We start from the raw sequence: 72,089 nt of genomic DNA, 5'->3' as shown, positions 1-72,089 counted from the left end.
ACTAAAATTAAACCTGGGGGGCTGGAGAGATGGCTCAGAGATTAAGAGCACTGGTTGTTCTTCCTCAAGGTCCTAGGTTCAATTCCCAGCAACCACATGGTGGCTCACAAAAATTTCTAATGGAATCTGGTGCCCTCTTCTGGCATGTAGGCACACATGCAGACAGAATACAGTATAAATAATAAATCTTTAAAAAACAATTGAACCTGGAACCTCATGAGTGCTAGGCAGAAACTCTACAACTGAGCTGAAGCTGTACCAAGAGAGCATCTTAAAATTAGGCAGCAGAGGTAGCTGGACAACTCTGTATGCTGAAGTCCACTTAATGTTCATGGTGAGTGAACTGCATATGTATGAATTATTATTCATATTATTTCAGTAACTTTTGTTTTGCATTTAAAACAGGATCCACTATGAAGGCTTGACTGGCCCGGATATCACGATGTAGCCCATATTCTATGTGCCCAAGAAAAGAAAAGAAAAAAATTCCCAGGTTGGGCAGACCTGAACAAAAAAAATTTGTTTTTTTTGAGCCAGGGTTTCTCTGTGTAGCCTTGGCTATCATGGATTCTTTGTAGACCAGGCTGGCCTCGAATTCAGAGACCTGCCTGCCTCTGTCTCCTGAGTGCTGGGATTACAGGCATGTGCCATGACACCTGGCAAAAACCAGCATCTTTTTTTTAAAAAGATTTTATTTATTTATATGAATGTTCTATCTGCATGTACACCAGAGGAGGGTATTAGAGGGTATAGGTGGGTGTGAGCTACCATATGGTCGCTGGGAATTGAACTCAGGACCTCTGGAAGAGCAGCCAGTACTCTTAACCACTGAGCCATCTCTCTAGCCCAAAAACCAGCATCTTAATAAGGCTTGGGCGACTTAGACAATGTAATATCTGAGTAAGTAGAATTCTAAAAGATTACAATCAAAACTGTTCCTCTAAACCCCTACCCAGAGCCAGCCAATGGACAGGACATTCTCCACAGTTGAGTGGAGTGGGGACTGACTTTCACATGAACTCTGGTGCCCCATACTTGACCACGTTCCCTGGATGGGGAGGCCTGGTAGCACTCAGCAGGCTACCAAGAAGAGACTTGATACCCTATGAGCATATACAGGGGGAGGAGGTCCCCCTCAGTCACAATCATGGGGGAGGGGAGTAAGGGGAAAATGGAAAGGAAGGAGGAATGGGAGGATACAAGGGATGCAGTAACAATTGAGATGTAATATGAATACATAAAAAAAATGCTCTACTAGCTAATCTTATTTTTCACAGACTAATTCTGATTTTACTAGGGCAGAGTTCTTCATTTTAATGGGTTGGGATTGAACCCAAGGCTTTTCCCACAGCAGGGAAAGCCTCTTAAGGTTTTGACTTAGAGTTTTTCCTGTCTCTCCAGAGTGCAAGGAATATAAAAGTGCATGTAGAGCAGCTTTTTTTCTGTCACAAGTGGCTGAACTGTATGAGGCAACACTTTCCAGATTGACTCTGCAAATCCTGCTTTTTCTTTGCAATTGTGAGTGTTAGTAGTAAGTAGAACCTGCAGAAAGCTGTTTTCTGTCATTCCTACTTACATCCCCAGTCCTGACGGGGTGGCAGCAACACATGAACAGTAAACAAAGAATTAAAATCTAATAAGAAATGAGGCAAAATATACAATGATGTCAGAAATCATTTTATTAAAGGTAGAACTATTTACAGAAGTCAAAACAACAGGACAGAGGCACAGAGGTGCTGCAGTCAGCACAGGGCACTCACCTACCTGGGCATCTCAAGGAGTGTTTCTTCTCTTCTGCATAAAGTCTGTTTCTGAAAGATTCCTAGAGAAAGTCTCAGCAGTCAAGTTGTCATGATTTAACAGATAAAATAAAAAGACAAACCAAATACTCCACCACCACCTTTCCCAGTTCACATTCTAAGAAGAAACTCCCCCCTTCTTTTAATTCTGTGTCTGGGAAAAGGAAAAGGTTAGCATGCAAACTGAGTATCTTAGGGTCAGAGAAGGAACTTCTGACTCTGAAAAACCCAAGCTACTGCTGCATTCATCAACGTTCATCACTAATTTTACATTCCAACTTCCTTCCTTCCTTTTTTTTTAAAAATTCTAAAACAGGGTCTCAACTTGCTATGAAGACCAGGCTGGCCTTGAACTTTCAAAGATCTACCAGCCTCTGCCTCCTGAGAACTGGGATTAAAAAGTGTGCCATTAGCTGGGTTCAGTGGCCCACACCTGTAATCCCAGCATTCGGGGGGAAGCAGAGGCAGCCTGGTCTACAAAGCCAGAGCTACACAGAGAAACTCTGTCTCCAAACAACAAAAAAAAACAAATAAAAAACAAAAAACCAAAAACAGGAAAAAATGTGCGCTTACACCTGGCATCTTTTTTTTCTTTCTTTTAACTAAGACCTGGGATTACAGGTATGGGCTTTAAACCAAGACAAATTTTATTAAGAATCTGGAACGTTTTGGGTACTCACTGCAGGTACTATATATAAATTACCACAACCAAATAGAGTGTAGGTTCTGCAGCCGACCTGCTTGTGTTCAATATTAGTCCCACATCATAGTTACACAAACTTAGACCAAGTTTGTTAGCTCCTTTGCCTTCCCTGAATTATTACACAAAAAGCTCCTGGAGTAGCACCTGAAACATGAAGGCTCTAGTAAATGTTATACATACAAACCCACATAAATAGGGAAAGGACTGTGCATGTGTAGGCTGCATGTGACTAACACTGGTCTCAAGCTGGCTTTAAACTCTTGATACTCCTGTCTTAGCCTCTCGAGTGCTGAAATTACGAGCATACAATACACCTCGCTAGATCTTCTACTTAGAATGTGCTCTCTCAGGTTAGCATATTAGTTATTAGGGTAGACTGCTAGTAAGGGATTTAGCCCCCACTTCACCCCAGATTTTTATTCTCTCTGTACTTTATGAATTTTTAAGGTCATGAACATGATGCAGGATGCCTACTGCACAAGCACATAATCAATCTGGAATAACTTCTAGTAATTTTTGAGACTTTTACATAACTAAGAAATGAATGTTAACAGACACCACTAACCACCCCCTATTTACTTGCATTTGTTCGTATTAAATGCAAATGTAGCTCTGGTAAAACCTTTGAGCATTAAAAAAATTAAAAATGTATATAGCCCAGACAGAAAACAAAAAAATTCATTGCAACAGAGTCTTGTTGCATTACCACAGCTCGAACTTTCATTTATTCTAAGTTTTTTGAGACAGGGTTTCTTTGTTTTTTGAGACAGGGTCTTGTTGTGCAGCCCTGGCTAGCTTGGAACTTGCTATGAAGACCAGGCTGGTCATGAACTGCAAAGATCTACCTGTCTCTGCCTCCTGAGCACTGGGATTAAAAAGTGTGTCATTAGCTGGGCTCAGTGGCTTTGTAGAACTGGCTGGCCTTGAACTGAAGAGATAGATTCACCTGCCTCTGCCTCCCAAGTGCTGGGATTAAAGGTGTGCACCACGACGCCCAGTTGAACTTTTACTTTTTTTAAGATTTTGTTTTTATGTGTATGAGTGGTTTGCTTGCACGTATGTCTGTACACTATGAGCCTGCAAGGTACCCATCAAAGTCAGGACATTGGATGCCCGGCAGCTGGAGTTAGGGACAGTTGGGAGGTGCCTTATAGACACTGGGAAATGAACCCAGATTCTCTAAAACAAGCGCTCGTTACTGCTGAGCCAGGTCTCTCCAGGCCCTCTCCTTCAACTCTTAATCCTCTTGCCTAAGCTTCTCAAGTGTTGGGGCTGCAGGAATGCACCACCATGCCCGGCCAAAGTGTAATACTTGCACTCTCAACTACTCTAATCTTTTCATAGTCCTGCAACACACAAAATAGAGGAATCAGGAAGGGGCTGCATGTCTTTATAAAAGTAGGGCTATGGCTCTAATGCACAAGCAGTCTTTCTTCAAAGACAACAGTTCACTCACCTTCTCAGTACCTTTCCTAAGAACATCAAATAGAGCCGTAAGGCTTAGCTGGAAAATTCCATCAGCCCGGGTCTTTTCCTCTCACTGGAGAGTGGAAGGCAGGACAAGGCAGGTTTGGGAACGCTAGACATGAATTCCTACTTCCCTTTGCATTCTTCAGATGTCATTTTCCCCAAAGGTCTGCACTGGCTGGCTTCCATTGCAGCATCAGTCACGAAATCTTGAAGGTCAGACACAGTAAACAGGGAAGGACATAACAGTAAGTCACTGGGGCATAGTGTGAGGTCTCACAACTTCAAATAGGAGATGTATGTGGAAATGAATTGCAAGTTATTTCCTTCTCTTTTTTTCTTCATTTTGTTTTTCTGAGACAGGGTTTCTCTGTGTAGCCTTGGCTGTCCTGGACTCACTTCGTAGACCAGGCTGGCCTTAAACTCACAGCAATCTGCCTGCCTCTGCCTCCCAGTGCTGGGATTAAAGGCATGTGCGACCACGCCAGGAACAAGTTATTTCTGAATGAAAATTGGCTCTCTGGCAAGCTTAAGACCTATGTGCAGACACTTTTTCTTCTTTCTCAATTTCCTAGGTTAGGGTATCAAGTAACGGTTTTATTATGGCATCTTCAGTCATAAATATCATTATAATTTCTTATTCTTTTCTTTCCCAAATATGCATTGAAATGAACTCAGTAAAGAGTAAGAAAAATGTTGAAAAATCATTTGAAATGGACCAAAAAATTCTACACTATTTACACTATAAAACCATGAAATGAAAAACTAAAACTTTTTATGGTTCAGGTACATAGTAAAATAAATTGTTTGCTTTCTTTAACTCATAAACAGGTTAGCCAAACTGACCTATTGACAGCTCAACTTCCAGAGATACTCAGAATTGATAGGAGTAGGTCATCACTTATTTGGGAATGGAAAATACGGCAGATGAAAGGAACCCCAAGACTATCAAGACCTGCTTTTAGGGGGATGCAGTTAAGAGTTTGATTATTCCAACCATGTGACCAGGCAGTCATCCTTGATGGACGGTCCTGGATTCCAAATGACACATTCCTTCTCAAGGCACACTCCAACGGTGGCTCAGAAGTGATCCTCAGGGGAATCATTTAAAATGTGCACTTTGCATTGATTGTTATCTATTTTAGCAGCTAGAAAGGCAAAACAAAAATTAGCACACAAAGCTGCTTTAGAGACCAGAGAAACAAGTTGATTAATGATAAACAGGATGACTAGAAACAATGAAAATAAAGTACTGAGAATGCACCTCATGCCAAGTTCTGATTTTATAAAACCCTAAAACTTCCAAAAATGTTTCTTTCAATGTATGATCAGTTTCCAGGCTGGTATTCCAAAAGTGCTAAGATAAGATAAGATGTTATATTCGCTGAGCAAGAAGGCCAGCCAGCTGGTTTTAAATAATCAAGATTGGACTCAACAGGTCATCTAATGGCAGAAACATCCCACTGAAGGTCACAGTAACATTGTTGTTAATGGCAGATCCTAACAACAAAGCTCATGTTGACTGTGTTTACTTTATACAGAAGAACAAGGCAGAATCCAATTTTAAAATGAATGTGAATCACATTTAAGACACTCTCAGCTCAAATTTAAGTAGGAACATGAGGAAAAAGCTGTGTTATCACTTAGCCCAGCTTTAGTTTTCTGGTTCAACAGAATATTCAGTGAAGACAGAATGTACAAAAAGACATGCTCAGAGCTTATCAGTGTGGCAGGGAGCATGTGTTACAACTGGTATCTGGAAAGGAGGCAAAAATAAAGTTAGTTGCAGGGTTGAGACGTACCCTAGATTACATTAGAGTCATAACAGGCAACAGTTATTTCCAGGGTTTGTTTTGTTTTTGATTCAGGGTCTTAGACAGCCCAGGCTGGATTTGAACTTGAAATGTAGCCAAGGACCACTAAGAACTTCTGAACCTCCTGCCTCCATCTTCTAAGTAATGGGATTATAAGCAGGTGCCAAAATTTTCAGTTTATGATGTGCCGAGGATCAAACCCAGAGTACTATGCATGCTAGGCAAGCACTCTAACAATTGAGCTTCGCCCCTGGCCCTCGGGGTTGTAGTTTCAAAGTAACTACCCTTCAGTCTAGCACTGGGAGTTTACAGGATCAACTTCAGCCCTGACTTCTGGCTGTTTCTACTCTCAACACCCTTCTCTAATTCTTACTCAGGTTCAATGGCATCTCAAGAAGCCTACAGACTCACACAGAGGGGTCCAATGATAAACACAAGCTGTGCCTTGTTAAAAACACCTTGACACCTGGGTAACTGGATTTTTGTTTCTTTTCCTAGTTTATAAAGCTAAGAAAAAGTAGAGGGCGGGTCTTGTAATAAGAAATTCTAAGGGGTATCCAAGAAAAGTTCCTGCAAACCGTCATGGCTGGGCTATTCACGTGTTCTCCGAGGGCATAGATAAGAACCATCTAGGTTATGCTCTCATGACACAGCTGTATTTCTCATTGGCTTCAATGATCTAACTACACTTGAATCTAAACAACACAATTTTTTTTTTTTTTTGAGACAAGATTCACTGTGTCACCTTGGCTGGTCTTAAGCTCACAGGGACCCCTGGTTCTTCCTCAGGAGTGCTAAGGTCAAAGCGTGTGCTGGTATAGCACGGCTGCGTTTGCTGTTGTTGAATAACACTATTGTTTTAGCACAACACTCAATATTCCCCAGCCGAGACAGGCCCAATAGTGTGTCTAACAAGACAAACATATCAGATGCAGGCAGATTTTGAATAGAGCTGCTGGTTCTACCCCTCGTCTGCTTAGTTCTTTTTATTCATATCTAATTCAGGACCCAAGTTAAGAACAAAACCAAACTCAAACACTAGTCCTTGTTAACATTAAGACAAAATGGCTACAAATGTTAAAAGGCAATGTCTTCTCATTTCTGTGCCCTGGACAATGACAATTTCTGAAATCTTAGCATATGAAATGCATCTTTGAAGGAATAGTCATGTGTTTATAAAGGGCATTTAAGTTTTAAGATGTTAATTGTATGAGAAAAAGCCAGGCTGAGGAAAATATCCTGAGCATTTCACTTTCCTGTACTGTCTGATTCTGTGTACAAGTATTTGTGTTGATGGGAACTGAACCCAGAGTCTCACACAACCTGGGCAAGCCCTTCACACTGAATACTTCTAGGCCCTTCCAAATGACCAAAAGCCACTAATAAAACGCTATTCTTGAACCATATCCTATCTGTAGCCTAAGGACAGCAAAGGTCTCTTCCTCTTGAGATGTTGGTCCCTGGATTGATTCCTTTCTGCTACCTGGCTACAAAGGCACTTGCTGCAAATGTGCTGCCAGGCAGGCTTCCTACTCTTCCACAATTATGTCCTTACATAACCTGTGTAGAAAGGACATAAGAACACAAACTGCATAACACTGTGCTCCATTTCCCTAATGCAGGCTGCTACTTTATCCCCTGCAACCTTCAAACATTCTAGGCAAGAGCTCTACCTCTACCTACCCTTCATTATCTGAAAAAGAGTCTTACCTACATTTCCTCTAACCCCTTGGATATTAAACGAGAGTTTGGGGGGGGGGGCAGTTTGAAACTAGAGGTAGATCTGCAGTCAAAAGAGCTATTATTTTTCACCTAAGTCCCACCCACAGCTTGTCTTGTTACCAACCTCTTCCATTTCTTCTTGTTTTGGTCTCCAAGAAATCATGGTCAGGAATTGACTTGTCCAAGTGAGGTTATTTTCACAAAAGGGTGATTCTGTTCTCCCCATGGGTAGATAGGAGCAAGTGACTGGAGCTGCTGCAGTGTCCTGGGCAAAGGCTACACTTCAAGGGAAAAGCCTGCTATTGTACCCAGAGCCTCTAGCTCGATAACTAGGTCTCTACCACTGAGCTATTTAGCCCTTTGTTTTTGCAGACAAGATCTCACCATGTAGTTCACGTTAGTCTCAAACTAAAGATTGCTGCCTCAGATTCTGGAGGTCTTTGGTGTTACATCACACCAAAGTATCTTTTTTGTTTTGTTTTGTTTTGAGACACGGTCTTCCTGTGTAGCTCTGGCTGGCCTTGGATTCTGGGAGATCCACCTGTTTCTGCCTCCCAAGTACTGAGGTTAAAGGCATGAGCCATCCTAACAGGGACTGATCCCCAAGGTTTTTTGGGTTTTCTGTGTGGTCCTGGCTGTCCTGATACACAAAATAACCTAAGAGTGGAGAGGCACAGTAAACAGAAGGTTTCAGCTCTCTTCTAATGACTCAGTATTACTGTGTTAGCTAGGTAAGTAGGCCTACCACCAACTAAGCTAGGACCTCAGCCATTTCTGTTCATGAGCTAGAATAGCAAAGCCAAAGAGACCCTGACTAATTTAAAGCCACTATTTTTAAGTTTTTCACTTATCATCCTTTTAACATTAGGGAAAATAGTTTTTCTTTTATTTTCCGAGACAGGGGTTCTCTGTGTTGCTTGGCAGTTGTAGAACCCACTCTGTAGACCAGGCTGGGCTGGGATTAAAGGTGTACACCACCAAGACTGCCTGAAGATAGTTTTTATTACTTAGATAGTCTATGCAACACAGACCAAGTCTCAATCATGTATGAAGCTGGCCTTAATCTTTGGTTTTCCTAACTCTGCTATCCTGGATGTGGGGATTACAGGCTTGGATAGAATTTTTTAAAAGAACGTGTAAGTAGGTTTTCCACACTAATTCAGTGCTGGACTTTTTTGGCTTGTTCAGAAATTCTATTTTTATTTTGTTATTGTTTTGTATTCCTTGAGATAGTATCTCATTATGTACACCTGGTTGGCCTGGAACTCACTGTGAAGACCAGGGTGTCCTTGAACCTCTCTGCTTCTGCCTCTACCTCTCTAGTACTGAGATTAGGAGATTAGAAGTCTAGCTTTGTGCTTTTACATTCAAACACAAGCATGTCTGATAAGTAAAACCCTTCAGCAAACTTTCATCACATCCTTAAAAATGTAAAAAGACTGAACTTGAACATGGTGGGACAGTTTAATAAACTAGTACTTTAAAAGACTTAAATACTACTACTTACTAGATGGAATTGAGGAACAAACATAAATTTAGATTTTTATTTTGTCTTTTTTTTTTCCTTCCCCAGAGCTGAGGGTCGAACCCAGGACCTTGCACTTCCCAGCAAGCGCTGTACCACCGAGCTAAATCCCCAAACCCAAATTTAGATTCTTAAAATAAAAAATAAATGACATTTTTAAACGTTGGAAGTCACTTAGGAATTTTGCAGGCTAAAGAGGTGGCTTGACAGTTAAAAGCACTGGCTGCTCTTCCTGAGGACCAGAGTTTGAGTGCCAGCCACCTATTTTTTAAAATGGTGCTGTCTTTTTCAAATCAAATATAAGCTTCATTAAGTAAAAACTAGCTTCCCTTTTTTTCCCCCTTGCGTTTCTTATTCAAACTCAAGTTTTGTGTACATCAGACAAGCTTTCTACCACTCAACTACATTTCCAGCCCCAATTTCTCACAGATCAAAACCTAATAATAATTTGACCTAAAAATTTAAAATAAATGGTAAAAGAATATTCAATTATCAACATAAAACACAAGAGAGAAGCCAGGCGGTGGTGGCACACATCTTTAATCCCAGCACTTGGGAGGCAAAAGCAGGTGGATCACTGTGAGTTCGAGGCCAGCCTGCTCTACAAAGAGAGTCCCGGAAAGCCAAGGCTACACAGAGAAACCCTGTCTTGAAAAACAAAACAAAACAAAAAACCATGAAAGGAAAAATAAGACTTTAATAATCCTTAAGTCTTGGAAAAACAAACAAACAAACAAACAACCTCCTTCACTTTTTCTCTTTTGGAGTCATAGTGCTGATAGACCCAAAGGCTTGTACATGATGCCAAGCACACATTCTACCACTCAACCATACCCTCAGTGTATTTTACTTTAAATTCAAATTAGGGTAGCTTTAGTTTACACATAATGTAGTCTTACAGTATATATATATATAAAAGTTATCATTTATTTCATTTTATGTCTATTTCCAATCTAGTAGTTAAGCTGTGTAAATTATGTATAGAGGTGCATGCCTGTGATCTCAGGGCTTGACAACTGCAGGCAGGATATCTATCAAAGCCAGGCTGTGCTGCAAGGCTAGTTCAAATCCAGCCTAGGCTACACCTGCTTCAAAATAAAAGTACAGGTATACACGGGAGTCAGGGTTCCCACTCCAGCCTTGTCACTTCATAACAATTATAAGGTTGCCAGTAGCTGTAGATCCTTATTATTAGTTACCTTCCATCTATGAGTTGCTGCTATATATGTAAGACATCTGCTTAGTAGGGAGGACAGTACACAGAACTCCGAGCAGTTAGCATCCTGCTATTAAACATATAGCTTGCTATGAAAAGGAAACAACAAACTACTTGTTTCCATACCTCACAGAATTGAAAATCAAATATTTATCAATCACTCAGCCCCAAGCTTATCTCAAGCTTTCTCCATCTGTTCTAAATATGCAAGTCATTTTAAAAAGTCCTACCAAGTTTCTCCCTTTAGTCAGCTTTATTGTCTAGTTTAGGGTCAAACCAAACAACTTGAACTGATATTCTTGCTAATCAGTCAACATTCACTTTCTGAGTCTCAAGTATATTTTCTAACTTAAGTAACTCCTGAGCCTGTTTTCTGACTGAACTCCTAAACAAGGATACAGTGACCTTGCCTCAGTGACCTGATTTTCTAAAAACAAACAAAACAACACAACAACAACAAAAAACCTACTAAAACTATTTTCTAGATCCATTTCATTTCATTCTTTTTTTTTTTTTTTTGGTTCCCCCACCCCCCACCCCCGCGCCAAGACAGGGTTTCTCAGTGTAGCCTTGGCTGACCTGGACTCACTTTGTAGACCAGGCGGGCCTCAAACTCACAACATCCACCTGCCTCTGCCTCCTGAGTGCTGGGATTAAAGGCATGTACAACCAGGCTCGGCCCCATTTCATTTCTTATCACTTCCTTGGGACTCCAAATACTAGTGACATTTGCAGTCTTTTATCAGTGTTGCTCAGTGGGAAACCAGGTCCTCAACCTTTACCATAGTTTAAAATCTCAGAACAATTAGATCTAGGTAAATCAGTGTTAGGAATACTGCCAGGGGTGGTAGTATGCACCATTACTCCCAGCACTCAGAGGTCAGACTAGCACTTCTGAGTTTCTGACGCCAGCATGGTGTGTACAAGAGATCAGGCCAACCAAAGCTACACAGTAAGACTATTTTAAGGAGGAAGAGGAAGAGAAGGAAGAGGAGGCGGCGGCGGTGGCGGCTGGGTGGTGGTGGACGCCTGTAATCCCAGCAGAGGCAGGTGGATCTCTGTGAGGTGGAGCCCCACCCCAAACCCCCAAAAGGAGGAGAAGCAGCAGCAGCAGCCTGGTGTGGTAGCACACACCTTTTATCCTAGCAGTCAGGAAGCAAGCAGAGGCAGGTTAATCTCTGAGTTCAAGACTAGCCCAGCCTACATAAAGAGAATTACAGGATAGCCAGGAATATAGAGAAGCTCAAAAAAATTGAAAAATAACAAAATAGCAACAACAAAGTAATTTTTGGTAGCTCTTTTACCAAGATCTTTGTTTGAATTTCCAAAATGTAAGATAATCATGACTCAGGCATCACCTCGAGCTTATCGTGTCACCTCAGGTCTGATCAATCACCTCAACTTTTTAAAATATTTGGTTTTGAGACAGAGTTTTTCTATGTATCCCTCGACTCTGTAAGACCAGGCTGGCCTTGAACAAGGATCGCCTGTCTCTGCTGGGATTAAAGGTGTGAGCCACCATGCCTGGAATTCTCAACTTTTAACAAAACCTTCACCAATCAGGAGGTGAAAACAGGAGAATCAACTGCAAGTCCAGTGTTGGCCTGCACTCAGAGGCGTCTCTGTGAATTCGAGGCCATCCTAGTCTACAAAGGGAGTCCAGGACAGCCAAGGATACACAGAGAAACCATGTCTCAAAATAACAAAAACAAAAAAAAAGTCAAATAGAAATAGTTACAATAAATGGACATAACTACATTACTCTGCACAACATCAAGTGCGTTTAAGAACAGTATTTACTAGCGCCTATATTTGAAGAACAGTGTCTCCCTGTATAGCCTCAGACTTTGATCCTCCTGCCATAGCCTCCAGAACACTGCAACAGGCCAACAGGAGGTCCCTCAATACTAAACAGGCAATACTCTGTAGACCAGGCTGACTTCCAACTCAAGAGAGCTGCATCCACCTGCCTCTGCTTCCTCAGTGCTGGGACTAAAAGTGTGCACCACCACTGCCTGGCTCAAAATCTTTAGAGCTTTACCATGATTTGCTGGAAGGGCATTTAAATTCTCCTGGGCAAACTAACTGAGGCATTTTAACAAAAGCTAAATAAATAAGTCCCACTATACTCAACATGTTCAACGGGATGTTTAATTAATATTTTTGATCAGTATTAAGCACACTTCCTTTCAAAGCCCAGAATTTAAAATAGTAAATTAAGTTTCTTTTTAAAGATTTATTTATTATGTATACAGTATTTTTGTCTGCATATCAGAACAGGGCACCAGATCTTACTATAGATGGTTGTGAGGCACCATGTGGTTGCTGGGAATTGAACTCAGGACCTTTGGAAGACCAGACAATGCTCTTAACCATCTCTCCATCTCTCCAGCCCTAAAACAGTTTTTGAAGTATGTTATTTTCTGCTTAATCTATTTAAAATCCCAAGGGAACTAAAATTTAGACTTACAAGATTCTTGGTTTGAGCTGAGCATAAAATTGATCCCCCAAGAACACATGGCAGTAATAAAGCCCTCTGTGGAATATTCTGAGACCTAAACTGATGAAGTTCCTTTCTCTGCACAGCTGAAAACTCCAGGCTGAGCTCTTCCCACTGCTGCTACAGCTTGCGGAACTGACCCTCACACCCACAGCTGGAGAGTTAAGATGATTGCCTTCTATGTGATTTTGTTTTGGTTTTGTTTTTGAATACAGGGTTTCTCTGTGTAGCCTTGGTTGGCCTGGAGTCACTTTGTAGACCAGTCTGGCCTCAAACTCACCGAGATCCACCTGCCTCTGCCTCCCAAGTGCTGGGCTTACACGGGCATGCGCCACCACTATGCAGCTATCTTCTATGTGGTTTCTAAAGGATGAAGCTGTATAAATTGTTTTTAAATAGACACTGACTACTTTGCCCAGGATAGCCTCAGACATGTTACGAGTCTGAATCTATGATTTTTATGGCTTAATTTATTAGCATCTTGTCTTCCCCATCATGCTAGGAAACTAAACCCTGGGCTCTGGTGCACTGGAAAAAGCACTTTTACCATGGAACTATTACCACAGACTTCTGCCCTATTAACAACTAGGCCCTAATAGTTGCCATCTGGGGTTAGGTATGTTGGCATATGCTTTAAATCCCAGCATTTGGGATGCAGCGGTCAGATCTCTAAGTTCAAAGGCTACTCTTAGATAAGACTCTTAGAAAAAAAAACCTAAGTCGTTAACTGGAAATGGCAAGTAAACAGTTGAAAGAAAACTAGTTTCTTTTTTCTTTTAAAGAACTCTTATTTATTATGTACACAGTGTTTTGCCTGCACGTACACCAGAAGAGGGCACCAGATTTCATTATAGATAGTTTCGAGCTACCATGTGGTTGCTGGGAATTGAACTCAGGACCTCTGGAAGAGCTCTTAACCTCTCAGCCACCTCTCCAGCCTGAAAAGTAGTTTATTCCAAAAATGTTTTTACATGGTCCTGATTTTTCTGAAATTTCTAGAAAGGCAGTATTTTCATAGATATAGGTACAACTGTCCTGGAAAATACTTGTAAAACTCATTTCTATAAGCAAACTAAATGAACTCAGTGTCCAGGCAGCAGAGGTGGCCTGCACACATCCCAGACTGAATGTGGCTCACATCTGATCTTGGAGCTAAGCAGGGTAAGGTTGGTCAGTACTTGTACTGCACCTCCCTGGCCCCTGCTCTTCCCTGGCTAGGACAACACAACACCTCCAAGAGCTTTAGATACTGCTGCTTTTACAACAGTCCTTCCCAACCACTGAGTCATCTTCTGACTTGGGGAACAAAGGAAAAAAACAGAACAGTAAACGGGAAGCCAGTGATCCCAGGGAAGGTTACCGTTCTCATTTCCCAACTCAGGTTTGTCAGCCATCTTCATTCATCAGACAAGGCACAATATATTAAGACTCCTTCTTGCTACTCACTCCATTTGTTTTGATCATTCGACCCCTACAACCTCCCCCTAGAACTGTTTTTGGTACTAATAGCACAGTACAAAGAGAAATGAGTGTAGGACTTCAAGCAAATCTCCACTGTGAACTGCACAACTTTCCCCTTTATCACGGGCAGGATCTAAGCAGACTCTCCAGGAAAGTAACAGAAGAGAACCGGCCAGACCAAAGCAACCTGCAAGAGAATGTGTGCTGTATGGAACAGAAACTAAACTTGCTTGAAGACAGACAGACAGACAGACAGACAGACAGATACAAGGGGGTGGGGGTGGGGGGAGAGAAAGCACTTCACATGAAATGTCCTATTTAAAACCCTCCAACACAGCTTTCCTCTTGCCACCTTTTGGTGATACATCATGCTATATGATATAGCTGTTACCATCTGCCCCTTCACAGGTTCTCTAGATCAGTTCTAATGTGACTGTTAAAATTTCCTCAGAAAAACTTTATTGTCAGCCTGTATTGCCAGATTCAACATGCCTGCCTGATACCCGTGAGCCCAGGCCTCATCTAAGGTCCTCTAAGTGCCCTTCAGGGCAACCCACACCCAGGAGTTCAGTAGAAGTAACTACTGTGCTACTCCTTAACTAGCTTCCTTCAAATAGGTTAGTATTGAATTTGGGAGGAACTCCTTTTGACTATAAAAAACCTAAACTTCACAGCTAATGAATCTTCTTTGCACAATTGAATCCGTCACACCCCACCCCAAATCACCAACACAACATTTTGAACATGTTAAATTTTATTAAAAATATTAACATCATACAAATATTCCAATACAATTAAGGTACACGAACACTGTACCAAAAGCAGGTTTTTCTTAAAATGATTAAATGTAAAATGCCTTGTAAATGTCCCAATTTAGATACTGTATGAACACCAAAAATTTAGTGTTTGTAGGTATTTTCAGCCTAATTCTAGAACTAGCCAGAAAATATAACTCTAAACACTTTAGTGACTCATTAAAGCATATTCTACCTATGTTCTTTAGCAGGCCAACCTTTACCTGTGACAATAAGTAATGTTCTAGGGCCCTGACACGGCTGCTACATGAAATGGAAGATCTTATTTGAACAATTTAAGTGTTCTTCCATAGTGTCCCTTCCCTTTCTGGTCCCATTAAGTGTATTTTGCTGCAAATGCATACAGTCCACACATTTGCACTGTCATTTCTCCTAACTTACATAAGCCTGTCAAAACATAAGTGTCGTAACACCAACAAAGTTTCCACGAAGCATGCTCTTTCATGCAAGCATTCACATTCTACACCTCATTTTTTTTTTCTAGCACCAATATATCCATAAAAGGTGTACCAAAAAACACAAAACCCAACCCTGAAATTGCTAGTTATTCTGGTTTCATTGTGATACACTGCTAGCCATTCCACGGCCAACTGAGAGCCAAGCACTTGCATTCATAATGCTGACTAGTACATGTGTAATGCCTACAAGACTACAGTGATACTGCCAGAGAGCAATGCTCCACATGAATACTCAAACAGTTCTTCGGACCCGAACACCTTTAATTACTTTTAATCAATATAATTTACAAATTATATTAAAATTATTTTTGTCTAGTTAATAAATTGGTTTCCCTGAATTCGTAATCATGAAATGCTGGGAGGCTAATTATTTTGAGGGTGGGAGGTTGTACCACTACGGATTGAACCTAGAACCTTAGGTACGTCAGGCAGGTACTGCACCGCTGAACTACATGCCAAGTCTTAACTTTTTTGAGGCAAGCTTCCATTATGTTGCCCAGGCTGGCCTGAAGCTCATAATCTTTTTGTTTTGTTTTGTTTTTTTCAAGACGGGATATTTTTTCTGTGTGGCAACTGCTCTCTTGGACTTGCTTTATGGCCCAGGCTGGGCTCAAAAACCAGAGATCCACCTGCCTCTGCCTCCTGGATGCTGGGATTACAGGTGAGCACTACCACATGCGGTATAGAGTGTGAATTTCTAGTAATCTCAAGTGTTAATTCTAGCAGTATTTATTAATCTAGTGAGTTGACAGGATTGTGAAGGTTTTTGTTTTTTTTAAATATAGGACAGGGTGCCGAGGACTGAACTTAGTGCTTCCAACATGTTAAATATGAGCTCACCTTTGTATTTCTGTTCTCATTCAAGGTCTCAAGACATTAATCATGTAAACTTCCTCTGGATCCCAAGTTACCATTATCAAGGTATCTTTAAACAAATACTACCATTTTATTAAACTGCCAAAACTTTCAGGTTTAATTTTGCAATATTAAAGTATTATAGAATATATATAAGTATATATACACACATGCTATTTAAACCATCCAGCCTAGGCAGTATCTTTACATTTTTACTAAAAAATTAGTGTGCAATAAATGTATTAAAATGCTTATAAACTAATTTATCCCATAAAAATGTAATAGATATGATACCAGAAAGACTAAAATTACAGTAAAATAAAATATCATTATCACTTTAACAGATGCTCTAGATTGTAAGGGATCTGGCTTGAAAAATTATGAAACATTTCATTACTTAATATCTGTAGGTCATTCCAGTTGATTTACTAATCTTATTATATGTTCCTATTGAGAATACAAATACTACTTAAAATCTTCTTTTTCTATAAGTACAGCATAATAGCCTCCTTAAATCATGGGTAGCATTTTCCCACAATTAATGCCCCACTAGTAAATTAAAAAAATAAAAAATAAAAAATAAAGGAAGGAAGAAAAAGAAATAGAAAAAAAAAAGTTCTTACCAACAATTCCACTGGTTATGGTCCCCAGCGAACCCCACCTAGCAAGTCGACATCATGACATGTCAGGGCAGGGCAGCCTCAACCTCGCTTCCCTGATAGTCAGGTGATAAAAGGAAGGAGTTAAAACAGGAAAAGAACACTTGCAGATTTCTGGACAACATCTGAAAATGATATTTAAATTAAAAAAAAAAAAAAAGCAAAACCAAACAAAACCAGAGCTTCTGGTAACCTCAAAATAATAACAGTAATGAATATATATGTATACACACACACACATAAACACGTATTTTAAAAAGAAGAGTACCAATAACTACTTCAAATTAAATATTAACATTAAATTACTGAACAATATATTAAATGAGTTAATATTTTAAGTATTTTAAGGCCTTGTATTTGCATTTCAAAAATAAGACATGATCAACAAACTTCTAATGCCAAAGTAAACATGTCTGGTTCATGGATCTGTTATTCTGACTTCAAGGTCAGTCATCCAACCAATGGCTCTGCCAGAACTCTACCCCTAAGTTAACAGAAGCTCCCATTTTAGAGAAACAAATACATTTATATGTCCAGTGCAGTCTTTCTATAAGGCTTTCTCTTCACTGTTCATTTAGGAAATTCTAAATAATCAAAGTGCAGTGGAAACAGCAAGTACTGTCCTGAGAACAGGTCAGTAAGACTGTTTTTGAAAGGCAGACTTTTAACAAATTTACAAATCTTTATAACAAACAAGGAACAGCCTTATAGCAAGTATTTACTGGGAGGGTTTGGTTTTACAAATAATACACAATTAATAAAACATAGGTATGATTATATTTAAATGGGCAGGAGGCAAATGACGTAATGAGTTTCAAGAATAATTTTATAAGGCTTTATGATAGGAGTGGAATTGTATGCCCCTTCTCTTCTAAAATTTAAAATACATAATTTACTTTGATGTATGCTAACCTTTGTAAGAGAGTTCACATCCTCAATCAAAGTCCATGAAAAAATTGTCTTTAACTAGGAGAAAGCATTGGGCTTTCTTTTGCAGAATAACCACAATAACTAAGAAAAACAAAAATCAATTCTGTTGTACTTTTTTAAAAAAAGGAACTTTAAAACCGTAACTCATTCTCCTTATCTTTTGATCAGGTAAAACTGAATTTAATTAGAAATCTGGCAACTTATTAGAACTTTTGTTTTAATAAGAACACCTTCATATAAATATACACATTTAAACAACTGCTATAAATGAGTGATCAAATAAAAATTTGCATTCCATTATGGAGAAGGAACATCCTTGTTAATGTCAGGAGGATACCTACAAAGAGGCCTACCTCAATATAGGTATTACTTCCCAATACTCATTTAATCTGACAAGCTTATAAATACAGTTTCATCAACTAGGTTGAGAGGGAGGGGAAGATGGAAAGGTAGGAGTCCCTCAGAACTCGTAATTTGCCTATTTACTTACAAGTAAATAAAATTCCCTAGTGCAAATCTACAACTTCTCTTGATTGACATTTGTTCAATTTCCATGAAAAGGTGAATACAATACGTTTACTTTTTTCTGAACGCTACAAGAGATAATTCCTATGACATAAAATAGGAAAAGCTCTAAAGCTAAATTTTATTTAGGGTCACTGATTCTTAATAAGTAAAACCTATAAAGCAAAGATTAAAATCTCTGCAGATTTATTTTTAATTAGTAAGAGGGACAAAACAAAGTGCTCACTTAAAGTTTGAAATAGAATATACAATTAAAGAATTTTGAAACGGAACTTGAGTTTTACTATTTTTACTAGTTTGTATTGTAGGATTATTGGCAGCACAATAAACTGCTCTTTTGGACTCACTTTTATTTCCTTTCATGATTTTCTTTATGACTAACATCTAATTAAACATTTTAATATCAATTAATTACGTATGTGTGTGATAGCACACTTATGGAAGTCAGAGGGCACTGGGGACCTGTCCTTTCCTTCTACCATGTGAGTTATTGAGATCACGCTCATAGGCAAGTCTGTCAGCACTTGCTGGACCCTCTTGCTAGCCCATAACATATATATATGAAAAATAGCAATAAAAATTTTACTTGTATATTTTGTTTTTGCATGAAAAAAAATTAGTACTTAAGAGTTTAATTTACAGTCAAGGTTTCAAATGATTGTATTTTCAAAGTTTAAAAGCAGCATTTAAAGAGTATCTGCTCTTTATTAGTATACATGGGCATAAGAAAAAAATTTTAAACTAGGATCAAAACCTTATTAAACAACACCCATGTTAACTACAGCAGGCCACGTAATTCCTTTACCAACTTCTACAAAATAAGACTATTAATAAAGCCTGTTAAATTACTGTGCTATTATGAGTAAATTTTGAAAAAAGAAATAGGTATTTGGCTTTCATTAGCAAATGTTAACTTTTAAAATTCAAAATGAAGTCACAAAATTAAAAATGTGATTGACTGTGCTGACAAGGAAGTAAATGGCTTATGATTCTGAAACCTAAAACTGTGATCACAAAAGACACCAAACAGGAACAAAGAATAAAATAAGAGAGTCCATTTTAAATATTCCTCAATGGCTTATGCCTTATAATTTAAAACATTAGAGGTGTTAGTGATGCAGCTCAATGGTAGCATTTGTGTAAGGCCCTGGGTTCAATTCCCAGCACCAAATGGAAAAAAATTTTCATACTGAAAATTTACATTCTTCTCTTTTCATTTAGCAAAAAGTTATTAGAACAGATCAGATGTTTTTGTTTTTGTTTTTTTGTTTTTCAAGACAGGGTTTCTCTGTGTAGCCTTGGCTATTCTGGAGAATTTTTAAAAGAAACAAGGAGATACATAATGCTGTCACTTGGCCAACAAAAACATAGCCAATAGACATGGTAAACATTTAAAAAGAAAACTATTAGCAGAAAGCCAAAGGCATAACCACTTGATATTAAAAAGCCTCTTCTAAGCCATGACTGTTTCCCAAAGCAAGATTATGGGGCGATAGGAATCACAGTCCTACATCAGTAAAACAGGGTGCTGATCGTGAACACTAAAACTGGTTTAGTCCACAGTACAAAACACGTCACAATACTAAGTTTTCTTTGTGTGTATTTTTACTTATCCAGCAAATAAGGTCTTCAGTCACAAATTATCCTTGATTTGAAAGGATGTGGGTCAAAATAAATTGTTGTCTGCTTCCCCAGCTCCATTTTGCTTAAATGAAATTAATCCGATACCTGTTCAAAAACCTTTGAGTCTGTTTGTTTTCTTTTAAGGATAAAATTTCAAAAAATTAGAAGAGATTATGAGAGAACACCAATCAATGAAATGGTATTTGGAATATGTGAATTTAGAAAACCCTCAAATCTAATATCCACAATACATGATGGAATAGACAAGAAATTTTTCATGAATTTGATCACTCACATAGGCAGTTCTATTTGAAAACAGTATTCCTTCAGGATTATGAATAAAATAATGTTTTAGGACACAATTGAATTTGAAATAGGTAATGTTTTGAATAGATTTTTGAGTTTTATTGAAATCTTACATGAACAAGAAATTGGAAATACAATCACATCAAAGAACAAATTGTCACGGCTTTGACGTTTAAGCCAAACAAATTTTGTAGGGCAGATTTCAAAAAAGTGTGAAGTTATAACAATTTAAAAACACAGTTAACCTGCTTCTAGGAATGCAAAACATACAGTCATAGGTTATTTTCAATACAAGGAAACTTAAATCTGTTTGCTTTAATTTCTTAAAACTACTGAGACAAAGCACTAGCTTGTACTTTTATTTACAGCATACTTCATACTCCTATGTAATCTATTCCAAATCCAAAAAAACAGAACTGTCCAAACCAAAGGTTCTGTAAAATCATGATTTAACAGTTTGTTCTGAAGCTAAAATGAAGCCTGGAACGATAAAAGCATTGTAACCCCCAGAATAAGGGAACTCTGCAAGCCCAATAACGTCCAAGAGCATTTAGAAAAGAAGAAAAATAAAAAGCCTTGAGTATATACACAATAGTGACTTCTTCAGCTGAATACAAATGGCAGCAAACTGCTACTGAAAGATGAAACAGTTACGCCAATTTTGTTTTGAAGAATGTAGATCTAGAGCCAATCGAATCTTGCCAGTATCGTTTTCAAGCCCTCACTTGTCTATTTCCACTGTTGCCCATAAGTATCCTGATAAAATTCTTGGTTGTCATTATTGTAACCATAGTTACCAGAATAGTCACCACCTTGCTGAAGCGGCTGCTGAGCGATGGGTTGGGAACCCCAGTTCTGTTGGTTGGTGGTCTGACGACGTTTGGAATCAGGCTGGTTGTACCCATCTGCCTTTCTCTTGCCTCCTACATTGCCCCCTCGATTGCCCCGAGCGCGAGAACCACGGCCTCTCTGCTGTTGTGCAGGACCCCCTCTGCCACCCCTTGAGCCTCTTGGTGGTCCCAAAGGTGCCCCCCTCTGTGAATAGCCAGCTCTACCTCTTGGAGGTGGTGCTCCCCGCCCCCTTGGTGGTGGTGGAGCACCTCGCCCTCCCCTTCCTCCTCTTCCTCTTACTGCATAGCCATCATCATAGCCGTAGTAGGGATCTTCATAGCCTCCACGGTAGTCGTGATAATCATAACCATAGTAATCATCATAGTAGTCTTCATAACCGTAATAATCTGGAGGGTAGCCATATCCACCTCTCCCTCCACCACGACCTCGACCTCTCATTGGAGGTGGCATTCGAGGAGGAGGGTGATAATAATAATCTTCATACCTAGCAATTGAAAGGAAGGAAGGAAATAAACAACACATCAGTTTATTTCAAGATTCATCCTGACTTTATTAATATGATCTGTTACCAAAGTCTTCTTTAGTCAAATAATAAAATATAAACTCACGCAGAGCTTCTGGAGGCCTGTCTAGCAGCTTGGCGTTCTTTCCTTTTCTTGTCTGGTGGCTTAGCTAAGACAATTTCAATTTCTTCCCCTTCTATTTCTTTTCCATTCATTTCATCCATAGCCTAAATTATAAAAGTAAATTTACTGTATAAGAAACAGTATTTTAAAACATAACTGGGGAAGTAGAGACCTGGCTCAGTAGTTAAGGGCATTGGCTGCTCCTTCAGAGAACTCCAGGCTCAACTCCCAGCACCCACACGGCACCTACACCACCAGTTCCAGGAATGTGACACCTTCTTCTAGTCTCCTTGGGCACTACTCATGTACACAGTGCAGACATACATGTAAGCAAAAAACTATGCACATAAAATTAAAGAAAAAAGTCTTGAGAAATCATGAACATCATTGTATTTTAGTAAGCATTTTAACCTATCATTTAAAAGAGTAATTATTTTAACTTATAAGAGTAGCCTAGCTAGAAAGAACTCTTTCCTTCACCTTATGTTTCATACATAAATTACTGCTGACAATAAGAAACAATGTCTTCCTATTATAATTTCAGGAGGTAAAAGATGGCTCAGCAGTAAAGAGCACTTATTGCTCTTGTAAGACACAGGTTCAGTTCCCAGCACTGACATGGTGGCTCACAACCATCCTCAACTCCGATTCTTGGGGATCTGATACTGCTCTTGTAAACTCTTGAGGGCACCAGGTACACATATGGTGTGTGTACACACACACACACACACACACACACACACCATACACATGAAATAATTAATCTAAAAGGTATTCTTTTTTTTTTTTTTTTTTTAAAGGTGGAATTTAGCCAAACTCCATAATTGCAAATTCTCAAACAATCCTCTCCTGGGAAAACATCTGCAATACAAATCAACCAAAAGCTAACTCTTCAGCTATCAATAAAGATATGACATTCAGTATCAAGTCTTGACCCAACATTTTCAAGGATGTGAGCTTTCCTTCCCATCTAACATAGAACTTACTGTGTCCAAACTAAAAGCAGAGCACAGAAAAAGCAAACACTAAGAAAGCAAAAACTGTTTTTCCTCATTAAAAGACACAGTTTCCACGGCTGGCCTGAAGCTCTACACAAGAGGCTGGCCACAAAGTCATAGAGAGCCACCTGCCTCTGACTCCTAAAAGCTGAGGAAAACACTTTAAAAAAAAAAAGTGTGGGCTATCAAACCCAGAAGTCTTGAACACACTATGCAGAGTCTATCAATGAGTTACAGGACTGCTTCAACTAAAGCAACCTGTTGTCTTCCTGCGTTAGGTCTTGTAACCTAGGTGGTAAAACATTTGCCTAGCATGTCTGAGCAGTTTGATGCCCAGCACAACACAAAGAAACATGATGATTTCGAGGGGGCCTGGGGGGACACCTACTGCTCTATCTATTCTGATCATCCCAACTTCCCAATCCCCAGATTACAAAGTTTATTATTTCACAGGCTTCTTTTGCAAACCATCCTACAAGTTCTTGCAAATACTTCCTACTAACCCACTCAATTATTTAGTACCATGTCAAAAGTATCTATAAAGTATTATATGAATTTATCAAGTGTGCTCTATATCATTAGAAAAGTAAGAAGGGCCAGGCAGTGGTGGCGCACGCCTTTAATCCCAGCACTCGGAATATTTTTTGTTTCCAAGACAGGGTTTCTCTGTGTAACCCTTGCTGTACTGGATCTCACTCTCTAACTCAGAGATCCACCTGCCTCTGCCTCATGAGTGCTGGGATTAAAGGCGTGCGCTGCCGCCACCACCACCACCACCAGGCTAAGCTATGAATTTTATAATCAGTACTTCAATAGACCTCAGCAGAAAACGAAGTGATCAACAAGAGACAGAGCTAATGTCTTACTACGCTGGGGTTCCTGGGGTTCGATCACCAGTGTTCAAACACAAGAAAGCTAACAAAACCCTGCACATCAGGATTCTCTAATCCTACTTCAAAGCAGCAGCTTAGGCAATAGAGAAGAATTTTAATTCTGAGAATGGCTGTTCTGGCAAAAAGATCACGTCCAAAGACCTTCTAGGTCCAAAGGTGAAATTCAAACACACCTTTAATCCTGGAAACAGAGGCAAGCAGATCTGAGTTCAAGGCTAGCCTGGTATAGAGGAATTTCAGGTAAAGAAAAGCATAGGTCTAGGTGCGGTGTGGTACATGCCTTTACTCTCAAACAATGAAGGTAAAGTTATTTTGTTGAAGGAAGCACCTATGTTTGAAAGTGATGTCAAATGAGTGGTAGAAGGGGCTGGAGAGATGGCTCAGTGGTTAAGAGCGCCACCTGCTCTTCCAGAGGTCCTGAGTTCAATTCCCAGCAGCCACATAGTGGCTCACAACCATCTATAATGTAATTTGATAACTCTTCTGCAGATAAAGCACTCATATGCAATAAATAAAATAAATAAATCTTTTAAAAAAATGAGTGGTAGAAAAGGTGACAAATTAGAGAAAGAAATGACAGAATAGAATATGTCCAACTCTCACAAGAAGAGGAAACAGAAGCTACTTAAGAGACAATGCAGAGAATGAAGAGAGAGGAGGCAGTTTACTGGGACAATAACAGAGAGACAGGTTGCAGAGTGAAGACAGACTGAGTCAGAGAATGAGAAGGAGCCAGCCTGGTCTATAAAGCAAGTCCAGGACAGCCAACACTACACAGAGAAATCCTTGTCTCAAAAACAAACAAACAAGCTACTTTATGTGGCTGGAGTGATGGCTCAGGTTAGGAGATGGCAATGTGCCTCCAGAGGACCTGAGTTTGCTTCCCACATTGGGTACTCACACCCACCTGTACCTCCAGCTTCAGGGAATTCTGGACTTCTCTAAGTACCTGCACACTCACATGTGCACATGCTCTGACACACACACACATTATTAAAAAATCTTAAACTAAAGTTACTTTACGTGTCTACCAAGTTTGAAATCATAGCAAGGAAGGGTTGGAGAGATGGCTCAGTGGTTAAGAGCACTAGCTGTCCTTGCAGAGGTCCTGTGTTCAATTCCCAGAAACCACATGATCGCTCACAACCATCTATGATGGGATCTAGTGCCCTCTTCTGGCCTGCAGGTGTACATGCAGACAGAATACTCATATACATTAAATAAACAAAATCTTTTAGGAATAAAGAAAACTAGCCAGGAGTAGAGGTGCACGCCTTTAATCCCAGCACTCAATAGGGAAAGACAGGCATGAATCGCTGTGAATTCGAGGCCAGCCTGCTCTACAAAGCGAGTCCTCGAAAAAAAAAAAAAAAAAAAAAGGAAACTGACAAGGAGAAACAAACAAACAAACAAACAAAACCAAACCCAAGATTCCTACCTTAACAGCAGCTCCTCTATCTTCGAAATGAACAAATGCATAATCTTTTAACTTCTTCACTCTCTCCAGTTTTCCAAATTCAGAAAATGACTTTTCTAGTATTTCTTCTGTCACCGTAGTAGCCAAATTTCTCACAAATAAAACCTTCACCTAATGGAAATAAATACACAAAATTGGCATTTAAAATTTTTAGTTTGAATTTTTAAAAAACTACTTCTTGTCTTCATAGTGTAGGCTTTCGGCTTTTCTTCTCTAAACCAGCAAGTTTAAAAATGCAGTCATGAGAAGTCTGAGAAACATTAAATGATTCATTCTCACTTTAGCTACTACTTTACTAAGGCTTTTTTAAAAGTCAAGTTAAATAAACTATTGGCTCCTGCCTTCTCTCCCAACAGAACAGCTACCACTATCAGGCACCAAAACATAATTATCACTGTTAATTCACAAACTTATCACAGCTCCAAAGTACTCCTCAAAACAAGTCTGTTTAACCCTTACAACTGTGGATATTCACATAAAAGCTACACAAGAAACAACCTACTTGGGCTGGAGAGAAAGAACAAAATTTTGAAACAATCTACAATGCGTAAATCACTTATAAAAGAAGCATTGATGGATTAAAAAAACAAAGTATATTTTTCACACCATACACCAAGATAAACACCAAACAAATCAAAAGTGTAAAAAAGTAATGTGGGGCTGTATATTAGAGGAATACAAGGGTAATTTCTTTATAGAGTATTGGTGGGAGAGAAGGAGGAAATGATATTATAATTTCAAAAAAAAAAAAAAGAAGCCGGGCGTGGTGGCGCACGCCTTTAATCCCAGCACTCGGGAGGCAGAGGCAGGCGGATCGCTGTGAGTTCGAGGCCAGCCTGGTCTACAGAGCGAGTCCAGGACAGTCAAGGCTACACAGAGAAACCCTGTCTCGAAAAACCAAAAAAAAAAAAAAAAAAAAAAAAAAGGGACTAAAATTTTAAAGTTTCACACAAATTTTAAAAAGTACTGGGGCTGGGAGATGGCTTAGTGATTAGAAGCACCAGCTGCTCCTCCAGAGGACCCTGACTCAGTCCCCAGCACCCACATGGCAGCTCACAGCTGTCTGTAGCTCTAGTTCTAGAGGATCTGACACCCTCACACATATGGACAGGCAAACACCAATGCACAGGAGATGAAATAACATTTTTTAAGTACTGGTGGGAAGCAACTTATCGCTAAACATCTAGAACCCAAATGAAGGAATAATACTATGTAATGAGAACAGTGGTATATGGAAAAGCTATCATCAACAAAGTCAGAAGACAAAAGACAAATATAAAAAACTTGCAACTTCCAACACAGTGAAGCATCAGGGCATAAGAAACTAAGAAAAATAGGCAAAACTCCTGACTACATAATTCATAAAGAAATACAAGTAACTCCTCATATATTAAACACTCAAGCACAAACTTAGTAATAGAAACAAACTACTAGCAGCAGTGAGCAAAATGTAAGTTTGGGGGCTGGAAAGATGGCTCAATGGTTAAGAGCTCTGTCGGCTCCTCCAGAGGTCCTGAGTTCAACTCCCAGCAACCACATGGTAGCTCACAGCCATCTATATTGGGATATGATGCCTTCTTTTGGCTGCAGATAAAGCACTCCTATATATAAAAATAAAGAATTAAAATCTGTTTTGTCTAGTTTGAGGTACATCTGCTACAGAGGAAAGCATGGGACTATCTTATCTTGATTTACCCTTCGGACTTCCTAAGTGTCTAACCTACAATGTATTTGCCCTCTACAACACACACGGTACAAGCTTACTTACTGTACTAGTATTGAAGATTATAAACAGTCCAGTGCCCATCTAGAGCTAAGTATGCTATGAACATCAAAAAGTAAGAAGAGGGTTGGGGATTTAGCTCAGCGAGAAAGCGCTTACTAGATCTCAAGGCCCTAGGTTGTCTTAGCTCTGGGAAAAAAAAAAAAAAGAGGAAGTCTATGAGCTGACAGAGAGCCAGGATCTATACGGGTACAAAAAGAGCATTTTTGTCCCAGCACATGAGAGGCAGAGGCAGGTGGATCACAGAGAGTTCCAGGCCAGTCTGGTCTACAAATCGAATCCAGGACAGTCAAGGCTACACAGAGAAACCCTGTCTTGAAAAACAAAACGAAACAAAAACAAAAAGAGCATTCTTTCCCGACTCTTCACATCTCTGAAGCTGAGATACAACATATAGTCCAGAGACATAACCACCATGACATTTAACTGGCAGCATCATGTAACTTTTTAGTGTTATAGATAATAATGTTATATCTTGTCTAAGAAAATTCTAAAAGAGTAATCCACAGATTATTAAAACTGCCTTACAGAGAGCTGGGCATGATGGCGCACGCCTTTAATCCCAGCACTAGGGAGGCAGAGGCAGGCGGATCTTTGTAAATTCGAGGCTAGCCTTGTCTACAAAGTGACTCCAGGATAGCCAGGGTTACACAGAGAAAGCCTGACTCAAAAAACAAAAACAAAAACTGCCGGCCAGGCGTGGTGGCGCACGCCTTTAATCCCAGCACCCAGGAGGCAGAGGCAGGTGGATCGCTTGAGTTTGAGGCCAGCCTGATCTACAAAGTGAGTCCAGAACAGCCAAGGCTACACAGAGAAACCCTGTCTCGAAAAACCAAAACCAAAAAAACAACAACAAAAAACCCAAACAAACAAAAAACAAAACAAAACTGCCTTATAGGAGTCATGGGAGCCACGATGGTAGGGATATAAAGTAGATTTGCGTATAATTTTCTGTGTAATTTTTTTACACAGAATTAAGCTATTTAAACAAACTCCAGCTCCACGCCTTAGTGAGGACACGGCTGGGAAGGACAGAGGGTCATGGGCGGCCAGTAAGATGAATGAAAATAAACCTGATAATTAAAAAAAAAAGTTATTCAAAAAATTTAGCATACCTACTAAACAAGCTGTTGCCTCAGAAAAAGAGCTGTATGATTCACAAAGATTTGAGTCTAGGCATAGTAGCATACACCTTTAGTCCCAATACTTCTTTTGGGGAAAGAGTGGGGGACATGGTGTGAATCTGTGAGTTAGAAGCCAGCCTAATCTATCGAACGAGTTCCAGGACACGACTACAAAGAGAAAACCTCTCTCAACAACAAAACAAAATTAAAAAAGAAAGAAATAAATTCCGCATGCTGGCAGACTGACCTCTAAACTAGACAGGCTTCCAGCGGCTTATTCACCTTCTGGAACGCAAGTGTAACTAGCTCGGTGACAGTGTCGGCCTCACATGTATGAGGCTGTGGGTTTGATCCACAACATCAAAACAAGATATAAACAAGTGCAGAATTGTACTTTACAATGTTCAAAAGTTCTGGAGTGTGTTTCATTTGTACGGCATTTGCTAAGCACTACAAGGTCTTGGGTTTGAACTGCAGCACTGCAAGAATATAATTTAAATATTTAGTAAGGAAAAGGGCACCTGAGAGTTACACTTAGGTTTTAGGCTTCAGTTGAGTATAAAACTGACTCAATTTGCCAAAGGGCAAACAGAGCAGAAGCTTTACCAACACAAAGTGTGAGAGCAACTAAGGTGTCAATTTTATTCACTTTCAAATTTACAGAATCCTCCTTGACCCTCTGAAATCTTGTTTTCATGGATTTGAGGGCTTTTCCTTTTGTTTAAAACAATGTCTCAAAACCAGCTATGTAGCTAACAACAGCCTTAAACTTTTTTTTTAATTAATTAATTTATTATTATATATACAGTGCTCGGCCAACACCTGCACTCCAGAAGAGGGCATCAGATTACATTATAGATGGTAGTGAGCCACCACATGGTTGCTGGAAATTGAACTCAGGACATTTGGAAGAGTAGGCGGTGCTCTTAACCACTGAGCCATCTCTCCAGCCCCAGCCTTAACTTTCTTTCTTTCTTTTTTTTTTTTTTTTTTTTTTTTGGCTTTTCGAGCAGGGTTTCTCTGTGTAACAGCTCTGGCTGTTCTGAAACTGGCTCTGTAGTCCAGGCTGGCCTCGACCTCACAGAAATCCACCTGCCTCTGCCTCCCAAGTGCTGAAATTAAAGGCGTGCACCATCACCGCCCGGCTAAACTTCTGATCTTATTGTCCTAACCTAGCAAGTATAGTACCACCAGGCCAAGTTTTATTTGGTACTGGACATGGAGACAAGCCTTCTTGTGTACAATGGCCAAGTGCTCTTCCAACTGAACCCTATTTTGAACCAGAAAACAACAGTCATGAGATTAAAATCTTGCCATTTTCTGCCATGTTGGTACACATCTTTAGTCCCAGAACTTGGGAGGCAGATACAGGCCATCTCTGAGTTCAAGGACACCCTGGTCCTACAAACCAAGCTCCAGGACAGCTGAGAGATGTTACACAGAGAAAACCTGTCTCAAAAATTGAAACAAGGGGCTGGAGAGATGGCTCAGAGGTTAAGAGTACTTCCCGAGGCCCTGAGTTCAATTCCCAGCCCACCCACATGGTGGCTCACAACCTTCTATAATGTGATTTGATGCCCTCCTCTGGCCTGCAGATGTACATGCAGGCAAGAGCACTGTATATGTAATAAATTTTTTTTTAATGAAACAAAACTTGCCACATTTTCTATTTTTGAGCTTCCACTTGAAAGGTTAGCAAGATTAAGTGAAAAGTGACTGATAAAGCAAATTTACTAGTTCCACCTTGAGATCTCTGGGGAATTTTACTTTTCCAGGGTATATAGTACCCCTTTTTAAGTTTTAGATATTTTTTTTTTAAAAAGCAGCAGAGACTATGCTTTGTCTTCCAGGTAGTCAGAGCTGTTGTGTAGCAAATAAAACAGACGACATCCAAGGTCCTGCCACTATGTACTAGAATAAACAATGGAGACTGAAATGAAATAAAGACCCAGGGCTCTTCAGAGTCCTAGTCCTTTGGTTGGACACTCAGGGAATGTGAGACAAAAAGCAGGAAGCAGAACTCCTCAGAGCCTCTCAGGTTCTTCTCAGTGGATCACCTCTGTTCAACCCAAAAATGCCTGTGTGTACAAAGATACTACACCTTACTAACATAAACCAGAGTACTCCAAACCAGCTAGAGCGAGCATATGCCTCTTTAAAATCTGCAATAAAAAGCTCAAAAACCTTTCTGTCATGAAGAATCCTATCATTAATTTATGGTCATTGGTAAAGTTGCATCCCTGAGAGAAAAGCCGTAAGTGAAGTACACAAACTCACTGCAAACAACAGATGGAATCCCTTCAGTCTCAGGACTGAAAAGAACCAGGACGCCAAAGAAAAGACCTTGACAATGAGGAGCCTGAGGGCCCGCCCTCTGTAGATATTGTAAAGTCAATTTTGCCACTACTAAGTATCAGCAAGCATGGCAATCTTTTGTCCTTTTTATGGGGACAATACTCTAAAAGAAGCTAGATATATTAAAATAAGTTAACTATAAATCTAAATAAAATATAATTCAAAGCCATATAATAAAAGTCATAGCGTAAGGGCTAGAGAAATGGCTCAAAGGTTAAGAACTCCCAGCAACCACATGGTAGGTGACAAACATCTATAATGAGAAGTGGTGCCCTCTTCTGGTGTGCAGGCAGAACACTGTATGTGAAATAAATATCAAAAAAACAAAAAGTCATAGCATGAGCCAGTCCAAACCGATACTACCAGCACTCAGGATTCTGGAGCAGTAAGATTCTAAGAGGCCATCCTGGGCTACACAGTGAGTTCCAGGTCAGTCTGAGCTATGTAGGCAAACTATCCAAAATAGAAAAAATATATATCTTATTGGCCAATGTTTTGTATTTTTAATGGTGTTTTGTATTTTTAACGCTCAGTGTGTATGAAATACATATGTAAAGAAATTGGATTTCTTTTGACACATCTGATCTGGAGGAAATTAAATAAGCAGATGCTACTAAGACAGGCTACTACATTAGTGTTCCATCAGCTTCTTTTTGCTCTTCTATTACAGTAAAGAGCTACAATTTGTATTTACAATCACAAAGTTCCAGCTTTGAGTTCTCCCAGCCCCAGGTCACTGTATTTACCTTAGCCATGACTTCGGGATCTGGTTCTTCCACGGGGTCAGCCCATTCAACTGTAACTACATTTCCCCACACTTTTACTTTTCCACTCATCAGCCGGCGTCTGGCTTGTGCTGCTGACTTGTGATCCTCATATTCAAGGAAGCAGAACCCCCGATTCTTCTTTTTGTCATCGGGTTGATGATAGAGAATAACGTCCACCAAACCCTCTGTTAAACCAACAGCCAGATATATAAGCCAAAAGCATCCACCACACGTCTAGCGATTAGGCAGACCTAAATCCACTTGCCAATGAGCAAAAAAAAAAAAAATAATTGAAGAAGCCTCACAATAGTAAACATCAGATCAGCATTATTTGATGCAGAGTTTGGGACAGCAGTATGTGCTTTCTATTGATTTTTAAATTCTCTAAGTAGGTCCAACTACTATGAAGTTTCCCAGTTAACAAAACTCGACCTCATAATCAGACATTATCAGGACCATAAGACTCATATCATTACAATAAATGCAAGAGAACTAACTTCAACAACTACAAACCCAAAAACAAACAAACAACCCCTCCTTTTATACTCAACTTCATAGCTACTATTGTTTCATGAACAAAAATTATTAATAATAATTTGAGTCTATCCCCTCAAACCTTTATCCTTTCCGTTGTCCCTCTATGTATGTCCTCTCTAGGTCAAGTGAACTAACCTTAAGTCCTTTCTATACTTTTTTGTTTGTTTGTTTGTTTTTCAAGACAGAGTTTCTCTGTGTAACCTTGGTTGTCTTGGACTTGCACTGTAGACTAGGCTGACCTTGATGAACTCACAGAGATCCACCTGTCTCTGCCTCCCAAGTGCTGGGATTAAAGGCGTGGGCCACCACCGCCCAGTTTTCTATACTCTTATAAACAAATGTTTCTTCCCCCGCCCCCCCCAGGCTAGATTTCTCTGTGATCCGTGTACATGAGCTACTTAAAATGTCTTGGACAAACTTCAAAAGACCAAAACAGTGCTACTACACCCAAAGTATATTTTTCCCTAGGCTTTCCTATATAATAAACAAGTTATACATCAGCTAAGTCCTCAAACCAGAAAATGACAATTCTTCATTTTTTTCCCTCTATTTCATCTCTACTGTCCAAATCCAACACATTTACTTTTTCCCAATCTCACTATTACCCCATCCATGCTTCTCTTGAACCTACTACTAATCCTGATGACAGCTCTAAGTCCATATCCACAGAGCAATAGAAAAAGCATTCTGTAAAGACAAAAAAATCTATCATTTCATGCTTAAGACCTCCAAACATCTTCTAGTTCTGCATGCAATAACATAAAATTTCTTACGTAGTCTAAGAGAGCCCTGCCTACTTTATCTCATATAACTACATTTCATTACCTTTTAACAAACATTAGCTTTCTATCAGTTACTTTAATATAACAAGTTACTTTTTGTTTGTTTTTCAAGATAAGGTTTCTCTGTGTATAGCTTTGGCTGTCTTGAAACTCACTCTGTAAAACAGGCTTGCCTTGCAATCAGAGATCCACCTGCCTCTGCCTCCTGAGTGCTGGGATTAAAGGCGTGCACCACCACGCCCAGCAACAGGTTACTTCTTGACTTGGACACTTGGTATATTAATCTTTTGGAACACACTGTTCTTTGTATGCTGTATACTCTTGGCTGAAATGACACTTTATCAGAAAAGCTAACTATGGAAACAATAGATATTTTATAGTTAAAATTCTGTATTTCCCCCCTTTAAAGTATTTTTCTACAATGTGGAAATATTTCTTTAATCATTTGTCTTGACTGTTTCCCCGGATGTAGGCCCTATAGACAAAAAATTGCTACTATCTACCACTGTATCCTACTGTTTAGCAGGAATATTCATAAGCATGCACTAAAGGAATAAGTAGGACATGAACAGAAAGGATTGCTGTAGAGCAATCTGACCAAGACAAAACAGACAATGGAAATTAAGGTTTTAGAGTAGTAGAGTTTCTGAAGAAAAGATCCAGGATCTAATCTGGATAACATAGAACTGAAGTCTGGCCTTAGACAGGTCATTTATATAGATTGTAAACTTAGCCAGGTGATAGCAGTGCATGTCTTTAATCCCAGCACTTAGGAGGCAGAGGCAAGTGGATCTCTTTGAGTTCAAGGCCAGCTTGATCTACAGAGAGAGTTACAAGATAGCCAGGGCTTGAAAAACCAAAACAGAGTTGGGCATAGTGGTGCACACCTATAATGGTAGCACTCAAAAGGCAGGGGCAGCCTGGTCTACAAAGACAGTCCAGGACAGCCAAGGATACAGAGACACCCTGTCTCAAAAAAACTAAAAAATAAACTAATAAGTAAAAGAAGCAAGAAAAAAAAATCAACTAATTTAGGACAGGAGAGGAAGAATTAGCCTCTGGTAACATTTAGGTTAAAGAAAGGGTAAAACCAGAGTAATAAATGACAGCTTCAAGTAAAAGGAGAAGACAGAATGATTAGATGACAAAACTATAAAGAAATATAGTAGTTTTTAAAAGAGAAGGTCATGGTCTTAAGTAGTGTTTTCAAATCATAATCTCAACATTTCTTCCTTCCTTTCCTTCTCTCACTCACTCATGTGGAAGAGAGGAAAAGATGGAGACAGACAGACAGGGAGACACACACATATACAAAGAGACAGAAAGAGACAGCATGCTTGCGTGCAACCTAGCAGATGCTCCGCTCCTATGCCATGATGCATTTGTGGAAGTCAAAGAATAACTCTCTCCTGCCAATTTGTGTAATCTGGGGATTGAACTCAGATCATGAAGCCTGCAACAAACACACCTCTACCAGCTGAGCCATCTCACAGATCCAATGGCAACATTTAAAAAGTGATATGCAAGCCAAGTATGTAATTCCAGCACTTTGGAGGTGGAAGCAGATAAATCTCTGTAAATTCAAGTTCAGCCTGGTCTACATAGCAAACACCAGGCCTGTGAAAGCTGTGGAGTGAGACTCTGTCTTGCGGGAAGGGGAGGAGAAGCTGGAGAGGTGGCTCAACAGTTAAGAGCACTGTCTGCTCTTTCAGGCACCCTGAGTTCAACTTCCAGCAACCATATAGTGCCTCTGAACCATTTATATTGGGATCTGATGCCTTCTTCTGGCATGCAGGTATATCAACACAGAGCTCATATAAAAGAAATAAATCTTTAAAAAAAAAAAAAAAGCTCAGTGGATAAGGAGTACTTGCTGTGAAAGCAAGAGACACTAGCACCCACATAAAAAGTGAAGTTGAATAGAAAGTAGAATGAAATAATTTGTAATAAATCAAAGTATGGTTTCATTTGATTCTTTATACATATGATATTCTGTTTTGCTTCTTGAGATAGGGTTTCATGTATCCCAGACTGCCCTATGTTAGCTATGCTTGGCAAACAGCCAACCTCCAAGTGCTAGGAATACAAGCATGTACCCCCGTGCATGACTCCAGTTACATGTATTTAAATATGTGAACCTGTGATATAAAATAAATTCTAAATCAACTACATGGATTCAACTAGATTATTTCTAAAATTACATAAACAGGTCAACAGGAAGAAATAAGAACTCTTTTCTCCTTAATCCTAAAAAGTTATTTGAGGAAAAAGCTTTCACTTGAGGGCTAGAGAGCAAAGGCTCTGGCAAAAACCAAGATCTGTTAGGACGAAGAGAAAAAGAAATTCCATGAAATGAAGAATACATAGAAATCTGTTTAGTCCAACCACTATGAAAGCAGAAAGAAGCAATTTATATATATGAGACTTGAACTCTTATTTACTGTATGTCTCCTTTTGGGGGAGCACTTATATTTATAAGTAATACAACAGATTGCCACAAACCAACTTTTAAATGCATTTTTGTTTTACCTGTGACTTTACTGAACTCTTCCAGAATGTTTTCTTTAGTCTTATTCTTTGGAATGGATCCAACAAAAAGTCTGTTGTTTGCCACAGAAATGCACACTCCCAGGTGTTTACCAGGACGAATCTCATAGCTGTCACACTGCAAGGAAGAAAAGAACCAGAAACCCCAAACCACCCCAGACTGAGGACAACTGATATCACTCTAAAGAGCCCCACAATTTAAGGTCAAACACTCACCAAGCTCCCTCAAACTTGCTGAAACATCAATGTGTATTTTAAATTTGTTACACTCTCCAGTTATAGCTTGGTTTTATAACCTACTGTTCATCCACATGAAGAAGGGCTCAAAGGTATTGGCTTTAACACTGAATATTTCTTTCTTTCTCTTTTGGATTTTTGAGACAGGGTTTTTCTGTGCATGGCCCTGGCTGTCCTAGAATTCACTGTGTAAGCAAGGCTGGCCTTGAATTCAGAGATCCATCTGTCTCTTTCTGCTTCCCAAGCACTGGGATTAAAGGAGCACACCCTCACTGCCAGCTTCATATTTCAATTGAATCTACCTGAAAATTCTTTTCCAGGGAATTTCAAAAGAAATACATGAACTGTCTATTCAGAGTCCTTGAGGATGAAATTAGACGTAGATAAGTAACAACCAAAACAAAATATGTAAAAAGGAACAATTAGGTTTAATGAATGCCAAATAAATTTATAGGCGTTTCACACTGTATACAAATCTCAACTGCGAACAAAGCTGTAAACTATCAAAACTCTTTCAAAACATTATGAAGACAAGAAAACCATGTTACTTGAACTCACTATAGTGATGGATTCTTTAACAAAGTTTAGTTTATGTTTAACATTACTTACCATTAGTTTACTAAAAGAAATGATTTAAAAAGTCATCCATATACTGTCAAAAATGAGAAAATAAAGCCTTGAAATTTTCCTAATACTGAAGAAACAAGTTTGAAAAGAAAAATCCATCAGAAAAAAATGAAGCATGGACTAGGAAAGGACTAATTCAGAACTCACTAATGAAACAAAGCCACTAGGGACACAGCTGTGCTACAAGGGGAAGGGCAAGAACACAGTGCACATCCGCCAAGAATCTGCCAAAAACAATGGCATAGTTCCTTAGGACACAGAAAGTCGCTGTCCTAAAGTGAGAACACAGACCACCTACAAGACTTACTGCTCTAACAAGCACAAGGTGGTTTTTAAAAAAAAAGAAAAAGCCTTAGAGAAAATGAAAACTATTACATAGCAAAAAAGGAGTGAGGTTTTTTTTTTCCCTTTTCGAGACAGGGTCTCTCTGTATTATTAGCCTTGGCTGTCCTGGACTCGCTTTGTAGACCAGGCTGGCCTCGAACTCACAGTTATCTGTCTGCCTCTGCCTCCCAAGGGCTGGGATTAAAGGCGTGCACCACCACTGCCTGGCTGAGAGGCTTAAAATATAATTTTTTTTTTATTTTTTATTTTTTTTGGTTTTTTGAGACAGAGTTTCTCTGTGTAGCCTTGACTATCCTGAACTTGCTTTGTAGACCAGGCTGCCTCTGCCTCCCAAATCCTGGGATTAAAGGCGTGTACCACCACTGCCTAGATTAGAATACAATTTTTTAATTCTACAGTTAGATTGTGGCAAAAATAAAACAAATTCACACTATTTCCTAAACCAAGTCCTAAAAAAGTCCTGTCTTCCAGTTACCTTCATTTCAGCCTGCACTGTATTTACTACCAATCCAAAAACTGGACAACAAAAAGTAACCTTATTAAAAGAAAAAAAAACTGAATTTGTTTGATACTAAATAAAAAACTGAGGTTTTTTTGTGTGTGTCCTAACCAATCAGTTAACTTAGAATTATAATCAGAAAAAAAAAATAAAGCAAAGGTTACATACCAACTCAGTTAATATAAAGGTATTAAAAGTAATGACTAAAGGAAATGAAACAAAGTTAACTGCAAATGGTTTTGAACTGAAGTTTATTCTCTCAAATGGTAAGTTCCTGAACAATGGGTATTTATCACATACCAGTTTAACTGCTTCCTGGGCAGCCTCCTTTCCACAGAAGGTGATAAACGCATATCCTCTGTTCTGACCAGAGAGTGGATCCATCATGAGGCGTAGATCCCAGATAGGACCAGCCTTCTCAAAAAGGGGCACCAACTCATCCTCATACAAGTCTCTTGGGATTTTACCTACAAAGACCTGAAATAAAACTTCCTTGTTAAAATCCAACGTAAGCATTTCACTTTAGAGCCGGAGTCAGACTTCCTGCCTCTTGTTAGGGGATAAAGACATAAATTACTTAAGGTAAAATGAAGACAATTTTTTTCTTTTTTTTTTTCTTTTAATTTTTTAAATAATTTACTCAGATTACATCTTGATTGTTATCTCCTCACTTGTATCTTCCCGTTCCCCCCTCGTTCCCCCCTCCTTCCCTCTTTTACCTTATTTCCCACCCCTAGCCTGTGACAGAAGGGGGACCTCTTTCCCCACTATATGATCACAGCCTATCAGGTCTTATGCGGATAACCAGTTTCACCTTCCTCTGAGTGCCACCAGGCCTCCTCACCAAGGGGAAGTGGTCAAATAGGGGGCACCAGAGTTTATGTCAGAGGTAGTACTGCTCTCCACACAACTGTGGAAAATGCGCTGTCCACTGGCTAGATCTGAATAGAGGGGTCTAGGTTTACTGCATGCATTGTCCTTGATTGGAACAGTAGTTTGTGTAGGCTTTGTGTAGGCCCCCATGGGTCCAGATCCGCCAGCCTTGATGGTCTTCTTGTAGGATTCCTGGACCCTCTGGGTTCTTCTATCTCCCCATTCTTCCATACCACTCTCATGAGGACAATTTTTAAAAAGATTTATTTATATATTATTTATATGGTATTCTGTGTCCATGTATGCTACACACCAGAAGAAGACACCAGATTTAATTATAGATGTTTATGAGCCACCATGTGGTTGCTGGGAATTGAACTCAGGACCTTTAGAAGAGCAGCCAGTGCTCTTAACCTCTGAGCCATCTCTCCAGTCCCCAAATGAAGACAATTTTAATCTGGCCGTTTGTTTAGATTAAATGTGAACCCTAACTTCTGATAAATCAGATAGGTGAGATTATACAGGCACTTGAGAGGCAGGGGGAGGCGGATCTCTGAGTTCAAGGCCAGCCTGATCTACACAGGTAGTTCCAGATCTGCCAAGATCACATAGTATTACTCTGTCTCAAAAACAAAACATAAAACGATCTTGGGGCCATCAACAAAGAGTTAGAGTCTAGGGGCTAGAGAGATGGCTCAGCAGTTAAGAGCACTATCTGCTCCTCCAGAGGTCCTGAGTTCAATTCCCAGCAGCCACATAGTGGCTCACAACCATCTATAATGTAATCTGATGCCCTCTTTTGGCCTGTATATGCAGGCAGAGCACTGTATACATAATAATAAATAAAATATTAAAAAATTAAAAATAAAAAAAAGAAAGAAAGACAGAAAGTGAGCTTATCAGCCAGGCATGGTAGCGCTCACTTGTAACCCCAGCTTTGGGAAGGCAAGGTTTAAGGCCAGCCTGGTCAACAAAGTGAGTCCGAGACATGAGAACAGCCAAGATTACACAGAGAAACACTGTCTCAAAAAACCAAAAAAAAAAAAAAAAAAATTTTAAAAAGGAAAATAGAAAGAAAATGAGGCATCACAGCCAGCCATGGTGATACACACCTTTAATCCAAGCACTCTGGGAGGCAGAAGCAGGCAGATCTCTGTGAGTTTGAGGCCAGCCTGGTCTACAGAGTGAGGCCAGGACAGCCAGAGCTACACCAAAGGCTGGAGAGATGGTTCAAGGGTTAAGAGCACTGGCTGCTCTTCCAGAGGTCCTGAGTTCAATTCCCAGCAACCACTTGGTGGCCCACAACCATCTATAATGTGATCTGATGCTCTCTTCTGGCCTGCAGGGGTGCATGCAGATACAACACTGTATACATAATAAATAAATAAATCTAAAAAAAAAAAAAAAAGTTGGGTGTGGTGGCACACACCTTTAATCCCAGCACTCAGTTAGCAGAGGCAGGCAATGCTGTGAGTTCTTAGGCCAGCCTGGTCTACAAAGCAGTCCAGGACAGCCAAGACTGCACAGAGAAACCCTTGTCTCAAAAAATCAAAAAGGAAAGGAGGCATCACTGTGCTGCCCAGGCTAGCCTCTTTCTTTCTGTCTTCCTTTTTTTTTTTTTTTTTTTTTTTTAAGAGGCTAGCTAGCCTCTTAACTCCTCTGCTTAAATACCCTCCCTCCACGTCACCCTCCTTCCTAAGTAGCATACATATAATGCTTGGCTAGCAGTTTAATTTTAAGGCATGAAAAAAAAAACTTTTTATTTAATTTTTTTGGGGGGGGTTTTGAGATAGGGCTTCTTCGTGTAGCCTTGACTGTCCTGGACTCGCTTTGTAGACCAGGCTGGCCTTGAACTCAGAGAGATCCACCTGCTTCTGCCTGGTGCTGGGATTAAAGTCATGAGCCACCACCGCCTGGCTAAGAAATTATTTTTTACCATTTAAGGAAGTTGTGGTATTTCTTTAATTATGAAAAAAATTGAAAATCAGCATTTATACCAAAGGTTACAAGTTTCTCCACCATCAACTTTGTTTGTTTTTTCACGAGAGGGTTTTTCTGTGTACCCCTGGCTGCCCTAGAAATTTCTTTGTAGACCAAGCTGGCTTTGAATTCAGAGATCTGCCTACCTCTGCCTCCTGAGTGCTGGGTTTAAAGATGTGTACCACATGGCCAGCATATGTGAATGAACATGTGTGTGTAGATGATGCCCTAACACAAAAGGCTGAACACCTCTGTAAGGAATCATCCTTACTCCTTCTGACATCAAGTAAAACTTCAAAGTATTCTTTTGACTCCTACCATGACCCCACACAATACTACTGAGTCACGTGGACTGATCAGCTTAAGGCCAGCCTAGCCTACACGGAAAGACTATCTCACAACGCACACACACACACCATTCACTTTGCCTTACATAGCACTATTTTATCTCTAGATTCTAAAAATACTCTACCAACAAGGAGAAAGGTAAAAATAAAATTTTAAATGCCAATAAAAGATATTTAAACCTTCAATAAAGAATTTAAAAATTAACAAGCAAGCTAGGTGTGGTGGCCCATGCCTTTAATCCCAGCCCTGGGGAGGCAGAGGCAGGTGGATCGCTGTGAGTTCAAGGCCAGCCTGGTCTACAAAGCAAGTCCAGAACAGCCAAAGCTACACAGAGAAACCCTATCTCGAAAAACCAAAAAAAAAAAAAGAATTAACAAGCAGCAAGGAGTGGTGGTGCCGCCTGTAATCCTGCCACTCTGGGAGACAGAGGCAAGTGGATCTCTATGAGTTCCAGAGCAGCCTGGTCTACAACACGAGTCTAAGACAGTCCAGGCAACATAGAGGAACCCTGTGGGGGCTGGAGGGATTAACAAGCAAACAACAGGAAAAGATATTGATACAGCTGTACTTTTAATTAGAAAGGCCTTCCAAAAACTAAGTTTGAGCTGACACCTAAGAACAAAAATAGGGACGGGAGTGGTGGTGCACGTCTTTAATCCCAGCACTCGGGAAGCAGAGGCAGGAGCCTAGTCTACAAAAGTGAGTCCAGGAGAGTCAAGGCTACACAGAGAAACCCTGTCTCGGAGTAGGGGGCTGGGGGGTGGAGGGTAGAATAAAAACCACTCAGTGTGCTTGAGGTCAGCCTACACTTCATAAGGAGCTCCAGGAGAGCCAGGACTACAAAGAGGCGCTGTCTCATAAAAACAAAAACAAAAGTGGAAAGTCAGAAAATAGTGCCAAATGAAGTCAAACCACCATTAGGAGTTTAAAGATTTTTCCCCCAGATGTGTCTGACAGAAAACTGACTAGGTGTGACTCACATTTTAAGAATATCTAAGCACACTGTTAACTGGGTAGAAAATGTGTTGCATGAAGAGACCCGGGGTTAGTAAAGGTTAACATGACAATTCTGGCAAGCTACAATGGTGGCTTATCCTAGTAGGTGACAGCTATAAGGGTGCTGAGAGTGGTAAAAGAACTATTCAGTTACACTAGATTCAGATTTATACTTTTAGTTACTCTAAACAAGTTTCCTGGGGGCTGGAGAGATGGCTCAGAGGTTAAGAGCACTGGCTGCTATTCCAAAGGCCCTGAGTTCAAATCCCAGCAACAACAATGTAGCTCACAACCATCTATGAGATCTGGTGTCCTCTTCTGGCCTACAGATGTTACACACAGGCAGAGCACTGAATACATAATAAATAAATCTTTAAAAATAAGTTTCCTAGATATCCAATTTCCTCATCTTTCAATCACACATGCAAAGTTTAACATCTATAATAAGAGTTCATATCATGGCATTTTTCTTTTCTTTTTTCTTCTAAATAAGCTCTCAGGTACTATGTAGCTAAGGATGACATAAAACTTTTTTTTTCTAGACAGGGTTTCTCTGTGTAGCCTTGAATGTCCTGGACTCGCCTTGTAGACCAGGCTGGCCTCGAACTCACAGCGATCTGCCTGCCTCTGCCTCCCAAGGGCTGGGATTAAAGGTGTTCACTACCACGTCCAGCTCTAGTTCCTTTTTTAAACTATGTGTATTTGTTTTGTGTGCAATAAACTCCTTAACCCACTGAGTCCTCTTGCAGGCAGGCCCATATTATATGATCTTAAAACAGCCACAAGCTAATATGTAGACGTTTCTAAACCAAAAAATACTTAGAACCCCTTTTAATATTAAACATTAAGAAATAGAATATGGCTGGGGTGTGGTGGTGCATGCCTTTAATCCCAGCAATAGGGAGGCAGAGGCAGGTGGATCTCTGTGAGTACAGGACAGCCAAGGCTACACAGAGAAACCCAGCTGGGCGGTGGGGGGTGGGAGTGGGGGGGGCACAGGGTAGTTGGGGGGGAGAAAAAGCAAAAGAAATTTAATATGGGGCTGGAGATACGGCTCAGATTAAGAGCACTGACTGCTCTTCCTAATGGCCTAGGTTCAATTCCTAGTATCCACACAGTGGTTCACTACCATCTATATCTCCAGTTCCAAGGGACCCAACGCCTTCCTCTGGCCTTTGCAGGCAGCAGGCATGCAAGTGGTGCAGACATACACGCAGGCAAATCACCTACACATATAAAATAGCATAATTTAAAAAAAATTAATACTATTATTACATGAAAACGAAGGTCAAAAGAACAAAAAGTAATGACCATACTATACAAAGAGAACACAGAAGCGGGGCTTGGTGGCGCACCCCTTTAATCCCAACACTCAGGAGGCAGAGGCAGGCAGATCTCTGTGAGTGAGGCCGGCCTGGTCTACAAAGTGAGTGCAGGACAGCCAGGGCTACACAAGGCTACACAAAGAAACCCTGAGGAAAAGAGGAGGCAGCAACACACACGCCTTAAAATTGACACTGGGGCCAATGAGATAGCAAGTAATGACGCTTTTCCACAAACCTGGTGACCTAAATTCAATCCTCAAACCCACATAAGGGTGGGAAAAAACAAAACAAAACAAAACACCAACCCATTCCACAAAGTTGTCCTACAATTTCCACACACATACCTACACACTAGACACTTACAAATATACAATTTTTTCCCCTTAAAGTAATGCAAAGTACAGTCATCTTTGTTTATCCACTTACAAACAAAAAAAAATGATCTTTGCTTTTGGTCATTTGAAAAGCAAGTTTTAGTTCTCGTGAATATACAATGTACAGTCTAAAGACACCACTGTTTTGTTTAGAAGTGTTTAAATAGGTCTGAGTACATTTTTTTATTTTCTTGTAACTCTAATAGACAATCTAAACATTTAACTCTAATGTCTAACAAAAATACTCAACAAATAATGAGCACACACTATAACTATCTAAGAACTTACCCTTACAATCCACACTCCCATCATGCTGTTTAAGAGACTCCTACAAACATGTGAGAGGCTTATACAGCATGCGTTCGTGTCCAGAGTGGACTATATGAGAGCCAGCAAAATACCTCAGAGGATTAAAGCACTTGTCACACCAGCTAATGATGAGTTCAGGACCCAGAACTCACAGTATAAGGAACAAGCTCCCAAAAACAATCCTGACCTCTAATCCTTCACATACACATACATCCCACATTACACACATTCTGCAAATGAGATCCTATCTCAACAAACAAACCCACCCGTGTCATTCAAGCTAGTTTAAGTTTGTTATGAAAAGTCCACAATTTCTCTTTTGTTTTTTTAATCTTTCATCAAATACTGTGCACTGTGTTCCTGGCATTATGCTAAGTACTAAATATAGACAATGGAAACATAAAATCAGAAAAAGTCACTGCTACAACTGGCTACTTTTTGTCACCTAGTTTCTCCATTAAAAAGAACCAAGAATGCTACAATAACAGCAAGCACATGGGGGGACTAGGGCTGCAGGTGTGGGAAAGATGCAATGAGCAGGGTGCTTGCCTAGGACACAGGAACTCTGTGTTGGGTCCTCAGCACTGCAAAAACCTGATGTGGAACAAACTTGTCACCCCAACAATATGAGCAAGGAGATGGTAAGTTAACTAGATCTAGCACAGTCTGAGCTACACTCTGTCTTTAAAAAAAAAAAAAAAAAAAAAACTCAAACAAACCAAAGGCATGTCAAGTGGAAGCAAGAGCAGACAGACCTCTGAGCTCAAGGCCAACCTAGCCTACAGAGACTTCCTGGTGGCCAGGAATGCACAGAGAAACTCTGTCTTGGGGGGTGGGGTGGGGAGGCCAAAAGCCAGAGAGAAACTTTTACAAAAACCTAAGAGCCACTTCTTGGAGTATAAACCAATGTACTCAACTCTTTCTCTGATTCCACATCTTCACGTTCCCTTGTGAAATTCCCTCCCATTCATAATGTATCTGATTAACTTCTAAGTACATTTTATGTGCTGAGAGACAGCAGAGAGTAATACCAAACACAGCTTAAAAAGTACTGATACAAAAAAGAAAGAAAAAGTATTGCCGGGCGTGGTGGCACACGCCTTTAATCCCAGCACTCGGGAGGCAGAGGCAGGCGGATCGCTGTGAGTTCGAGGCCAGCCTGGTCTACAAAGTGAGTCCAGGACAGCCAAGGCTACACAGAGAAACCCTGTCTCAAAAGACCAAAAAAAAAAAAAAAAGAAAGAAAGAAAGAAAGAAAAAGTACTGATACTGCAGCATATGGTGTCATACACTTTTAGCCCTAGCACTTGGGAGGCAGAGGCAGGTGGATCTCTAAGTTCAAGGCCAGCCTGGTCTACACCAAAAGAGTCTAAGACAGCCAGGGCTACACAGAGAAACCCTGTCTTTAAAAAAAAAAAAAAAAAAAAAAAACCCAGAACCAACCCCCCCCCCAAAAAAAAGGCCAGGCATGGTAGCACACGCCTTTAATCCCAGCACTCAGGAGTCAGAGGCAGGCAGATTGCTGTGAGTTCAAGGACAGTCTGGTCGACAAAGCAAGTCTAGGATAGCCAAGGCTACACAGAGAAACCCTGTCTTGAAAAAACAACAACAAAAAACAAAAAACAAAAAAGAAACAACTGCTTCTCCCTTTAGCAGTAAGCTCCATTAAAAGGTATTTCAGATAAGCCCTGCCCACACCTGTAATCCCAGAAGCAGGTAGATCTCTGAGTTTCAGGGCACCCTGATCTACAAGTGAATCCAGAACAGCTAAGATAACACAAGAGAAACCCTGTCTCTAAAAACTCTAGCCAGGCATGGTGATGCACTACTTTAATCCCAGCACTAAGGAAGCAGAGGATAAATATGAGTTCAAGGCCAGCCTGGTCTAGTCTACAAAGCAGTCCAGGACAGCCAAGGCTACACACACACACACACACACACACACACACGTATACCAAGGTTAGTTATCCCTGCTAATAATAACACCAAATACACAGATATCATCAATATAAAAATAACCACACTTTGAAAGGAAGCAAGTATTTTACTCACATCATACACTAGATAAAATTATTAGATTTTTGGCAAAGCGATAAGAACACTCACCTCTGTTCCAATTCCAGGCTGCACACCTGAGTACACACTGTCTGGTGGAGGGCCGCCATACTTCCTCTGCCCTGTAGTTACATCCAGAGTGTAACCAGTCCTCTCAAGCAAAGCCTAAAGATAATTACATGTTATACTTGAAAATATAAATACACACATAAATCAGTGCATTAACCTTTTCTAAAAGATACTATAACTTTTTTTCTTTTCTTTTTTGAGACAGTATTTCTGCCTTGGCTATCCTGGACTCACTTTGTAGACCAGGCTGGCCACGAATTCAGAGAGATCCACCTGCCTCTGCCTCCCCAAGTGCTGGGATTACAAGTGTGCAGCACCACACCAGCTGATACCATAACATCTTATGAAATGTATTTTATGGTCAGATTTAGGGGGCTGGAGAGATGGCTCAGAGGTTAAGAACACTAGCTACTCTTCCAAAGGTCCTGAGTTCAATTCCCAGCAACCACATGCTGGCTCACAACCATCTATAATCAGATCTGGTGCCCTACTGTGGCCTGTAGGCGTACATGCAGGCAGGCAGGCAAAACACTGTATACACAATAAATAAAATAAAGCATTAAAAAAAAAAACGGGGAAAAGGCTACACAGAGAAACCCTGTCTTGAAAAAACAAAAAAAAGGGGGGGGGGGAGCAGCTGGAAATATAGCTCAGTTGATAAAATTATTTGTCTAGCATGGATGAGGCCCTAGGTTATATCCCCAGCAACACATAAAAACCAAAGAAGGGGCCAGGTGGTAGTGGTGCATGTCTTTAATCACAATATTCAGGAAAGAGAGGTAGGCAGATCTTTGAGTTTGAAGCCAGCCTTGTCTACAAATTGAGTGAGTTTCAGGACAGCCAGGACTACACAGAGAAACAAAAACAAAACAGGAAAAACAAAAAACCAGGTATGGTAGTGCATGCCTTAAACCCTGGCATAAGCAAGGTAAAGGCAGGAGATCCAAAGTTTAAGGCTAACCTCAGCTAAATATATAGCCTGTGCTACATGAAATCCTGTCTCAAAACAACAAAGCATTCTATATCCCCTATAATCCCAGCACTCCAGGATGGGGCAGGGCAATTCAGAGTTCAGAGCCAGTCACAGAGATACAAGGGAGTCTGAGGTCTGCTTAGGCTGTGTGGGCTACAGAGACACCAAATCCAAAGAAAAATGAGAGGCACTAGGTAACAGAGGCAACATGTCTTTAGTCCCAGCACTAGGAAGGCAGAGGCAGGTGGGTCACTGAGTTTGGGACCAGCCTGGTCTACAGAGCAAGTTCTAGTATGGCCAAGGCTACATAGGGAAATCCCGTCTAGAAATTTGCCCTCCTCCCAAAAAAAGAATGAGGGGCTAGAGAGACAGATAGTTTAGCATTTAAGAGTTTGCTCCTCTTCCAGAGGACTCTGCTTTAGGTAACAGCAACCACGTGAAATGTCTCATTATTAACTGTCTGTCATCTCCAGGTCCAGGGGGCCCAATACCCTCTTTTGGCCTCTGTGGGCACTGTAGTCATGTGCACAAACCCACACTCAGCCACACATACACATAATGAAAAACAGTAAAATATGTAAAAGGGGATGGCTGGAGAAATGACTTTAAAACAAGGAGCACCTGCTGCTCTTGCAGAAGTCCTAGGTTTGCTTCCCAGCATATACATGGCAGCTCACAACTATCCTTAACTATTCCATTTGTTTGTATCTTTTTTTGTTTGTTTGTTTTTTGTTTTTTTGTTTTTTGTTTTCTGTGTGTTACCCTGGCTGTCTGGACCCACTTTGTAGACCAGGCTGGCCTCAAACTCACAGTGATGCGCCTGCCTCTGCCTCCCAAGTGCTGGGATTAAAGGCATGTGCCACAGCCCAGCTTGTCTTATATTCTTACCATAACACAAACTCCAAAACAAACCAGACAATCTCACAGTATATACTCTAAATTTGGCAACTAACAAATAAATATACTCAGACTTCAGAAAATAAAATCTTATTATTTCTTGATTAGCATTCTATCTCATTAACATTAGTTAATAAAAGTCATAGAAAAGATGCCCTTGCCCTCAAAGAGCTTGCACTATAGATAATATTTATATGAAGGGCCTATAGAGTATTTTTTGTTAGCAGGGCGTGGTGGCGCAGGCCTTTAATCCCAGCACTCAGGAGGCAGAGACAGGCTGATCGCTGTGAGTTCAAGGCCAGCCTGGTCTACAGAGTTCAAGATAGAGGGCAACAGAGAAACCCTGGGGGAGGAGGGGATCTTCTGTTGGCGCACAAAATATGTAATCTACCAAGAAAGAGAAGAGCTTTGCACATTATATTTTTAATTAACAGAACACCACAACTTATGTTTATTAGGTTAGTTAATCCTGGAATTCCACAGGTATAAATGTTTTATACCTTCCATTTTTCTACCTTTGAAAAACTCATGGGAGGGGGAGGGAATACACAGAAAGACCTTCTGCAAAACAGTGGAGTGTGGTACTCCAGAAGCCTAAGAGCTGGGATTTTAAGGGTCTTTGAGGGGTCTTTCTTCCGCAATTTAGGGTTAGTGAGCCAAACAGAATTTCTATATAGTAGTTTGGAATTCGTGTAAGAATGGGGCTAGTTCATTCCACAAGTGACAAGGAGAAAAGAATAAAGGTACTTTACAAAGTTAGTTATATCTACACATAAGCCACCTGTGCAAACATCTCCCAATACAATTCAATTTAAACTGGGAGGACAGCTCAGGATAGGATGCTTACAAAGTGTGAAGCTGTGGGTTAGATCCCAAGAGCTGGGGATGGGGGTAATCTCTGCAATATCAAAACTACCCATTTAACTAGGTCTTTTAGGAAAAGCCTAATTTACCTTTCAAAGCAGTGTATCTAAGTAATAATAATGACTGGGGATGGTAGATACAACTCTAGGAGGTAGGCACAACCATGACCATTTTATAAATACACTGAGATCAGAGAAAACTCAAAAGGAAGAAAAGCAGGTTAGAATACAACAGCTCTTTCCCAAAAAGAAAAAGTCCCAGGCTCATAATTTTCAAGTCAGCACTCAGGCAGCTGAGGCAGGATCACCATGAGTTTGGGACCAGCCTGAGCTACACATTTAAGTTCCAGGCCAGCTTGAGCTGCTAATGGAACCCTGCACCAAACAAAACATAAAGAGTGCTTATAAAGTAATACATGTCCCTCCTTGTCAGAAGACCAAGGATGAAGAAAGAGTGAATTAGAGCTTTCCACCAAATATTATAACTCCCCAAGTCATGTTTTTACCTTGATCTTTGCCTCGTCAGGCCCTTTTGTGGACTCTTGCACCTTGCTGCCTTGCTTCTCTCTTTGCCTGTAGGTCTTCATAACTCCACATAAAAATGCACTTTTGTTCTAAAACACGCAAGCAATTTAAAGGGAGAATTACCAGGAATCTCTGAAGGGTCAAATACACAATTAAATTTAAATGATGGTGCTTTAAGACCAACTTTTTTTTGTTTGATTTTCACAGGGTTTCCCTGTGTAGCCTTCAAGAGCAACTTTTAACAATACTATTCATTCCATTCATTCTGCAAATACTTTGACGTGCCAGCTGAAGCAGGCAGCATTAAGACAGCGCCTCAGGGAGCTTACCTTCCAAACTGAAGGGGAAAAAATAGTCTTCCATTTGTTAATATTTAATTGAATATAGACTATCTTTCCAAGATGGCTAAAGGGCTGGGCATGGTGGCGCAGGCCTTTAATCCCAGCACTCAGGAGGCAGAGGCAGGCGGATCGCTGTGAGTTCGAGGCCAGCCTGGTCTACAAAGTGAGTCCAGGACAGCCAAGGCTACATAGAGAAACCCTGTCTCAAAAAACCAAAAACAAAACAATCAAACCAAGATGGCTAAAGGAACTTCTCTCACAAAAGTAGATAAATAGCTCCCCCAAAATTTTAATGTAAACAATTATAATATATAAGACCTTAATAGTAACAATAATCAACCACGAATTTTAAAGTTTTTAAAGTAACTTACTGTATAAAAACGAAGACTTTTGCTTTGTGCTTATGCTTCTGAAACTCTTTTGACACAGATGATCTTTTTTCCCTTTAGTTTTTCCATAGGAGAGATAATCACAAACAAAACAGACCACTTCCCCACAGGAAACAAAGTATTGTCGCAGTTCAACAGATACAGATCATTAGCTGCTCAGATGCATTTGCTAGTACTGACCTTACCTGAACATGAGATAAGTCACTTTCCTTGAACTGCTGTAGTACAGACAGAGCTCCTTCTTCATTAAATTCCCTGAGAGCATCAATTGCTCTTTCATCAAGATCGACATAAGCTACCAACCCTAAAAATTAAATTGAAAAGGGTTAACATTATTGCAATAAAAGGAGTAAGCTAAACTGTCCAGTAAGGTCTAGTAGAGTTGTCATATTCAATACATCTCTGACAAACTGCATTTTCATTTAACTGTACGCATATACATAGCTATACAAATAATATATAACAAGGTTAAGTGCAAATACAAAAATCAAAGATAAAATGTCAACAACTATAAACATGAATTTTAACTTAAAAAAAAAAAAAAACTTCAGTGGGAAGGTTCTAAAGTGTTTCCAACTCCCCAAACAGCAGTAAGTTCTGAAAGTCTGATGCACATACAGATGAACCATTCATTCACTTAAGGAATTCTGGTTTATATTAGAGTGGTAAGAATATATTGTCTTTTCCAAGATTAAACATTCAAATTTTGGGTTGTTATACTTGTTTACTATAGAAGAGTTAGGAGAAAATATGTGAACCAATTTTACTTAATTTTTTCCACTCCAAAGAGTGTCAACGGTTTTCCCTATAAAGCACAAAAATAAATTAAAATGTATCTATCCAAGCATCTACTTTGCTGCAGTCAGAATGTGGAAAGGCATAATTTTAAAGTCTACAAATGCAAGTGCAGCTTGCTAAATCAATTCTGAAAGTTGTATTTTAAGTCAGTCTTTTGCTCTTCTGAAGTAACAAGCTGAGACTTAAAAGAAGCTGTGGCATTCACATTGTCAATAATGACAATCTCTTTCAAATATCAGTAAAAAAAAGTTACAGATTTTTAAATTATGCAGAAAATAGATGTGCTGCATTCTATAAGTGTAGTCTATTTAACTACACACAGAATATGTACTATGTTTAAAATAACTCAATACATAAGGACCCTTTTCAGAATTGGTCCAGTGTAAAATACAACTAGTTGACAGAGACCATCCCCTGCCCCAAGTCCATATGAACTAACATCAAGTGACTGTATTTTGGTAAAGCCAAAAAGAATTTTATTTTATACTGTAAATAAACTGAAAATAAAGTAATGCCACTTGCAAATTATTGTTTAAAAATGTTGCCATGTCATGTTTTAAAAGCTCAAAATGAACATGGCTAAGTAATATTTGAATATTTCATACCACCACCCAAAGCCACGATTCAGGACAATCATCAATCCATCCTGTCAATCCAATCCTACACCCAAATCATCAGCCTCTTAGTAGTAACAAAACACTATACAGGGTGCGTCTCTAAACAGATCACTGCCAGTTCTCTAGGGCAGAATGTCACAGAAAGTTCCTGAGGACTGGTTTTCAAATGGGACCATCACCCAGGAGTCATTTTCATAAGCCATTTTAGTGTCTAAAAGTAAATCTCAGCTGTGAGATTTGAAATATTTTAAGAAAAAAAAAAGCACAGCTATGTCTACTATATTTAAGACATTTCTAAGAAACAATTCAATTCTCTCTCCTGATCTGGATAGGCACACAAACACAGAGTAAGAAAGTTTCCATCTATGGCCCCAAAGGAGGACACATTTATTTACGAACACCATTCCCTAAGGGTAAATATTTCTCTCCCTCTTTAAAACTTCAAACCACTTACAACCAACCATATTAAGATGTTCAAATTTGCTTAAGCACTTAACCATGGGACATTAAGGAGAAAAAACAAAAACAAAAACAGCTGTTACAAACCAAACACTTCCAAATTACTGAGAGATGTGAAGTTCTGTCTATTAGAAACTAGACAGGCCACAAACTCTCACAGAGTCTGACATATATTATCATTTCAGACAATACAGTCTAACTATTCCTCTTATTATGCCACCTAATCAGACCTAAGCTGATTTAACAATCACTTAAAAGGCTAAAAGTAGAAAAGTAAAAGCAAAATGATGACTGATTTAGGTTAAGGGGAAAATGCAAAATTTGGTATGCTGAAACATACATTTTAATTGGTAGTAAATCTAAGATAAATTGATGTTCTGTTCTGAAGCAACTAAGACTGCATATTCAACACTAAGAAGGCTTCAAAATAATGAAATAGGAATAAAGTCAAACCCAATATGCCCTCAATGAAGGGAAAGTCATATTCAGCTCTACACAGATCAGAAACAGTAAGCATTATTTAACCTTAAAAATCTATAAAATTCAGAGTGGTTTGCCCTCACTTTCATAACCAGTCAGAAACAAGAAATGCATATTATACCTGTCTGAAATATTTCATCAAGTCTCTCTGCCACCTTCTGTGGGAGGCCTGCCTCTATCAGTGTCTTGTAGTGTTCTGTGTGAGTTACACTGGAAGTATCCATTGGTTCTTCCTCTTCTTTTAACTGTACCGCATTACCATTCACCTGATTAGCCATTTTATTATGCTGCTGGAAAAAATTCAGGAGCTATATTACATTAAGCCAGAAATAACTAGTTTGTAGGACAATGCATGATTTACCTGAACTAATTTGTACACATGCTGCTAATAACAACTATCCAGAAAGTTATATGCCTTTTTGTGAGTAGCTGATCTAAATTTTCAATAAGAATCTTGTGAAACTATAGAAAATGTACATGGAAGTATTGGATCCTTAAGCAACTTCATGTACTCTGGGTTAAGAGGGCTTTAATTTACTCAGGGTACAATTGCTGAGTAACAAAAGCAGCTGTTGTGTTCTGGGGAGCAGATCAACAAACCACCACAAAATCCTAAAGCCCCTTCAGCTTATGATTTGCTAAAAGTTGGTTTAAAACAGAATGAACACCCACACATGACTTAATTAAGGTTTAAGAACTTTTCATTCTTCCTAGCTTTGCTTCGGAAACAACACAGGTATGAAATAAATCCATGTTGTATCTGGGTCAATGAGCTGGTGGCTTGGGTTCTCTCCACTTCACTTTACAAACACAACTTTCACACTGATTTTGTTCTAAGATTAATTTGCTATTCCCATTCACAGATTTAAAAGAAAAAATGACCAACTTTAAAAGCTAAGCCATTGTTTAAAGTCTACGTAAAAATAAGTGAGCTATAGTTGAGATTGCTTCTTGTTCAAAAAAAAAAAATCAGAGTATGAGTTGAATTTTTCTTGTGAGAGAAAGTTGCAAAAACTACTGAATAGACAACTTCCAAAAAACTTCACAAACACTATCTAATTGGCATAAACTTCGGTCAGATTTCTCAGATTAACCTACCAAAATCATTTTGTATGTTCAGCCTGTATATAATGCTGAAATGGACCAATTCCCTGAAAAGAGTACATTACAAAAGCGTACAAGGCCAGTCTATGCTACCTCAAAGTCAGGGAACTCAAGTGTGTGTCTGTGGTAAAATTATAACGTGATGACGATAACTGGTGGCACAGTAAAGATATTGCGGCACATATGAAAATAAAGGCAGGATGAAGGTGTCTCAAGGAAATACCTACTCTTCTTGAAGTAACTCAAGATAGCCAAAAAGAAGAAAATACAAGTCACCTAAAAAAGTACCAGAGCCTAAGATAACCAATCACCTCGTGATTACTCAAACACTACACAAATGACGCAAATGCGCCAGGTACTGTTTCCTGTCATAAAACACCTCTTCGTTTGAAAATCCGGTAATACTTAGTTGGAGTTAATGAGAGGAGAAAGAGGGGAGGCAACAGGAGAACGGAAACTGTGAAAAGCGCTACTCAGAGAATGACCTGAACAACTAGCCGCGTGGCTTCCCACATCGCAGAGTTCTCTCTCCCTCACCCTCTAAGGTCTAAGAGACGCCGACTGTACTTAAACTCTGGGTGGACAAATGTAAATCTCCAGGCAAGCCTCGAACTCTGTCGGATGAACTAGCAAAAATGGAAATATCCAAAACTGGCACAAGAACCTATCAACACGTAAGATGAGCATCCAATACAACCCAGTCCTGAGAAGAAGCATTCTGACTCCAACATCTTTCTGTGAACATGCATCCGTGGTTTCCCACTCCCTCCCAAACACTGCAGTAAGACCACCACAACTCAGAAGTCCTATTGCAAGACCTTCCCAGCACAGCACCTGCGAATACTATGTTACAGGAGAAGCAAATTAACTGAGAGGGTCAAAGAACATCTGTTAAGGTGGAGTGGTTTTTAAAGTATGTGTGAAGCAAAATGACAAGTTATGTATAAAACACAAGAAAGATATTGAAGGTATTTATGACTATCGTTGATAGTAAAACTGTTTTGAAATTTCCAGATTTTTGTCAACTGTTAACAAAAAAATAAAAGTAAAATAAGACTCCAGGAAATAAAACCTTCAGATCAAGACAAAAATAATTAATTAATTAATTAATTAAAACCTCTTCAAGCCAAATACGAAAAGTGCTCATTTAAAAGACTTTTATGTTATGAGACCATTTAAAACTCATGTCAATTCAACACAATGCCACACAGCCAAACCATATTTCTGGATGCAGCAAATATACTAACGTGACTGGAATCCTTTGATGTAAACATTTTTGCAAAAAAAAGAAAAAAAGAAAATTACAAAACAAAGCCATTTTAAAAAGATTTATAAGGGCCGCGGGAGATTGGGAAGTCAGTACTAGCTCCTCCCTGACTTTTGGCGAACATCTCTAATCAAAATGTTAAGAGAAGGGCTTTAAAAGAGCCAACGAAAGCTAACGGTTATCTCAAAGCTCGGGAGTGTCAAACCCTTAATCACTACGACCGATTCCTGACACATACACTGCTTCTAAAGGGCAGGAGGAGGGGGGGAAAAATCTCAAACAGGTAACGAGAAAGGACTGAACCTTTCAAGAACCCCTGGGGCTTTCGTCGTGAAATTCTGGCCACATGGTTACTACCATGTAAGAAAAAAAAAAAGCGCTTTCCAATGTGGAGCGCCTATGACATTCTCAGAATTACCTAGCTCAGGCGCCGCTCGAAACCAAGTGTCACGGCCTCTAGTAGTCATTTTTTCCTTCAAATCCCGGCTCCAAGCATGCAGGGTGGGAATGGGACAAGGAGGCAGCACCACCACCCCCTCCCCATACCTCGGCCCCTCGGCACCGACTCCCACAAAAAGTTTACTCCCAGCTCAAGTCACCCTAGGAATTACACCCCGCCCTCGGCTCACCCCACCCCCTCGGGCGCGACCCGGTTATCAACACATCCCACTCGCGGCCCGCAAAGCCGTGGGCCAAGCTTGACCGCAGGCCTGGGGGGGGTGGGGGGGGAGACGGTGGGGGGGGGCGGACACACCGGGGGTTCAGGGGAGACGCCTGAAACCCTTCGCCCGGCCGGCGGGCGGGCGGAGGCGGGAAAAGGACCGGCAGGCCTTGGAGGACAGCGGACCGAGGGACCGGGCACCGGAGGGGGCTGCGGAGGATGAACGAGAGAAAGAGAGAGAGAGGAGGCGGCCCGCGGCGGGACTCAGGCCCACGGCTGCGCGGCCCGCCCGTGCAGAAGCCGCCCCCGGCCCATCCCCACCCCCACCCTCGGGCCTCGGAGCAAAGACCCAAACTGGCAGGCCAGGACGCCCGGAGCCTGGGGCCCCGACCGAGTCCGGTCAGACCGGGACTCCCGGCCCCACTCCCCGCGCTCCCCACCCCCCACGGGCCAGCGCGAGACTCACCAGGGCAGAGCGGGGGGCCGGAGGCCTGGCCCGTGAGAATCGGCGCGAGGCGCTTTGAAAACGACTAGAAATGGCGCGCGCGCCACCCCCTCCCCCCCCCTCATGGACAGAGACGCGATCCCGGCAGCACGCGGGGTTTCCCGGAACTGCTTCCAGGGACTTCGGGCGGCGGAGCAATCAGCCCACGAGGCTGCGTGACAGGCAGCTCAGCCGGCCAATGAGAGAGAGGGAAAGCGGGCCCCCGGGCCGGCGACTCCGAGAGCCAATCGGTGCGGCCGTCGGGCTGAGCCAATGAGGGTTCTCAGCGCCACTGGCTGTGGCGCCTCCGGGGCGGGGGCATGCACACAAAGGGGTCTGTTGGTGGGAGCCCCTGGTTGTGGCGAGGCTGCGGGGCTGCAGGCCTTGCGTGGCAGATGCTCCTCCCTCTTCGTCTACCGCGGTCCAGAGGCTGAAAAAAAATCTAGGCCTCGCGCCGCGTGGCCGCCTCCGGAGCCCCGCCCCCCTTGGGTCCCCTGTGTCCACGCTCTGCAATGGCACGGCGCGCGGGAGTCGCTTATCCTCCCCCCCCCCATCCTCCCTCACTCTTGCCTGGCTGGCGGGCCGCATAGCGTAGGTCCCAAACACACCCTTCGCAACGCGCTCGGCTCCATAGCTAGATCATCTTGGCTCTAGTCAAAACACAATTTTTCTTTTTTTTTATTTTATTTTTTTCTGGTTTTTCGAGACAGGGTTTCTCTGTGCAGACTTGGCTTGTCGTAGACTCACTTTGTAGACCAGGCTGGCCTCGAACTCATAGCGATCTGCCTGCCTCTGCCTCCCGAGTGCTGGGATTAAAGGCGTGTGCCACCACGCCCAGCTCCTGTCAAAACACAATTTAAGGATGGTTTGACTCGTTGGTATTTTTTTTTCTTTGGTTATTTTAGGATTTTCAAGACAGGGTTTCTCTGTGTAGCCTTGGCTGTCCTGGACTCACTTTGTAGACCAAGATGACCTTAAGAACTCACAGCGATCCGCCTGCCTCTGCCTCCCGGAGTCCTCTGCCTCCCGAGTGCTGGGATTAAAAGCGTACACGCCCCCCCCCTCCCCCGCGTTTTTAAATGTGCGTCTGCACGTGTTGGGAATTTGGTAACCAAAGTGGCAGTGTTGGGAGGTGGGGCCTCTAGTGGGAGGTGTTTCAGGCACTAAGTCTCCACCCTCGATGGATACTTTCGAAGGCCTCCAGGCTGTGCTTTTGACTTCTGATTGATTTTCTCTGCATCTTTTGGGCTTTCACCATAGGGTGACACAGCAAGAAGACCCTTATCCCGTGTGCCCATCAACACTGGATTTCCCCTGCCTACAGAACTGTAAAAATTTACATCCACTTGTGGGGGCTCAAATGCAACCTTAAAAACCCGACTTTGAATCTAGCACCTGAGTAAAAAGCCTTGCGTAACCACAGGCACCTGTAAATGCCAGTGTTGGTGTGGGCTGACCCAGAATTGTTGGAGCTTGCTGCCAGCTTAGCTCCAGGCTCAATGAGTGACCCTGTCCCAAGGGAATAAAGCGGGGAGTGGAAAAGCAGGACGCCCACCATCCTCCTATGACCTTGGTCTGCACCTCCCTTCACACACACAAACACACAAGCAAGCAAATTAAATAAAACCCTGTCCTCTATAAATTTTCCCATAGCAGGTATTTGATCCTAGCAATACTAAAAAGGCTATGGCACTCATTAGGTGTCCAGTACCAAGCAAGTATTATGGGATGTAAAACACCGTCATGCTGGGAACTGAGGCTGCAGTTCAGTGTTACAGCATGTACTCCCATACAAAGGGCCCTGAGGTCAGAGCCCAGCTTGGGGGATGGGGGTGGCAGCGGTGGGGGGTGGGGGGAGATCCGGAGGTTGGAGAGACCCAGAGAGACCCAGGTTCAGTTCCAGCACTTTCATGGTGCCTCACAAATGCCTGTTACTCGAGTTCCAGATCTGATGCCCTCTGCTGACCTTTTTTTTTTTTTAAGATTTATTTATTATTATGTATACAGTGCTCTGCCTACATGTACACCTGCAGGTCAGAGGAGGGCACAGATCACATTAGAGATGGTTGTGGGCCACTATGTGGTTGCTGGGAATTGAACTCATGACCTCTGGAAGAGCAGTCAGTGCTCTTAACCACTGAGCCATCTCTCCAGCCTCTCTGCTGACCTTCTTAGACACTAGGCACACATGTGGTATGCGAACACATATGCAGGCAAAGCACCCAAACATAGAAAATGAATAAATCCAAAAAAAAATAAAAGTTAAATAAGCTTTTGTTTCTTAGGAAATTACAGGGCACTAGAATATTCAAATCAAAGCTTTCTCATCTACTGTTCACAAAGAGAATGAAGACTGTTTATTTGTTTATTTGTTTGTTTGTTGACCCAGGGTCTATCTGTGTAGCCCTGGCTATCCTGGAACTTACTATGTAAACAAAGCCTGCCCTGACTTCACCAAAATCTGCTGGCCTCTGCCTCCCTGCTGGCAGGACAGGTGTGTACCTATTATGTCTGGCCCATACCTTTTTTGGTTTGGGTGCCTTTTACAGTTTTTTGTTTTGTTTTGTTTTGTTTTTTGTTTTTTACTGGGTGTGGGATATTTTGCCCGTATGTAGTCTGTGTGCCTGGTGCTTGCAGAGGTCAGAAGAGGGTCTTTGATCCTCTGGATTACAGATGGTAGTGAGCCACCATGTGGGTCCTGGGAATTAGACTCAAATCCCCTGGAAGAGAGCAACAAGTACTCTTAACCTCTGAGCTAACTCTCCCGCCCTTCATCAAAGGTTGGTTGGTTGGTTGGTTTTGATTTTTCTTTTTCTTTTTTTTTCTTTGTTCTTTTGGGTTTTTTTGTTTGTTTGCTTGTTTGTTTTGCTTTGTTTTTCAAGACAGTATTTTTCTGTGTAGCCCTGGCTATCCCGGAACTACTCAGTAGCCCAGGCTGGCCTCCAGAGATCCACCTACCTCCGCTTCCCAAGTGCTAGGACTAAAGGTGTGCACGCAACCACTCCAATTGAAAAGTATTTTTCCCTTTTCCTGTAAGAGGCCAGAGATGACTTGCAAAGATGGTTCACTACTCTCTGGACCCTGAACACCCTACAAAATGATACAAATCAACAGGTTCAAATCAGGGGCTGGAGAGATGTCTCAGCAGATAAAAGCACTGGCTGCTCTTCCAGGGATCCTGAGTTCAAATCCCAGCAACCACATGATGCCTTAACAAACATCTATAATGAGATCTAGTGCCCTCTTCTGGCCTGCAGGTGTACATGCAGGCAGAATAGTGTGCAAATAATATATCAGTAAGTCTTAAAAAGAAGAAGGAGGGGGAGGAAGAGGAAGAGGAGGAGGAGGAGGAGGAGGAGGAGGAGGAGGAGGAGGAGAAGAAGAAGAAGAAGAAGAAGAAGAAGAAGAAGAAGAAGAAGAAGAAGAAGAAGAAAGAAGAAGAAGAAGAAGAAAGAAGAAGAAACCGTGTGCATGGTTCCCACGGTAAAGCGGACCCCCCAGGCCAAACAGTGGGGCTGGACAAAGGGTTGGATTTTGCTGCACATGTGTAAAATGCTGAAAGTAAAGCTGAACTTAAGGGTTTAGGTGTAGATTCTCTAGTTATTGAACATATCCAATGAAGAAAGCACCTGGGATGTGCCGGCAAACTCACAGAGCTCATGGCCAGATTACCCTGTACACAACTCTTCCAGCCACATTGAGATGATCCTCACCGGAAAGGAACAAATGGTTCCAAAGCCAGAAGAGGAGGTTCCAGAAGAAACAAAAACTGATGGCACAGGGATAAATTTAGCATAAAATAAATACAGATAGGCTCAGCAGTTAAGAGTGTTCCTGGTCCGCTCTTCCAAAGGTCCCGAGTTCAATTCCCATCTATAGTCAGAGCTGGTGCCCTCTTCTGGTATGCAGGTGTACATGCAGGCAAAACTCGTGTGTGTGTGTGTGTGTGTGTGTGTGTGTGTGTGTGTGTGTGTGTGTTACATAAATCTTTTTTGTAAGTGCAGATAAGCCAGGCATGGTGGCTCACACCTTTAATCCCAGCACTTGGGAGGCAGAGGCAGGTGGATCGCTGTGAGTTTGAGGCCAGCCCAGTCTACAAAGTGAGTCTAGGACAGTCAAGGCTACACAGAGAAACCCTGTCTTAAAAAAACAAAACACGGGCTGGAGCAATAGCTCAGAGGTTAAGAGCACTGGCTGCTCTTCCAGAGGCTCTGAGTTCAGTTCCCAGCAACCACATGGTGGTTCAAAACCATCTATAATGTGATCTGGTGCCCTCTACTAGCGTGTAGCTGTACATACAGACACAACATTATATACATAATAAATAAATCTCTTAAAAAAACAAAAAACAAAAAAAAAAACAAAAAAACAAAACACACACACACACACACACACACACACACACACACACACACAAAAGTGCAGATAAAGGTAAAGTAAAGGTCACAGGCTGGAGAGATGGCTCAGCGGTTAAGAGCACTGCCTGCTTCTCCAGAGGTCCTGAGCTCAATTCCCAGTAACCACATGGTGGCTCACAACCATCTATAATGAGACCTGATACCCTCTTCTGGGGTGCAGGTGTACTTGCAGGCAGAACACTGTATACATAAGGATAAATAAATAAATCTTTCTTTAAAAAGTAAAAGTCACAAGAAAGAGAGAGAGAGAGAAGAAAGAAAGGAAAAAGAGAGAAAAGGAAAAGAAAACATACTTTCCGTTAGTCTTAACTGCTGAGCCATCTCTCCGGCTCCTTCATTTAGTCTCAAGGTGGCAGGGTTATCAACTGAGGAGTCATCAGTCAATAAAAGCATGAGGGGATGCCATGCACCATGGCAGGTGGCATTATACACCAAAACATCTCACCAGCCTGTTTTTTGTTTGTTTTGTTTTTGGATGTTTTTTTGGTTTTTGTTTTTGGTTTTTGGTTTTTGGTTTTTCAAGACAGGGTTTCTCTGTGTAGCCTTGGCTGTCCTGGACTCACTTTGTAGACCAGGATGGCCTCGAACTCACAGCAATCCACCTGCCTCTGCCTCCCGAGTGCTGGGATTAAAAGCGTGTACTACCACTGCCCTACTTTGTTTTGTTTTATTTTTTTTTTCAAAACAGAGTTTCTCTGTGTAGCCTTGGCTGTCCTGGACGCACTTTGTAGATCAGGTTAGCCTCAAACTCACAGAGTTCTATCTCTGTCTCCCAAGTGCTGGGATTAAAGACATGCCCCACTGCACCCAGCTCCCAGCCTACTTTTAAAAAAGCAAAATCAACTTTTAATTCCAGTTAGGATTATCAATTCCAATGTATTAATCTTTTTTTAAAAAATCAAATCCAATTTTTAAAGTGTTAAATACTAGGACACAAAATTCTTCCATTCTACAGCAGTGGAATTCCCTGGCGACTCACCACCAGGGCCTCAGAGTACTCACCCAGTGACACCAAATTCCACATCCACTTTAAAGAAACCAAAACAGGCAGCAGCGACAGGAGGCACATTCCTGCAGTTGCTGCACATAGCTCCTTTGACCCTAATTATTTTTGGGCTTCTCTGTAAGCAGGCAGAAGAGCTACGCAGGCCATGGGGGTGATAGAGTAAGTTCTTAACTCAAATTCTCTTAGATTCTAAGGTAAGTATTACCAACCATATTCAGCTACACAAGTTAAATACACAGTTTCCCAGATCCAATTCTACAGGGATTGTGAATCCTGTTTCCAACATCAGTGTGGTGCTGCGAAGTAATTACAGCGTTCGGTCTAACTTTAGCACATGTTTGGAAATTGAACCAAACACTAAATAGACTGTGTATATAACTAAGCCCTCATTACTCTTAAGCTAAAATATCCTCTGCAGGACGGGGCTCCTGCCCTGTAATTATCCCGAATAATAACCACAATATAAGGCGTTTTCGTTTACATCCTTCCTTCCAAACTCCAAACTCATAAACATCTTGCCCACGTTTGCACATCCTGAAATGTGACAGGTCTTTTGTGCTGTGACTCTACTGTCTGGTCTCTCTTTCAGGGTCCTCTGGTCTCCTCCAGACCATCATCTGCTGGTGTTCCCAGGATTCCTCAGCCCTTCCCGTGCTTTTGGTGCCACTATTTTTTTTTTCCTTTTCTTTTTTGGCCGGATGTCACGTGACTCGGGCAGCCCTCACACTCACTATGGAGCACTGAGAATGACCTTGAACTGCTGCTCTCCCTGCCTCATCCTCTCCAGCGCTGAGCTTACACTTGTGCATTGCCCCATCCAGTTTACAAGGTGCCGGGGATCGAACCCAGGACTTCCAGCAGTCTTAGCCAAGCACTCTACCTGTAACAACTGGCTTCAATTCCAGTCTATTTACTAGGTATGGTGTGTGTGTGTGTGTGTGTGTGTGTGTGTGTGTGTGTGTGTGTGGCAATGGCAATCTTTTTGTCTTAGCCTCACAAGCACTGGGAAAACCACATGTGCCACCATGCTCAGCTTCCATGTTTCTTTATCTGCAAAAACATGTCTGGTCTTGAACTTCGCATTCATTCTTTTTACTTATTTATTTATTTATTTATTTATTTATTTATTGGTTTTGGAGACAGGGTTTCTCTGTGTAGCCATCTTGGAACTCTCTTTGGAGACCAGGCTGGCCTCGAATTCACAGCGATCCACCTGCCTCTGCCTCCCAAGTGCTGGGATTAAAGGCGTGCACCACCATGCCCAGCTTGGATTTATTCTTAAACTCAACCTTTCGAACCCCATGAGTGCAGCTCATAGCTTTAATCCCAACACTTGGAATCCTATGGAAGGAGAATCATAAAAAGTTCCAGACCAAAGCCCGGCATGGTGGCACATGACTTTAATCCCATCTCTAGGGAGGCAGAGGCAGGCAGATCTCTGAGTTTGAGGCTGGCCTGTTCTCCAAAGGGAGTCCAGGACAGCAAAGGCTACACAGAGAAACCCTGTCTCAAGAAACAAGAAAAGAGAAGAAGAAGAAGAAGAAGAAGAAGAAGAAGAAGAAGAAGAAGAAGAAGAAGAAGAAGAAGAAGAAGAAGAAGACGGGTCCTGATGGTGCATGCCTTTAATACGAGCACTCGGGAAGCAGAGGCAGGAAGATCTCTGTGAGTTCAAGGCCAGCCTGGTCTACAAATGAGTCCAGGGCAGTCAGGACTAAAAGAGAACCCCTGTCTCCAAAAACCAAGTAAACAAATAAAATAAAAATAAAGTCAGAGTCGTTGTATTCTTCAGCCCTTTCATTTTATGCAATGCATGCTTTGTCTACCCGTATGACTGTGTGCCATGTGCATGCCTGGTGCCTATCAAATAAGAAGGAGGGCATCTCATGGTCTTCCCCTCCCCCCAAAACAAGGTTTCTCTGTGTAGCCCTGGCTGTCCTGAACTCACTTTGTAGACCAGGCTGGCCTCGAACTCACAGAGATCTTCCTGCCTCTGCCTCCCAAGTGCTAGGGCTAAAGGAGTGCGCCACCACCACCTGGCTGCATCTTGTGGCTCCTATCCTCATCCTGTATTCCTTTTCTTTGTACTCTCTGTTCTGTTCATAGCCTACGAAACTGTACAATAAACCACAGGGCACAGTAATCTGGCTCTCAAAGGTTCTTACTCTTTATCATATCAGCTTCTTGTGAAAATGTGCAGAAGTGAGGCTGGATCCAGAATTGCGGCACGAGTCTAAATAGAGGCCTGCCCATTCTTCTCCCATTACCACCGGTCTCTGTGCTCTTTCAAGGGTGTCCGCCTATCCATGTACGGTGTGCCCTGTGCAGATCTAAGCACCATCCATCTCCCCACAGTCTCTCAAGGTACACACAGGCAGATTGATCTGCCTTTAAGAGAATGGACATGGAGACGAGACTTTTGAAGTAGGATGTTTAGTTGGGCACAGAATTTGAAGGTCTTAGGTCCATAAAGACTGTAATATTAGGAGCTGGAGAGATGGCTCAGAGGTTAAGAGCACTGGCTGTTCTTCCAAAGGTCCTGAGTTCAATTCCCAGTAACCACATGGTGGCTCACAACCATCTATAACGAGATCTGGTGCCCTCTTCTTCTGGTGTGCAGTTGTACACGAGGACACAACACTTTGTACATAATAAATAAATCATGTTTTAAAAAGACTATAATATTAGAAGTAGGGTGCTGGGGCTGGAGAGATGGCTCAGAGGTTAAGAGCACTGGCTGCTCTTCCAAAGGTCATGAGTTCAATTCCCAGCAACCACATGGTGGCTCACAACCATAATGAGATCTGGTGCCCTCTTCTGGCTTGTATACATAATAAATAAATCTTAAAAAAAAAAAAAAAAAAGAAGTAGGGAGCTAAGTGTTGAGTATGTATAGGCACATGGCTTTGGACTCTGGAAAAAAGCTTGGCTGTCTGTGGTGATTTGAGTGAGAATGAAGGTTTATGGGTAAAAAAATAGATATGTCCACACAGGAACAAGTCTAGAAAGCATGATTCTTTCCTTGCCCTCCCTTGCCTAAAAACAGAAGACTAAAAATTTTGTTAGTAGCTACCAAATCAGGTATTTTGAAGTGGGAATCTTGGGTTTAAAATTCTATGAAAGCCATACATTTTGGTATGCATCTGTAATCCTGTTGGGAAACCCTGCCGCTAAGGGTGGAGTCCTCTGTGACCGGAAAAGCCTTGAGCTCTGCACTGAATGAAGGACTCCCTCTGTCCTTCCTCTTCTTTGCCTGACTTCATCTGGAGAGCATCCTTAGGCGCAGATGCCTCTAGCCATATCTGGAGTACAACCTTTGGTACAGTTCCCTGCTAGCTCTCTCCCTCTGCTGCCCATAGGATAATTAGGTACTATGCTCCCCGTCATATGATAGGACAGTGTTGCCAAATGCAAATAAGGCATTCTTGGCACTGCTAGCCCCAGCCAATAGTGTACAGGCACCCTAAGAACCCCCCACCCACTCCGCAAGAACTATATAGCCTTTGTTCACCCCAAATAAAATTGAGCAGTCTCTCTGAAGCTGATCCCGGAAGGTCATTTCTGATGTACTCATGGAAGTCCATGTTCTGGCCCCCTTTCTGCTCCAACGCCTGCCCCCCCCCCCAACTCTGCTACCTTTCCTTCTGGACAGTGGTCAAGGATCCCTGGCAGGGAAGGAGCCCCCACATATTCCAGCATTTGGGACAGAGAAACAGGATTGAGAGTTTGAGATCACAGCATACTTCTGAGAGAAGAGATAGATAGATAGATAGATAGATAGACAGACAGACAGACAGACAGACAGACAGATAATAGAAAGAGGATAGGGGGCTGGGGGGATGGCTCAGAGGTTAAGAGCACTGACTATTCTGCTGTTCTTCCAGGGGTCCTGAGTTCAGTTCCCAGCAACCACATGGTGGCTCGCAGCCGTCAATGATGTGATCTAATGCCCTCTTCCGGCTTTTAAGCACTGTATACATAATAAATAAAGTCTTTAAAAAAAGAGAGAGAGAGAGAGCTGGAGAGTTGGCTCGGAGGTTAAGAGCACTGCCTGTTCTTCCAAAGGTCCTGAGTTCAATTCCCAGCAACCACATGGTGGCTCACAACCATCCATAATGTGATCTACTGCCCTCTTCTGCATGCAGGTGTACATGTAGGCAGAGCACCGCATACATGATAATAAATAAATAATAAATCTTAAAAAACCAAAACCAAAACCAAAAAAAAAAACCAAAACCCAAATGGTTGTGAGCCACCATATGGTTGCTGAGAATTGAACTCAGGACCTTTGGAAGAGCAGATGGTGCTCTTAAACTCTGAGTCATCTCTCCAGCCCAAGTAAAAATCATTAAAAAGAGGAGGAGAATGAGGAGAAGAAGAAAAGAAAGAGAAAGAGAAAGAAAAGAAAGAGCCAGGTGTGGTGGTGTACACCTTTAATTCCAGCACCTGGGAGGCAGAGGCAGGTGGATCTCTGTGAGTTCAAGGCCAGCCTGGTCTACACTAAGAGTCCAGGACTACACAGAGAAACCCTGTCTCAAAAAAGAAAAAAAGTTCGAGGCTAGCCTGGTCTACAAAGCAAGCCCAGGACAGCCAAGGCTACACAGAGAGACCCTGTCTCAAGACAAAACAAAACAAAAAAAAGAAAGAAAATGCCTCCAGCCCCATCAATTGGGATGCAGAGGCAGGCATATTTCTGTGTGTCCTGGTCTACAAAGTGAGTCCAGGACAGCTAAGAAAGAAGAAAATGCCTCCATAAGATCAGGATGAAGGCAAACCTTTAAGGTTTTAGTTTTAATAATTTTAGTTTTAATGATTTTCTTAATTAGTGATTGATGTGGGAGGGCCCAGTGTTGCAGGATCCCATTGTGATCCCTGAGATTGTGAACTGTACAAACCTGGCTTTTTGTTGGTGTGGTTGAGCCCTAACACACACCTTTTATCCAAGAGCTTTCTGTATACAGTATTTGATAAGATTAACCATAGGTCAAGAGGCAGAGCAAGAAACCAGCTGACAGGGATTAAATAAAGGACTTTGAGTCGACAGATATTTAAGACAGCATGTAGAAGTAGAGGGGTTTTTAGCTCTTTAGCCCTTTAGCTGTTTGGCCTTTGGCTTTTGGGGCTTTTTGAGCTTTGAGCTAGCAAGCCTTTGGCCTGGGGGGTTTTGGCCTTTTCCTCCTGGGCTGTCAGCTGAGCTAGTTAGCCTTTTGGGCCTTTTCCATTGGGACAGGAGCTGAGAAGGAAGTTCAGCTGGGTGCCTTCTCTGCCTCTCTGAGCTGGCAGGTTTTCACCCCAACATCTAGCTCCTGAGTCTTTATTAGTAAAATAGAAAGATTGGGATTTTTCTTTTAAAACAACAGCCCAGCACAATGTAGGTAGTGCTACTCCGGGGCTAGTGGTCCAGGGCTCTACAGGAAAGCAGGCTGTGGGCAGGGAGATGGTTCAGCAGGTAAAGGCACTTGCCACCAAGCCTAACTACCTGCGTTCCATCCCTAGGATGGGCATGGTGGAGCCAAGACCAGGAGCAAAGACCAGGCTCCTTCAAGTTGTCCTCTGACCTACTCTGTGGTAAACCTGTACACACACACATACAATAAATATATGTACTTTTTAAAAATGTAAGGGGGGAAAAAATCACATAAGGGCTGGAGAGATGGCTCAGCAGTTAAGAGCACTGGCTGCTCTTCCAGAGGTCCTGAGTTCAATTCCCAGCACCAAGATGGTGGCTCATAACTATCTACAACGAGGTCTGGTGCCTTTTTCTGGTGTGCAGGCATACATGCAAGCAGAACACTGTATACATAATCAATAAATAACTCTTTTTTACAAATTTAAAAAAGAAAAGAAAGCAGCTGAACAAGCCACAAGAAGCAAGAAGCCAGTAAGCAGCACTGTTGGAGTGCATGGTGTGACTGTCTTTGTTCAATTCAATTGTTAATTCTTCCCCTTTTGCCCCCCAAAATGAGGTTTCTCTGTGTAGCCTTGGCTGTCCTGGACTTGCTTTGTAGACTGGGCTGGCCTCAGACTCACAGAGATCCATCTGCTTCTGCCTCCCTAAGTGCTGCGATTACAGGTGTGCGCCAGGACTTTGGTATTATTATTCCTTTTTTAAAAATCTATTTTTATTTTATGTATACAACTGCTTTATCTGAATATACACCTGTGTGCTGGAAGAGGGCATCCGATCCCAGTATATATAGATGGTTGTGAGCCACCTTGTCGTTGCTGGGAATTGAACTCATGGCTTCTAGAAGAACAGTGTTCTTCACTTCTGAGCCATCTCTCCAACGCTGCCCCTCCCTTCCCCCACCCATCGCCCGCTATTGTTATTCTTATGGTTCATCCCTTGCCTATGTATTTTATAAACATACACATTCCTGACTCTCTGATTGGCTTAATAAAGATCTGACAGGCAATAGTTAGGTAGGAAAAGGAGGAAAGGCAGGACTTCTGGGCTGAGAGAGGAGTCTCTCTGAGAAGAATCAGAAGTGGGAAGATTCACCAGCATTACACAGGAAGGAACAGATTCCGGGACTGAGAGAGAGAGAGAGAGAGAGAGAGAGAGGGGTGGGGTGGGGGTAACAGGTCAGTGGCAGGAAATAGGCCAGGAATAGTAGGGGTTAATTTGAATGAGCTGGCTGAGAGTCTTCCCAGCTAAAGTGCCTAAGCCTTTATAAATAATAATAAGTCTCTATGTCTTTATTCATCCATTGGTGGGTCCAAGAAATTCCGCTACACAGCACCCCTCCACAACCTCTGCATCACCTTCTACCCCTGCCCTGACTTCCTTCACTGACGGACCATGATGTGGAACTGTAAGAAAAATAAACCCCTTTCCTCTCCAAATTGCTTTGATCATGGTGTTTCGTCATAGCAACAGTCACCCCAAGACAATTCGGTACAAGAAATGGGGTGCTGCTGTGACAACCCTGACCATGTTGTTTTTTGGGGGGATTGAAGAACTTTAGAACAGAGAAAACCAAAACCGTTGACTATTGAGAGCTCAGTGAGCTGCAGTGCAGACAATGGAAACCTGGCTTGTGTCGTTTCAAAGGAAAGCTTAAAGACCCCATGGGGCCACTTGTAACTTTGAATTAAGATTCTATATCCTAGTTAGCTGTGATCAACAAGATACCAGAACCACTAAAGTGACAGTTGCTTTGCTGAGATGTTGGCTGGATAGAGCTTAGAAATTAGTGATGATGCCGGGCGGTGGTGGCACATGCCTTTAATCCCAGCACTTGGGAGACAGAGGCAGGTGGATGGCTGTGAGTTCTAGGCCAGGCTGGTCTACAAAAAGAGTCCAGGATAGCCTGGACTTGAAAAACCAAAAAATAAAATAAAATAAATTGGTGTTGAAGCAGACACTAGCAGTGAGGTGAAGTCTTCTGGGAAGTATTCGTAAGAGGCAGAGCACACAAGCTGTGTTGCAGACATTGTAGGCATAACGTTATTGTGTAGTTTAAATTCTGACTTCCTGTCTAAATGTTGTGTAAACTCTGATCCTCAACTGTCCCCCTGATATGTCAATGAAACAGCTTACAGCAGGGAAGAGAACAGGGCTAGACTTCCTGTCAGCCAGGAAAAGAGGAGTTAGAAGAAGAGCCAGAGGATTCAGCTAGGGGTAGAAATCCAAGGAAGATCAGGAGGAAGGAGCTGGAGCCAAGGAAAACTACAAGTGCAAGCATCTCTGGGATGTTTTTCTGGGAGCAAGACAAAAATAGCACAGAGGGTTAAGAACAGACTTAAGCTGCTCAGATTGTGTTGTGAAGCCTTGTATGATAAAAGTCTCAATTATTTGTGTGATAGCTGGGTTAAGAAATAAGCTAAGGGGGGCTGGAGAGATAGCTCAGTGGTTAAGAGCACTGCCTGCTCTTCCAAAGGACCCTGGTTCAATTCCCAGCACCCACATGGCAACTCACAACTGTCTGTAACTCTAAGATCTGACAACCTTACACCAACACATAAATTAAAATTAAATAAAATATTTAAAAAAAAAAGAAATAAGCTAAGAGGAACACAGTTTTATAAAAATAAAATCAGGGACCGGGCGTGGTGGCACATGCCTTTAATCCCAGCACTTGGGTAGCAGAGGCAGGCAGAGCACTATGAGTTCGAGGCAGGTTGGGTCTACAAAGTGAGTCCAGGACAGCCAAGGCCTCACAGAGAAACCCTGCCTTAAATAATAATAATAATAATAATAATAATAATAATAATAATAATAATAATAATAATAATAATAGTGTAACTTCAACAAGACATGGCCAAGGTTATATTCTATGCTGGTGGCCAAACTTGGTAATGTGTAAGAGTCGCCCGGGGGGTGGTACTGGTTTTTGTTTTTTGTTTTGTTTTTTCCAAGACAAGGTTTCTCTGTGTAGCCTTGGCTGTCCTAGACTCACTTTGTAGAGCAGGCTGGCCTCAAACTCACACTGACCCACCTGCCTCTGCCTCCAAAGTGCTGGAATTTTACAGGCGTGCACCACCACTACCAGCTAAAGATTTTATTTTATTTTGTGTTTATGAGTGCTCTAACTGCGTGTACACCTGCTCACCAGAAGAGGGCATTAGATCTCATTCCAGATGGTTGTGAGCCAAGATGTAGTTGTTGGGAATTGAACTCAGGAACTCTGGAAGAGCAGACAGTGCTCTTAACCACTGAGCCATCTCTGCAGTGCCATTAAATTTGTGAAGACTGTAGAACTTTTAATGTTATTTATGGTTTTGTATTTTTTGTTTGTTTTTGTTTTTTTTAAGATTTATCACGGCTATAGTGTTTTGCCTGCATGTACACGTGCAAGCCAGAAGAGGGCACCAAACTCAGTATAGATGGTTGTGAGCCATCATGTGGTTGCTGGGAATTGAACTCAGGTCCTTTGGAAGAGGAGCCAGTGCTCTTAACCTTTGAGCCATCTCCCCAGCCCATTTATGTGTTTTTGTTGTTGTTGTTTTGTTTTTTTGAGACAGGGTTTCTCTGTGTAACAGCTCTAGCTGTCCTGGAACTCTGCTCTGTAGACCAGGCTGGCCTCGAACTCACACCGATCCACTTGCCTCTGTCTCCCAAGTGCTGGGATTAAAGGTATGTGCCACCACGCCCACTTAGTAAGCACTCTTAACTACAGAACCATCTCTCCAGCTCCATCTGCCCTCCCTTTCCCCCTTCAGTGATGGAGATCAAATTATTTGCCTCTCATAAAAATCATTAGAGCTGAGCAAGGGGAAAGGAATGAAATCAGATAGACTCATTAGGTGGTTGTTTCACCAAGTGAAATGTGGTCCTGATGACAGTCTGAGTAAGTGCTAGTGTTCTGAGTCCCATTAGGTCGTTTAACCTCATCAATTTGGTGAGGTAAACATGTTAGGGATGACTTTCCATTTATGGACACAGAACTCAAAGAAGAGAGAAGCTAAGTAATTGTTCCAAGTCACATGGTAAACAGTGGCAGCGGAGAAAGGGTCACTAGACTTGGGAAATATTTAGGTGACATGGACAAGACTGAACAGCTGATTATGCAACTGGCATTCATCACTGACTGGGGAGAGGATGCTTCACGGAACAGGTGGCAAGGACAAAACTGGCCAGTGTCTGCCTTGGGAAGTGCGGGAGAAACCATGTGACCCATGGACTAAGTGTGGGTTTTGGTACCCGAGTCCCTGTGAGCAGCTACTGCAAGGGGCTGTGGTGAAGCTCAAAGCAAGAGCTGCCATGACATCATCCTCAACTGCAGCCAAACATGGAGCAAAGCAGGCCCACCTTTGGGGATGCTGAAAAAGATGCCAACTTTGAAAACAAAGCAAGTTCGTTCGTTTGTTTGTCTTTCGAGACAGGGTTTCTCTGTGTAGCTGTGGGCTGTCCTGGACTCACTTTGGAGAGCAGACTGGCCTTGAACTCACAGCGATCCACCTGCCTCTGCCTCCTTGAGTGCTAGGATTACAAGGCTGGAGAAAACAAAGCAATTATAATGAAACTTCCTACATTGTCTTACCTGGTGGTGGTTTCCGAGGGTCCCTATCTCCTCCCTTCCACCCTCAAATCTGATAGGGTCTGACTGGGTACCACAATCCTGACTTCACCTACAGTCAGCTGGGATTGCAGGTGTCACCAGGCCTGCCAACGGTTCTCTTTTTCTAATCTTTTTTTTTTTTTAAGATTTATTTATTATTTATATAGCATGTGTGCCTGCATGCTAGAAGAGGGCACCATATCTCACTATAAATGGTTGTGAACCACCATGTGCTTGCTGGGAATTGAACTCAGGACCTTTGGAAAAATACTCAGTGCTCGTAACCTCTGAGCCATCTCTCCAGCCCCCTCTTTTTCTAATCTTGATGCCCCACAGAGATCCACCTGTGTCTGCCTCCCAAGTGATGGTATTAAAGGTGTATACATCTAGTCAAAGAGGGTTTTTTTTTTCTTTAAAGATTTTAAGTTATCATTTAAAGTTATGTGTTCATGTGGTGTGTGTGTATGTGTGTGTGTGTGTGTGTGTGTGTGTGTGTGTGTGTGTGTGTGTGTGTGTAGGTATGCACAGGAGTACAGGTGCTCTCTGAGGCCCCTAGAGAGTTTTAACAAAAGCTTCCCACGGGCCCATTTCCTCCAGGGCGTGGAAGCTCTGGTTAGCAACATCAACTTCTCAGACACCAGGGAACTAGTTAACAAATCAGCATTTCCCTGTCCTCCCTGGAGACCCAACTGCCTGGAAACAGCTCTGTGCTCCCTTTGCACCCTACCCTGCTAAAAGACAGTTCACGCTGGAGCAAGTCTGCCTTGCCAGAAATGCTAGAGAAATAGTAACATCCCAAATACGCTCCCTGGGAGGCTCCCTGTTGCACTTCTGGTGATTTAACACTTTGCTTTAACTCCTTTCCAGCCATTGAGGATGCTGACCTGGTGATACAGGGGTTTGCTTGTTCTAGAACTGGGGATCAAACTCAGGGCCTCTCCATGCTAAGTACCTATTGTACTACTGATGACATTCCAGCAGCACCAAAAAAAAATTTTTTTTTTGAAACACGGTAGCTCTGGCTGTCCTGGAACTCACTTTGTAGACCAGGCTAGCCTCAAACTCAGAGATTCACCTGCCTCTGCCTCCCTGAGTGCTAGGCGGTGGCTGCTGCTGTTGCTGCTGCTTCTTCTTCTTCTTCTTCTTCTTCTTCTTCTTCTTCTTCTTCTTCTTCTAAAAAGATATATATATAGGCAATATTTATTTGTATGTGCATTGGTGTTCTGCCTGCATGTCTGTGTGAGGGTGCCAGATCCCTTGGAACAGGAGTTATGGATAGTTGTGAGCTGCCATGTGGGTGCTGGGAATTGAATTTGGGTCCTCTAGAAGAGCAGCCAATGCTCTTAACTGCTGAGCCACCGCTCCATCCCCTTAGAACTCTAATTTTTACTTTTGGGGTGCTTTCCTCCCCCCCACCCCCGAAAAATAGTAAACTAGTCATATTAGTACTTCTATAACCCTTTTGCCACTGGCATGAACTTCTTAGGAAACTATCCGGGCCTTCACACTGACCAGACGAGATGTGGCTTACTCAGAGTTCAAGATGGCGTACTCTCAGTTCCTCCTGGAAAAGCCTATGCAAAATACCCGTACAACCTGCACAAAGCATAAATGCGAAAAGATGATCACGCCCAATTTTAATACACCCGA

The 72,089-nt window shown here is 41.5% G+C and overlaps 1 protein-coding gene and 2 long non-coding RNA genes across 11 annotated transcripts in view; 1 reads left to right on the top strand and 2 right to left on the bottom strand.

The window, feature by feature from the left end:
- Positions 1-16,243: 16,243 nt before the first annotated feature.
- Positions 16,244-55,146, bottom strand: HNRNPR (heterogeneous nuclear ribonucleoprotein R). 9 transcript variants are annotated; one of them, XM_084788291.1, is made up of 11 exons: positions 54,997-55,137; positions 51,620-51,788; positions 49,330-49,448; positions 48,396-48,503; positions 45,139-45,252; positions 37,128-37,304; positions 35,103-35,237; positions 31,233-31,448; positions 25,186-25,335; positions 21,839-21,960; positions 16,244-21,714 (listed from the first exon to the last, which is right to left on the bottom strand). In XM_084788291.1, exons 2-11 carry the CDS (start codon positions 51,774-51,776, stop codon positions 21,108-21,110), a joined length of 1,905 nt encoding a protein of 634 aa, XP_084644417.1. In that variant the 5' UTR covers positions 51,777-51,788; positions 54,997-55,137; the 3' UTR covers positions 16,244-21,107. The 9 variants fall into 9 exon arrangements, with proteins under 9 accessions (XP_084644417.1, XP_084644420.1, XP_084644416.1 ...); XM_084788294.1 differs by having other exon boundaries at positions 31,233-31,438; positions 35,102-35,237; positions 51,620-51,785; positions 54,997-55,130; XM_084788290.1 differs by having other exon boundaries at positions 51,620-51,785; positions 54,997-55,130.
- Positions 55,147-55,679: 533 nt separating this feature from the next.
- Positions 55,680-56,027, bottom strand: LOC311601060. The gene is made up of 2 exons (XR_014780451.1): positions 55,970-56,027; positions 55,680-55,855 (listed from the first exon to the last, which is right to left on the bottom strand). It is a non-coding gene; the product is annotated as an uncharacterized lncRNA (long non-coding RNA).
- Positions 56,028-68,817: 12,790 nt separating this feature from the next.
- LOC311601058 overlaps positions 68,818-72,089 on the top strand; it is a 403,201-nt gene continuing 399,929 nt past the window's right edge. The window contains exon 1 of the long non-coding RNA XR_014780449.1: positions 68,818-68,840. This is a non-coding gene — a long non-coding RNA (uncharacterized lncRNA). The remainder of the gene's footprint in view (positions 68,841-72,089) is intronic.

The sequence above is a fragment of the Acomys minous genome (assembly GCF_964271855.1).
Source record: "Acomys minous genome assembly, chromosome: 6".
In the NCBI taxonomy this organism is placed as follows: domain Eukaryota; kingdom Metazoa; phylum Chordata; class Mammalia; order Rodentia; family Muridae; genus Acomys; species Acomys minous.
Note: the sequence above shows the minus strand (reverse complement) of the source record. Positions and strands in the feature narration are given on the sequence as shown.

Bases quoted from the DNA above. Each gene is read 5' to 3' on its own strand.
- HNRNPR (XM_084788291.1), bottom strand. From the start codon at position 51,776: ATGGCTAATCAGGTGAATGGTAATGCGGTACAGTTAAAAGAAGAGGAA. The intron at 49,449-51,619 runs GTATAATATGCA...TTTAATTTTTAG, and splicing joins TGATGAAATATTTCAGACAG to GGTTGGTAGCTTATGTCGAT. The intron at 21,715-21,838 runs GTGAGTTTATAT...TTCAATTGCTAG, and splicing joins CAGGCCTCCAGAAGCTCTGC to GTATGAAGATTATTATTATC.